Genomic DNA, 72,089 nt, shown 5'->3' on the forward strand with positions numbered 1-72,089 from the left:
TAAATGGGAAAATATTAGAGTTCTAGGCATTCATTGTTCAGAAAATAAATAAGCAAGGAATTCTTTAACTGGTCCATACGCGTTGGCCAGGTGGAAATTTAGCAGAACAAACATTCACTGCATCATGATCGCTACTGGTTATTGATTCACATATTATACAAATATGCATCCAGTGTAATAGTGTATTCGAACTTGTAAAAAGTGTATTTCTTAAAAAATTCTGATGAATTGTACAAAAATTGGGATTTGGTATATTTAAATTTTAAACGATCGATCGGTCACACTGATACAATGTTAAAACTGAATTTTTCTGGTCACTCAATATTTTGATTCTCTTAAATGTAAAAATTGCAATGGCAGAAAAATATTCTTCAGATCTTTTTCGTGTAGTTATTGCACAAATATCGCAAACCATAGGATACAGCTATACTTTTAGTTCCCCATTGGAATTATTACAAGACATTATGAAAAAGTTTGTGCAAGAATTTGCTCAAGACCTTCATTGCAACATGGAGCACGGTAAGCAATGCTCAATACATCCATACATACATATTTATTTATAACTAAAAAAATAAACAAGGTACCGAAAATATTATTCTTACATAATACTTGTAGAGATTCCTAAAATATATTTCAAACAAAATATGTTTTGTTTAGTTTTTAACTTTTTTATTGCTTAAATCTACTATAAAATGAAACAGTCGGGTTTTAACGGCAAACATGGACAGTTTTATTTTTATTACGAACTACTGTGGATTTTTTTTTAATATTTATTGATTTTTAAGTGGGCTTTCCTTTGAAATTTTGTAATTGTCGATCCATGCTTTTTATTAAATTTGATGTTTCAGTGGGACTAATGTCGCATTCAGCATGCCAAGCATTAAGCTTTCCTTGGACAAAATGTGCTTTCTTATTCTTTTCTTTAAGAATCTTCCAAACAAGTTCTATGGGGCTTAAATCTGGTGACTGGGATTTTGAGATGTAAAAGTTTTAGTCCTGCACTAAAAATGAAGCGTGTTTTGGATTGTTGTCTTGTTGGAACAAGAATGTTGATGGATCAAGGCCAATTTTTTCAACTCTGGGTATTTAATTTTCGGTCCAAATTATTTTTTTTTTTTCGATAAACACCTTTCTACCAGCTCCACTTGAAGCTACACACCCCCAAACCGTGACATTCCCCTCTCCATGATTCACAGTGGGTTTTAAGTTTTTCTCCTTCATTGATTCATTGGGTTTTCTCCGCACTCTACCAGGGGCCATCATGCCCAAAAATGTTACATTTGGATTCGTCACTAAATACAAAAATAATAATATAACAAGAAAGGAAAGCTAACCTCGGACGGAGCCGAAGTTGATATAACCTTGCAGATAAAACCGGATATATATGGCTAAAATCGGATGTAGTTGGCCGATCATTATGATAATATAATAATATAACCAATTTATTACAATACAAAATCTAAAAAAAGACCCAAGCTTCTATCTTCCAAAATACAAAAGTTTGTATTTTTACTAAACACCAAATACCATTTCCGATCGTTCAGTTTTAGTGCAGCTATAAGATATAGTCGGCCGATCCTTATGAAATTTGGTAGATTGTATTTTTTTGCCAAACATAGCACTCATAGCACGCAAAAATGCGAAATCTCTAACTTTAAAACAGTGGTCGGCACCCCAATACATTGATATTATTTTTAAATTATTAATTTTTTAGTATTAGTAACGAATAGCAGAAAGTAGGCTGTGAGCATGACGTTTCACACATTTATACTGTGTGTGTGTGGCGGAGCTCGGGCAGAGCAATTTCCTATGTTATTCCAATTTCCAAAGTTATACCAGTTCCGATCGTTCAGTTAAATGGCAGCTATAGAATATAGTAGGCCGATCCTTATGAAATTTGGCACGTCGTATTTTGCCAAAAATAGCTCTCATGTCAAATTTGAACTCTCTTACTTTAAAAACACCGAAGTTATACCATTTCCGATCAATCAGTTAAATGGCAGCTATAGGATATAGTCAGCCGATCCCGCCCGTTCCAATTTATATACTGCGTGCAAAGGAAAGAAGGGCGTGTGAAAGTCGATAGCTTTAAAACTGAGAGACTTGTTCGCGTAGAAATGTCGTGTAGATGAGGATCAGTGACTGGATGGAGAATTTCAGCTGATATGATGTCAACCAATTCATTTGAATGTAATTTGTTCAGCAACCAAATAAGGATATGAGCATGCGGTAGTCTATGCTTCTGCCATTCCACCGAGAACGTGTGTCACCAAAAACTCGATACCTTTTAAGCACATCCATCAAAACCTTGAGTTTTAACTGAAATACCCTGTCGATCAATTTCGGTCCACTTCGAATTGCATGTGAACTTAATAAATAAATCAGGAGTTCCATAATTTCGCAGGTACGTCATAGCGTCTTGAGCGTATTCGTGCATGTGGCGTGGGCTTTCGAATAAGATGATGGGAGAATCGTCAGACGTCCAATATTCTGAACATCACCATCTGAATGAAGATTATCACACAAGTCTATATAGTCCTCAGATCGTAGCTTTGCCTGATTGAATCGGATGAACGCTAAACGTTTGGTCTCGACTTTGAATTGTTAGAATAGCCGACGGCACTTCAGAATGACATTCTCTTCATGTGTACATTCTCTTCAATAATCATACAATACGCATAATAATTCATTGGGCTTAGATTTTTATTCGTTGATTCTCCTGAAAATGCAAAATTAAATGAATTGTTAGTGGAAATCAATAATAGCAATAATTAGTGTGTCAGTATCGTACCTGTAATTGGATCAACCATCTTCAACGTGATGTCGTATCCGTCTTGCCCTTGCCAATAAATGATTGGATATTGTAACGCATCGTACAAACGATGTGTCTCGTTTACACAATGCATGATATTGCTTCTGTGTTCCCTGTAAATTTCACCGCACATTTAGCTGATCCAGCTGACGAAATGAAATCTATTTGCAGAAATTGCAAATGATATATTTGTCCTTGTATCTGTAATTGCAAACAATCATTTGTTGAAGAATACGGTGTAACTTCTGATCTAGTGATGGTGTAGTGTAGTGTAGTATATGTAGTTGTTATGTGTTGCAATTCATAGTGTTGGAGTGAGTAATTGGTTTTGTGTGTTGTATCTTTTACCTTGGAAGTCGGCATGAAGACGCCTTCTCGTATAACACTTGCTCCAAAGAAAGTCATGCGAAAGCAGTTATTGTATTTAAGGATGTGTGGAAGAAAATGGCTGAATCGGGATCTCTTCCATCGAACAATGTTTTCAGTGGCATAGGTGGTGTAAGTTATGGACCCAGTTTGACTTTTCCACTTGCGCAGCACAATCCAGTCGTTTCTCTTTTGAACTTTATTGCATTGCAATATCGGCATATAGTCGTCAGTGGTCCAATATCTATTTTCATCCTCACAGTAGTTTGCACTGCATGTCTTGCGCGGCGGCCGATGTTCGAAGATGGTCCTCTAGGCATTTAAGACTATGGACAGAGTGGTAAATTTAACCTCAAATGCACGATCCACATATTTTACATAGTTCAACTTACCACCTTAAAGACCTTAAAGATTCCTTCTCTTGAAATTGAATAAAAATACACATGACTGATTTGATGTTTTTCAATTAAAACGTTAGAAAACGAATAACTTATTTTTTCAAATTTTTTTCACAATTTGACAGAAAACACAATGCCGGTTTGTCACATGAAATCAGCAGAGAACAATGAGTATCTGTCAAACAATGTTTTACGCGCTTGCGCGCTCTACTTAAAATATTGGTTTATAGTATAGTATGTTAAACCTTGCGCAGCTTGAGACCTTTCCAACGAATTCAAAACCATGTAAATCGGTTCGTGCGTTCTGGAGTCCATAGCGTCATACATGAAAACCCGATCCATTTTTATATAATAGAAGATGAGTTTCATCTCGAAAAAATTAAAAAATGTGCCATTGTCATGGTGGTCATAGGTCGTCTAGTTGAAGTTTACAACCCTTGCAGTTAAGTAGCAGCTTATGTCAATAATATACTTTTATATTTATCTAACATAGTTTTTATATACATATAGTAATAGTTGTATCCTGCCACGTTCCGCTGTGGCATATTGTGGTTGCACGCATAAGAAATAAGTCAAACAAAAAATAATAATTTTCAAATTCATTTAATTCTGTAATACTTGTCAGTATACAATATTCTTCGTTTCTTATATGTAATTTCCTCAGTTTCTATACTGGATTTGATTACATGATTGAGCTGGTAGACATCTTTGTTCTTGGCAGCGAGAATCGCTCGTCCACTGAACCAACCGTGATTCCTATTTTCCTATTCCTATTCGACTATTTTTGTTGTTATACCCTTGCATAGGGTATTGTAATTTTAATCAAAAGTGTCAAACGCAGTGAAGGAGACATATCCGACCCTGTAAAGTAATTCTTGATCAGGATCACCAGGAGTTGATATGAGCATGTCCGTCTGCTGTCTGTTTCTACGCAAACTAGTCTTTCAGTTTTAAAGCTATCGACTTGTAACTTTGCACACACCCTTCTTTCCTTTGCACTCGGTGTATTAGTCGGAACGACCATATCCTATAGCTGCCATATAACTGATTGATCGGAAATGGTATAACTTCGGTGTTTTTAGAGTCAGAGAGTTCAAATTTTACATGAGCGCTATTTTTGGCTATCCTATAGCTGCCATATAACTGAACGATCGGAAATGGTATAACTTCGGTGTTTTTAAAGTTAGAGAGTTCAAATTTTACACGAGCGCTATTTTTAATAGGGCACGAGGGCAAAATAATACGACATGCCAAATGTCGTAAGGATCGGCCGACTATATCCTATAGCTGTCATATAACTGAACGATCGGATTTCGTGTTTTTGAAGATAGAAAGCTGGAACTTGGTACAGATTATATTCTTGGTCAGTTAATCCGACCTACCAAATTTCATTACGATCGGCCGACTATATCTTATAGCTGCCATATAACTGAACGATCGGAAATGGTTTTTGATAGAAATACCAACTTTGGTATTTTTGAAGATAGAAGATAGCTTGAGACTTTTCAAGATTTTTGAAGATAGCTTGAGACTTTTTTTAGATTTTGTATTGTAATAAATTGGATTATATATTCATATTCCCATATGGATCGGCCAACTATATCCGATGTTTGCGATATATATCTGGTTTAAACTGCAAGGGTATATAAACTTCGGCTCCGCCCGAAGTTAGCTTCTTTTCTTGTTTTTTGTGTTTTTTTAATATTTACTGCACACACAAACTCTGTTTGCAAAAAAAATTTTATGCAATCCGAGCAAGTGCTTTGGATCTACGGATAAAAATTGTTGTTTTTTGGTCACGCACGGTACAATAGATTAAGCGATAATGTAAATCAGGGCAAGCCCATGGCTCCTTGGGCTTTCAAGGCTTCCCCCGTTATTCGTAATTTTTGGCGCCAGCAAATCGGGCCAGACGATCGAGTCACGCGGTCAGTGAGCCGTGAAGATTTACAAAAACAATACTACACAAATTTCGAAGCAGGTAGCGGTCCCGAGTTTGCAACAACAATTATTAAGGGTGCGTTGTCGCACAACGCGACTACAAACATCGCGAGGGTGGTGGTTGTTGTTGTAATTTGTTGTCTGGTCGAGCTGTGGCTCCGACTGTTAGATTTTGTGCCCACCTCTGATGTAAATAAAAATTTTTACCGTTATTGGTGATCGCATCTTACATTTGCGTTCCGATTCCATTCATTTAATATCGAAGTGATTTTAGAAAGCAAAAGGGAAAGCATAAGCATAATGCATTTATTTTAGAAGTTGTTATAAAAACAAAATATGGCCTACAAACATCATACGGAAAACAGCTGCGTTTGCGCGACTTTGCATTCGAATAGTTTGAAATCTGTAAAAGATGAATGCAAAGTTTAATAAACTTGAATATTTTCTTATGTAACTATGTTGAAAAAAACCATTTTCAAGAACTTTTAATTTTTTGGCAGCGGTGGACCTTTTTGTGGAAATGCCCATATATAGATGGTTCGTAATACCTACGAAAAAATTTATAAATTGAGTGTAAAAGTAGAAAACCGACGTTTTTTTTATAATTTTAGGCTTTAATGCATATATATAGCTACAGACCAGTTATTCAAAATATTTTCCAATACAATATTCAAAATATTGTTTCTGACAAGAGTTTTCATCCAGCTGAGCCTCCAAATCCGCGTCTTCCAACTTTTTCACAGGACCCGGTCGATCCTTGTCTTCCACGTCATTTCCACTCGCCATTTTTAAACTTTGCAAACCATTCTCGACACGCTCTTTCACTTATACACGACTCATAATAAGTTTCTACGATCATTCGACGCGCTTCAGCTGCCGATTTTTCCAAATTGAACGCGAAATGCAAAATCTCCCGCAAATGACGCTTATTCGGTTCGAATTTCGACATTTTTGTGCACCAACAAAATGATAGACAATAAGAATACACGAACGAGACATTGTAGAGTAGTTGACCGATACTTTAGCTCGCCATTTGGCTTTCCCGATCAAAATTTCTCACCGTTTTGTGAAGATGGCACCACCTAGTCGATATCGGCGGATTTCTACTTGTTGTACACCTAATAATTTCTGATAATTAAAATGAAAAAACACCAAAAGACATTTGCGATCGTTAAATTATATGGGAGCTACAGAATATAGTCTGCGGATCTTGGACGTACCGACTTATATACTGATTTTAATTTATTTTTCGTCTTCTGTATTCCCTTTCGTTAGCTAATCGACTTGAACCAGACTTAAAAGATGCACGTCAGAGTTTAAAAAACCTCCACATGAATATTTATGAAATATTGGATTACATTGTCAATGTTGAACCAGTGGTTTCAAACAGAGATATTGGACAATTTCCTATTAAACGGTTATCAAACATGAATTTTCTTAAGGCTGGAAATACTGAAACTTTAACCCGTCCGGTTCACATATTTGAATATTTGCCAGCAATTGAGACTCCAAGCGAGATCCTACCTTCAAAAGAATTGCAAACACATGAAACAATCTTAAAGAATGATTCGAGAACAGCTATTTTCGATGAGAACCTAAACCTTAATTCTAATGAAGCTCATTCTTCAGATGTGGTCGTTTTTTTCCCTAATAACTACGGCGATTTTGACAACGGTAGTTCTTTACGAGAAATGAGTAGCGTAGTAATGACAACAGGAGGATTTTTAAGTCCGGCTATTGAAGGAAAATTACCAGAAGCCTTTGTTCCAGATATTATTGGTAAGCACATTTGAATAATGGTTATACAGATTTTACTTTAAATACTTTTTAGAAAAATATATGGGTCTAGATGCTCCTCCAGCTTCGTTATTTGTAGCTTCTTCATCTGAATCTTCTAGAAAACCGAATACATTGTTTAACGAATCATTATTGTTCTTAAGAGAAATAAACACCAATCAACAAATGTCAGCATATGAAACTTTTGGACACAAATCAATAATAGCTAATGCAGTTAATAATGATTTATTGCTATCTTCGATATCAAATGAGTTAAATAGCATTTCTTCTAAAAAGTCTAAAAGACAGAGAAATGACTTTATGAAAGATAAAAAAATTGTACATGACAAAACTCTAGAAAAGACCAATAATAAAACTATTAAAGTGCAACACAAAAATATAAAATCTCACAATGAGTTTAAAATTTGCGAATTATTTCATTCAAAAAAGTCTAAGAAGCGCGAATCTAATAACTTGCAATTAGAAAAACTTATGAAGAAACAAGCTAGATTAAAGAAAAAAAAAATGAAATGTCAGTTCCCTGTTTTTCTTGAAAAGAGTGAAACCAACATAGACTCCAGTACAAATGCAAGCGAAACTTTTTCATTATCCGTGGTGGCTACCGCCCCTTTAACTATCGAAAAGGAAGAAAAAATCAGTTTAGTTAGGGATGAAACTTCTAATTTAAGTATGAATTCTACGGAAGTTTTTGAGGTACAAAAAATTGAATCCCATCAACCTCAAAGTATATTATCAATTAAAAAAAGTTTGGGCGAAACCGAACGAAATAAATTAGATGTTTTTAAAAAAATTTCCAAGCCGCGAGCAACACGTAAAGATGGAATAGAGACGTCAGCTGTACTTTTTGGTAAATTAACTAGCAATTCAATATTGAATCTACCGTCCGGGACCACTATAACACCAACACCACCAATAGGTATAAACACAAAGCATACTAAAATATAAACTATTAACAATATTCATTATGAAATTTTAGAAAAACCCTCAGCATCAGTTAAAATAGGAATTGATATATCAACAAGAAATACAACGAAACCGAAAAAACGAGGTAGAAAGTCTGGAGGCAAAGATCACTTAGAAAATTCCGGTATAACAACAAACTCCTGGGGAAGTTTACAAAAAAAACAGAAGTCTAAAAATGTAATAACCCTCCCCATTGTTACATCGGATCAATTAATTACCACTTCCAATCAAACAAATATTCCAATTTCAACCGAACCACTAAATTTATGTAATATAGAAGTAACAAGTGGAATTGTGCCATGTATTCAACCAAAGTCAAACAACAAAAAAGATAAAAAGAAAAACAAAACAAATTATCTGGTTGAGGCGAATAAAGAAATCTGCGCCAAACCTATTATTGAGAAAGTATCTTTAAACGATGTTTCCGGCCAGTTAAAATCTACTATTCCCAATCCAGATCAATTTATTTCTGTTCCCAATACTTTACCGAGCAACCCAGTATATCCAGGTACCGAAACTGATACTGGAGTTGTGCCATTGTTGCCTCTTTTACACTTTCCACCTCGCCCGGGTTTAATTCCATCAGGACCTGGACTGTATCCGGGTGCTGTTAGCCTGGTTGGTCTGAGTTCTAATGATAACAGGCTTACCATTCCCCCTTTTATACGTCACCCCGTATCTGAGTCCTTTAGAGGTCAACATCTTTCTGAATCTATTGGTAAGTAAATTATATAGTTAATGTAATAATACAAAATAATAATCTACAACTTCATATTAAGTTTAAATTTAATTCAAAATTAAATTTAAACAAGAGAGGAAAGCTAACTTCGGGCGGAGCCGAAGGTTATATACCCTTGCAGTTAAAACCGGATATTTATTGCAAACATCGGATATAGTTGGCCGATCCGACCAATTAATTAAAATAAAAAATCTAAAAAAAAAATACCAAGCGTCTATTAAAAATCAATAAAATTGATTTTTCTACCAAATACCAATTCCGATCGTTCAGTTATATGGCAGCTATAAGATATAGTCGGCCGATCCTAATGAAATTTGGTAGGTTGGATCAACTGACCAAAAATATAATCTGTATTAAGTTCCAGCTTTCTGTCTTCAAAAACACGAAAGTTGGGTCATTTCCGATCGTTCAGTTATATGGCAGCTTTAGAATATAGTAGGCCGATCCTTATGAAATTTTGCATGTCGTAATGTTTTGTCAAAAATAGCTCTCATGTCAAATTTGAACTCTCTAACTCTAAAAACACCAAAGTTATACCATTTCCGATCAATCAGTTATATGAGTGCGTCATAACAATGAGTGCGAGTGATAGGGTCTCAGCGTAGTAGTGTGAGCGAGTATTTCTGCATTAACGCATTAAGTTTGATTTGAGTTATAATTTAATTTTTAACAATTTTAAATTAGAAATTATGCGTTGTTTTAGTTTATGTACAAATAATCTTTTGCTTAAGTTCTTAATTCTAAAATATATTCTAATTTTGAACTAAAATTCTTTTAACAAGAAAGGAAAGCTAACTTCGGGTGTAGCCGAAGTTTATATACCTTTGCAGTTAAAACCGGATGTATATCTCAAACATCGGATACAGTTGGCTGATCCTTATGATTAGATCATAATGAAACCAATTAACTTAAATAAAAAATCTAAAAAAAAGTCCCAAGGTTCTATCTTCAAATATACGAAAGTTGATATTTTTACCAAATACTATTTCGAATCGCTCAGTTATATGGCAGCTATAGGATAAAGTCGGCCGATCCTAATGAAATTTGGTAGGTTGGATCCACTGGCCAAAAATAGAATCTGTATTAAGTTTCTGCTTTCTATCTTCAAAAACACGAAAGTTGGGTCATTTTCGATCGTTCAGTTATATGGCAGCTATAAGATATAGTCGACCGATCCTTATGAAATTTGGCATGTCGTAATGAGCTAAAATAGCTCTTGTGTCAAATTTGAACTCTGTTACTTTAAAAACACCGAAGTTATACCATTTCCGATCAATCAGTTAAATGGCAGCTATAGGATATAGTCGGCCGATCCGTGCCGTTTCAACTTATATACTGCGTGCAAAGGAAAGAAGGGTTTCAAAGTTTCAAGTCGATAGCTTTAAAACTGAGAGACTAGTTCGCGTAGAAACAGACGGACATGCTCATATCAATTCAGGGTATTTTATATACCCTCTGCAAGGGTATAAAAATGATATGAGGTGCATTTTTATCCATTCAACTGTAGGTAATTTGCTAAACACCATTTTTGAAAGTTATCCAAATCACATTGATGTCTCGATTGGTCACTATTGCATTTATATTGAAGCAAAGGTTAACGTCGAAAAATAGTGTAGTGTAAATAAGTTAGTTAAGGCAAGGGGTAAATCGTTAATGAACAGCGTCAAAAGATTAAAGGTTCCAGAAGGCTTCCATGAAAGACAACAAGTTTAAAAGGAAAAAGGGGAGAGTCAAAATAGACACATAGGGTTCCAGTTAATAAGCTCGAAATCCAACTGAGGAGATTAGTTGGGGATCCTAAAAGACCTTTTTTTTAACTTAAAAGGAGCGATTAGGTAACAGAGTCAAATGCTTTACTAAAGTCTGTGTAAATGAAATCTGTTTGTAAGCCACTACAACCACGATAAACCACTTTGGAATGGCTGACAATTTAGAAATGCCTCTACAATGCAGCGTCTGATTTTCGCCCATTTTATGCAGAGGAATAATGTATGATTCCATCCACATTAGAGAAAATATCGAAGTCTCCAGAGATCAGTTACAGAGTTTGAGGAGAGTTTTGCCCAGGGCCTCGGCGCAGCTCTGCAGAACACAGCCGGGGACCTAACTGTAAACTGGTTTAGTCTTAAGTAACTAATTGAACCAGCTGTTTTTTATGTTTAGGTATTTAAGAGTCAAATTTATTTTTTTAAATTTAATAGATGTCTAATTCAGAAACGGATGGATTTGTCCATGACACACGTGAGTCAGAGAAAGAATTTGAAGTGTAATAAAATTAATGTAACGCGATATTTATATCTTCACATTCCAGTAGATCGGACCATTAAAATACAAAGTTAAGTTATTTAGTTATATAAGTAATCTTTATGAAAAAAAAAAAAATATTAGTTTTGAGTGGAGACTTAAGATCATAGAAGTATGTATTGGTTTCGTATTGGATGAAATGGATCTTCAGGGTTGGAAAGGGGCAACGTTCTGGAAAGCGTAGATCAATTTGAATATGAAGCGCAACACAAGTCCAGCAGCCAATCTAACGAATTTCTTTCGTGGTTAATTTAACTGAGAACGAGAGCTCTATGTAACAACAAAGCTCCAGCCCCAGACGAGGTTTCAAACCGAGCGCTAAAACTGGCTCTGCTATTGCACGTAGTAAGCTTCGCTGACATGTATAATAACTGACATTTCGTTGACATGTATAATAAATGCCTACACGAAGGTAAATTCCCTATCGGATAAAAGCCTAGATATTATATCTAGATATCTAGTAGATAAATGCTGGGAAAGCCCAGAGACTAGCCGTCGTCTTATAGGCCAATCTGTCTGGTAGAAACGGTAGGCCAGGTTTTGAAGGAAGATAAACGGTGGGGAAATTCAACGGTGAATGCCAAAGCAGCTGGCGGACATGGATATATCGACCCGGCTGTTGATGCTGATCAAGGATATCCTTTATGGGGTCGGAAATGATTCCTTCGAAAATGATATAAAAGCTTTTGTCGGCCCTTCGCTTAACAAGTATAAAGAAAGTTCAAAGATTTTCGTTTTCAGATACCAAAGGAATAGTCATTTTTGTAATCATAAGTAAACATAATGAAAATATTAATGTGGGTCGTACTTTTTCCAGGTAATTATCCACAAGAACATCTGACAAGTTGTAAAACGGAGTTAAATTTGGACCGAAATTATTGCAATGTTGCTCCATTGGTACCCGAAAACATGAAATTATCTGAAAGTAAGATGTAACTACAAAAAATATATACAAAAAACATTAATTTTTTTCGTTTATAGATTCTGCATTAAATCGTGATGTATATGGCTTGGAAAATTCATGTATTCAAGATTCTCACAAACAAGAAAAATTGTTATCCCTACCTACAGGTAATCTAGGAGATCCCATCGAGGTATCAGATGAATCAGATGAATCAATGCAACATAGAGAGCGAAAGCTGTCCCCAATAATATCTCAAACTAAGAAATTATCCTCTATGCAACAGCAGAATCTTTCATATGTCTCTTCAAGTGATACACTCAAGGATATGGATTCAAACAATGATCCTGATACTCTATCTTTAACAACTAATTCAGAAGCGATTTTTCTGAAAAAACAAGTTAAACTAACCCTTCCAAAAGTAAAAAAAAATACAAAAGATCCATCTACCCCTTCACTCACTTCGTTTAACTTGTCAAGTTTTATTGGCGCAGACAAGTTTAGCTTAGCTGGTGGGGCGGACCTTATTCCATTGTCTAGATTGGACTGTGGTTTAAAAGAAACCAAAATGTCTTCCAGTAACGAATATTCTGGGCCACGGCCACAGTTTAATATTTGTGAAGCCCGACCATTTTTGTCCAAAATATCAAGCTACGACGATATTACAATTACATCTACAGGACCAGTTCCAATTGATGTAAAAATACGCAAACACCATAAAAAATTAAAAAAACTAAAAGATGGAAAAATAAAGAAAAAAAAGGAAAAAAAAAACAAGTATAAAGGAAAGGAGAGGATAGAAGTAAATAAATCCGATCGGAAACATAAGGAAACAGAAAGAAAACATAAGAAAGAAAGAAAGGATAAAGAGGTAAGCAAACATTTGAAGTCGTAACATACTATGTATAGATTTTTGAAACTCACCAATATAGAAATGCTCATACACTTCTGGTTTTGGGTTAAACGCACTCAGTTTTACAAGTAAATTTGTTTTATATTTTTTATTTTAATGATTACACAGTGCGACAAAAAAAGAAAAGTTGGAGGAACTTTTGAAGAGACCTAGTAGGAATTGTTCATTAGGTCGAGTATAGTATAAAACCATGTTTGAAATTTTTCCTACACCCTCAAATCTTGATTTATTTCGAAAAAAAGGTTTTTCGAAAGTGTTTTGCTCTTAAAAATTCCTGAACGCGCAAATTTTAGGCCGATTTTCAATTTTTTTTATGTTTTTCAATAGTTAAATGTTGTAGCTTTTGAAAAAAAAATACATCTTCAATTTATTTAAACAAAAAGGATACAAATTTTACAAAAAAACTGAATTTTTTGAATTTTTGTCACGTTTTTCAAACTTTGACGCCATTTTTTCGGTACAACTTCCAAGAAATGGTATCATTCTTAACACATATTAATATTGTCTCATTAATCCTGAATAAAACAAGACCAATTTTATTACGAAATTATTAAAATTGTTGAAGTTATTACGCTTTTTCCAAAACAAGTCAATTCAAATTCGAGCGCACCGTAACAGTATGTAAGTACCAGTATGTAAGTTAACAGAAAGATAGAAACTCAATGGAAGATTATTCTTGTCAGTCTTATTTTTATTGATTTCATAGCTTTTATCAATGTTTAAAAATGCTAAAAATGAAAAAATAAAAGCTATGAAATCAATTTCAATATACCATTTCTTGGAAGTTGTATCGAAAAAATGGCGTCAAAGTTTGAAAAACGTGACAAAAATGACTATGTATTTCTGCATTAACGCATTAAGTTTGATTTGAGTTATAATTTAATTTTTAACAATTTTAAATTAGAAATTATGCGTTTGTTTATGTACAAATAATCTTTTGCTTAAGTTCTTAATTCTAAAATATATTCTAATTTTGAAATAAAATTCTTTTAAAAATATTAACATTTTTAACGGCTAATAGTAATGTTTTCTGACATTTTTCGATTTTCGAATTGTTCAATAATATGACTTAAAAATATATATATTCTAGTTCTTTTGCACAAGGGTTAATGAAATAAAAAAACGAACACGCACAGACAAAAGCTTTTGCCGACGAGACTACCTTGTATAATTGTATCATATCCCTAACCAATCGAAATGTAAGCCAATTTAAGGGGTTTTATACCTTTTTCATTTTCAAAAAATCAAAAAATTTTTTATTGCTTTATTTTAAAGAACAACTTCTTGAGAACATTTTTCCGAATTTCCATAGAGATTCGAGCAGTAGAAACAAAGTTTCCGCCTGCCCGCCTCGTTGCGTCCTTGAACTGAACTTGAAACTTTAAACGCGAATGGCTCGAAGTGGTGTTTCTTGAAAAATGACTTTGCGGAAAACTACTGAACCGATTTACTTCAAATTTTTTTTTCAAATGTTCGTAATGAAATTTTTCTGTGCTTGAACGATCGACTTTTCACGCACAAACTTTTTTTTTCGCCGAAATGAATTTTTTAGTGAAATTTCTAGAGACCAAAAAGTTTATTTTTAGCATAAAACGTTCCCATATGCATAAAAAAAAAATCTTAAAAACGATCGTTCAAGCACAAGAAATTACACTAAACTAATTAAATTTTTTTACTTTTATGGTTTACTAGCGACCCCGTCAAACGTTGTTTTGCCCTTTTTTGTTTTCTATAAGGGCTAGCTGTTTTTTCTTCATTTATTTTGGTTAATAAATGTTTTTCAGTATTTCAAGTACATCCATTATTTTCACGTACAGCAAAATTCCCCTCGCCAATATCTAACAGTTGTTTAGAGAAAGGATGGATCCTGAAACATTTGATCGCGCATATTCTTGGTCAGTTCTTTTTCAACATTACGCCACAGTTGCGATGATTTTAAGCAAGCATTGAATTCATCAGCGTACATTCACCGTGAACACCTGAAAGGAGTAACAAAGGGCCGTAAAATAGTTTATCATTGTTCCTTATATCCCTAATGACCAATCCAATTCCCCAAGCGAATTTTTACGTCCTATAATGCATTCATCCAAAATATGGGCACTATGCCCATAGACGATTGTTTTAATGTTGCACACTGCATCTGGATTATTTTGAATGTTCAATGACAGCTTAAGTGCTGAATGAGCTGTTATGCCTCCATCTAATAAGGTTGCTGCAACGCCAGAAGATGCAATGGCCAATGCGTTGCCATTTTTTTTTAATCGTAACTCGGCAGGAAGAAGCGAAATAAGGAATGTTCACTTTGGACCTTTCACTTTGAATGTTCACAATAATCTTTTTGGAATAAGCAGAATTTTCAACAGGCTCTTACTGGAATGCTAGTCGAAGAAATTGCCCAGATGTGAATCCTCGATAAACTTGTTGCCGTTGTTAGTTAATTCTTCTTCTAACTATTAATCTGTGCACTTCTCTTCTTTGAAAAGTGGTCTTTGTTGATTATGTTCATCTCGTGCATCTTTCGATTGTGATTCACGTAACTGCGCCATGCTTACACGCGCCTTTTCATTACCTTTATAAATTTGTTCTCCTGATCTCGTATTCTTCTATCTCGCGCAGCTCTAGAATTGACTGTTTGATGACTAAAATTGGCCCAATTGCGTTTTCTTGGCATTGGTGACTGTAGATAAGTAATCGGCGGACCCCTATTTCAGGGGCATATGACACACACATAAATGTACAATACGTTACGCTCTCAGCCTACTTATTGTTATTCATTACTATAAAAGCAGCAATTTCGGAGGAGTATAATTCCCGTTGTCGAACGGGATAAAAAGTATCCTATGTCCGTCTCCTGGAACAACGTCCATTTGCCCAATGCAAACGCTAGGATGCAAGCTGTAATCATTGCTGCAATCGTAACGAAACGCATCTCGATTCAAATCAGCTAAATATCTTGTTCTGCGTCGCAAATTATCTATTTGTTGACTTCTGTTGTTCGCTCGACGATTCTGCATTGCCAACCGAGCTGTTTCACGGGCTGCTTCACTTTGCTCTCGTGATTGAGAAGCACGAAGTCGAGCCATACTATTGCGGCGCTGTTCACGTGCAATTTCTTGTTCTTCTTCAGTCCTTTCATTTGCAGTATTTTGTATTCTTCTTGCATTACGGCTTTGTCGGGAAAGATTCGATCGTCTTGGTCGCGGCATTATTAATTAAACATCCGAATCAAATCGATTGCTATGATTAGGTAACTATGATACCTAAGCCCGGGAAACCCGAAGCAAACCTTTCGTCCTACCGACCAATAAGTTTGTTACCAACGCTCTCCAAAATACTTGAACGAGTGTTTTTAAGCAGAGCACTGCCAGTATTTGACGAGGCTGGACTGATCCCTGACCACCTGTTTGGCTTCAGGCGGCGACACGGTACGCCAGAGCAGTGCCATCGGGTAGTGCAGTGCATCCTGGACGCGTTTGAAACCAAGAAGTACTGCATGGCCGTCATGCTGGACGTGAAGCAGGCGTTTGACCGAGTCTGGCATCCCGGTCTTCTATATAAATTAAAGACTGGCCTACCCCGACCATACTTCCAGTTCCTAAAGTCGTTCTTGGAAGACCGTAAATTTGCTGTTAGATGTGGCGAGGCCATCTCCGGTATTAGAGAAGCTCACGCTGGTGTACCCCAAGGCAGCGTTCTTGGCCCGTTGATGTACAATGCTTACACGGCCGACCTCCCTGTTCTTCAGAGGCCTGACCTGCTCGCAGCAACCTATGCAGACGACACCGCCTTCCTTACCACCGCCGATAGCGCATTGGGGGCAGCCGATACGATGCAATTGCAGCTTGACTTGCTCAGCGACTGGCAAAAGCGATGGAACATTGCCGTCAATAATGAGAAGTCCACTGCCTCCACATTTTCTCTCTGCAAAGGCAACTGCCCTCCAGTTAACCTTAACGGCTCTCCAATCCCACAGGTAGACAATCCCAGGTACCTGGGATTCACCCTAGACAGGAGGCTCACCTGGAAGCCCCATCTGATTAAGAAGAGGAAACAGGCTATTCAAAGACTTCGATCCTTCAACTGGCTTATGGGTAGGAGATCGAAGCTGAGAACTTCCACTAAACTCCTCATTTACAAGGCAATAATACGCCCTATCTGGACGTACGGCATACAGCTCTGGGGAACTGCGAGCAAGACGAATGTCCGAACTATGCAAGCTTTCGAAAATAGAGTCCTTCGAATCGCCACTGGGGCCCACGTCTATCATGACAATCGCACCATCCACGAGGTTCTCAATTTCCCTTGGGTCAAGGACGAGATACAAAGAAGCAGCGCACGTTACATGCAGAGGCTTCATAATCACCCGACCCGGTTGGCTAGCTCCCTGCTGGACAACAGCGAGCAGCCCAGAAGACTAAAAAGGACACACCCGCTGGACCTCCCCTTACTACTCTAATTTTTTTTTTCTACCATATTAATATTTAAAAATATCTATACGTGAAGTTTACGTGATAAAATTTAATGGTTGTCCCTAATGGACAGTTTTAAATAAACATTACCCTGCTATTACAAAAAAAAAAAAAAAAAAAAAAAAAAAAAAAAAAATCGATTGCTGCAGAACGCGACTGCCTAACTCTCAATCGTGTTCGCTCAAGCCTAGCTGCTGACATTTTGACATTTGACATTTTCTTGTGCATCATTCGATTGTGATTCACGTAACTGCGCCATGCTTACACGCGCCTTTTTATTACCTTTATACATCTAGATCAGAGGTCGGCACGGCCCTATCTCGGGGGCATAGGAAATTTCTCTGCCCGAGCTCTGCCACACACACACAGTATACATGTGTGAAACGTCATGCACACAGCCTACTTTCTGCTATTCGTTACTAACACTAATGCGGTAAAATCATATCAATGTATTGGGCTGCCGATCCCTGATCTAGATAAATGTATAAACATAAAAATATGATACGTTGATACGTCACAGCCTACTTACTTTTATTCATTACTATAAGTGGAGTATAGTTCGGTGGAGTATAATTCGCGCTGTCGAACGGGACAAAAAGTATCCTATGTCCTTCTCCTGGCTCTAAGCTACCTCGCTACCAATTTTCACTCAAATCTGTTCTTCCGTTCTTGTTTTATAAGTGGTGTAACATATAACACGACTTTCTTTTATATATATAGAAGTTGACCTATTCGACCTGTTCGACCTGTCTTCGACAAAGAAGGTATAAGGTATAACCCCTTAAGTAACCACGGTTTTTACACCAATTAGAAATGATTTCCTTCTTATTATATCAGTGGTCGAAACCCCCCCCCCCCCAATACATTGATTTGATTTTAACGCATTAGTATTAGTAACGAATAGCAGAAAGTAGGCTGTGAGCATGACGTTTCACACATTTATACTGTGTGTGGGTGGCAGAGCTCGGTCAGAGAAATTTCCTATGCCCTCGGGATAGGGCCGTGCCGACCGCTGTATTATATCAATGTTATACCTTTGCAGTAATAATTTAGTCATAATAATAATTAAGGGTATAATAATTTAGGCATATGTATGCAACGCAGTGAATGAGACATCTCCGAATATTTAAAGTATATATATTCTTGATCAGGACCACCTCCTGAATTTATATAACCATGCCCGTCTGTCTGTCTGTTTCTACGCGAACTAATCTCTTAGTTTTAAAGAGATAAAACACTATTCAAGTATTCGTTTTGAAACACTAAACTATTTTTACCAAGTACAAACTTTGGTATTTTTAATTGGTTACACTAAACTGGTTTCATAATAAAGTTCTCATAACTATCGGCCATATATATCCGATATTTGCGCTACATCTACGATCTTAACTGCAAGGGTATATGTCTTAACTTTGGCTCCGCCCGAGTTAGCTCTCCTTTCATGTTAATCTCTAAACAGTCAAACTAAAAAAAAAAAAACTTCCAAAATGGAGAAAATATTTAAATTTTAAACATAATAAATAATAGCTCAAAGTGCCAAAAAACTTTTAGGAATCCTGAATTTATAAAGGCATGTCCATCTATCCGTCTGTCTGTTTCTATGCGAACTTGTCTCACGAGCTGTTCGATTTCCTGATTTAATTTGTAGTATGTGTTTGGGTTTCTCGGATTGAAGTCCGGTTCCGCCGTGAGCTTTCCCATCCGTGGGATGATCTGTGCGGTAGATTGTATAGCCTTTTATTTAAAAGTTGTATTTTCTTGTAAGATGCGTTTTCACCAGTATCATAACTTCAATATGGGTTTCGTACAGGAATTGTGACAATTCTAGTTTATGCCGTGAGACACCATTGGCATTCCACTCTAATATTCGTAGAATCTGCATAGATTATTTAGACTGTTGTGCTACGAGCAATTGTATTACCATGTTCTGATTTTGAACCAGTGTTTGCATGGTCGCTTTTATGAATGACATTAGCAAAGTATGTTGGAGGGTAACCATCATAGTTTTCGTTTTGCTATGTGGCTGTTCTGGGGCCTGTCAAGCGCATTGTGAATTAGGCTGAATTGGATTTTCCATTCCACATCGTAGAGCATCGGGATAGGAGAAGCCGTTGGTGTGAATTTTGATTGCTCGTTGCTGTCGCTTGTTGCATGCGACACTTCAACTCCTTGGACCCCACACATCCTCTATTATTTGCCGTATGGTTGACTTCGCAGTTTCCGCATTTCTTTACGGTCCTGCGGAGGCCACATTTCGTCCCCACAGACAGCCCGAAGTATGTAGTATGACTTAGTCTATCCCTTGGTCTATACCAGGGGTGCCCAGCCCCATTGCTCTCGGTGCTCCTTTGTTGTTGGAATTACTCTTCCATATGGGAAATGCAATTTCATTGCCGTGTGTTGCTCCCAGCAAAGGCAAAGCCCAAATACGAAAACAATTTTTCGTTATATCCTACTCTCTTCGTTTTTTGCCTCTGTTGCCGAGCTAAGCAACAACAATTGTATAGTCTCTCAGTTTTTCATACTGTGTTGAGATTTCAAACAGAATAGTTGACATCGGAGCTATGAATTTTCTTTTATTTATAATTTTATTACAGTTTTTAATATTTATTTCATTAATATTTTTTCTCGCTCCAATGTATTGGTGATTTTTTGCATTGGTATTGGAGTTTGCTCAGCCGTATGCTGAACTTGGGCTAAGCAACAACAGTATACCTCTTGGCAATTACCCCTGGTAATTTCAAAAACTGGTTATTGGTAACTCTTGGCTATACTCTTGAAAATACTCCCCTAGCTATACTCTTGAAAATACTCCCCTAGCTATACTCTTGAAAATACTCCCCTATAAACACTTGAGGCCCCTGGTCTATACTCTTGGCAATTAGTGCATTGCACTGCACAGTGGTTGCGCCCATAGACCAAAAATAAAAAAATGCATCTAAAAATATTAAGGGGTTATATACAGTTGTACCGCGCAAAATGGAAATTTATTGATTTTTTTTTTGACACCATAGAAAATTTTTATGAAAAATGTTTTACCGACGTTGTTTAGTAAATTTTTCTGGGTAATTAATTAAATTTTTTCATAAAAAAATATTACATAATAAAAATGTTATAGCCGAATTCCCGGATCTTTTTTTTTTTTCGATGGTGTCTTGCGGTGGGCATGATATCCCGAAAACGGTTCATCTGAAATCCAAAATTCAAAAAAATATTGTTAGTATATTGTATTGTCTAGTCCGTGAACAAGGGATTTTTAAAAATTTTGATTAAAAAAAAATGGCGACGGTTTTAACAAAAAATGTACTTTTTCAAGGTATAAGATTTTCTAAGCTTCGGTTCTAATGCTCCGATCGTTATGAATTTTTGTGAGAGTATTCTCTGCAGTATATACTTATCGAATATGCAAAAATCATCTATCGTAACTGTATTTAATCCCTTAAGTCAAAATGTAAGCAAATCAGCTCTAATATGTCCAAATTTTGCATTGGAAAACCGTGTTTTCCCGGAATTCTAACGGGACTTTTTTTTAAATAGAAAAGAATGCGTCGTCGTTCGCGAACGTCGGCGAGTGCAGACGTGCTTTCTTTTTGTCTTCTTATCGTCAAGGAAAATTAAACAAAAACTAAGCATAGTGCAGTGCAAGCTCTAAACAAAAATACGCAGTGGGCGAAAAGACGCTTAGTGCGATGAACTTCGTACTTTTTGTGTAAATAAAAAATAAGAAAATCAAAAACATTAAGCTATGAGTGAATTCGGTGCTCCAACGTCAGCAAGACGAACGTCGACTCTCTTTGCTACGTAACAACGCATACCACTCATTTGTGTCAACGCAAGACAACGCGACCGCAAACCCAACAAAAAATAACCTACCGCGATCAATAACCCCAACCCCGAGTAATGAACTCTATCCAACATCGCAAGGCAGGGCGCGTTCTTGCTCTCCTGCGCTCTCGTTGGATAAAACCCCATACCCTTCCCTCATGCCTGCCTGCATAGCCACGGTCACCAGTACAGTGACGTCATTAGCAACTGCAACGGCAACTATTACAACAACTACAATGGTGTCGACTGCTCGCGCAATACCATCTACCTTAATATCGGAAACTGCTGTGCAAGCAAATAATGCAGCACCTTACACCAGCGTGTCCCCTATAAAACAACGTTCGGCCGTACAGACTGTTATGTATCGATACATATACAAATAAAACGAAAGCTTAGCCCGCAGAACTCTAGACTTGGTAACTCTGCTAAAATAACTCGAGGCACCTCAAAACAATCTACAATAGAGAAGCCCATTGAAGCAAACAGATTTGCTATTTTGGCAGATAAATCCGATTTATAGAGAAAGAAAGCCTCTTTTCAAGGTAGAACTTGAACCCGAAACCAAATCCAAGCCTCTGAAAAAAAATGAAGTGCATCCAATCTTTACTCTCCAGTTCCTACTACACCGCAGAATTACGGTAGAGGAGCCGCATAAAAGAAATGGACCGGTGCTGTGTAATAATTGTCATGAATAAAGACACACAAGGTCTTATTGCCTTCATGAATCTCACAAATGCCCAAAAAATAAAGAGGATCCCAGCAGAAAAAAGTGCGGAAACTGTGGAGGCAACCATACGGCTAACTACAGTCGCTGTCCAGTCTACAAGGAACTGAAGAGTCGTACACACCAAAGAGTGACCACTGCTCACTCACATACACCACCTATGAAATCTACACGTAATGTCTTCCCCCATTCAGCTGTTAAATCTTTAGCCAATGATGAGGTCACCGACAAATCCGCAAGCTATGCAACTGCTCTAAAATTGGGTCTTAAAAGTACCACTCCCACCAATCCAAGATCATCAGTTTCCCCTCATCAACCAGAAGAACCGTCTACGAACAAACTTGAAACAATGATATGTAATCTTCAACAAAGTATGATGGAGTTCATGTCATTCATGCAGACAACTATGCAAGATCTTATGCGAAACCAGAACGTTTTGATTGAGCTGCTTGTTGCTCAAAAACAGACTAAATAATCAATGGCTCCACTCCGTATAGCAATGTGGAACGCCAACGGCGTCTCACAGCGCAAACTCGAGTAAACTCAGTTCCTTATTAATTACCATATCGATGTAATGCTACTCGCAGAAACTCTTCTCACAAATAAATATAATTTTCAAATTCGAGGCTATCTATTCTACAACACGAATCACCCAGACGGGAAAGCTCATGGAGGCACTGGGATTCTGATTAGAAATCGCATCAAGCACTGCTTCCACAATAGCTTCGCCACTAACTTCATGCAAGCTACATAAATAGATGTGCAAATGGATTCCCGATCTTTAAAGCTTGCCGCCGTATACTGTCCTCCTCGGTTTACAATATCAGAATCCCAATTCATGGAATATTTCAACTCTGAGCGAACAATTTATAGCAGCAGGAGACTTCAATGCCAAGCACACGCACTGGGGATCTCGACTTGTGACTCCTAAGGGAAGGCAGTTGTACAATGCAATAATAAAAGCAAGCAACAAGCTAGACTGTGTGTCACCTGGGACACCTACATATTGGCCAACAGATCCTAGAAAACTGCCAGACTTGATAGATTTTGCAGTCACAAAAAACATTCCTCGCAACCTGATAAATGCCAACTCCTTACCAGATCTATCGTCTGATCACTCGCCTGTACTTCTTCATCTAAATCTACATCCAGTTGCGGTAGATAAACCATTCAGACTAACAACGAATAAAACCAATTGGCTTAAGTACAAAAAATATATAAGTTTGCACATTGAGTTTAATCCACGTTTGAATGACGAAGCTGATATCAACTTATCCACAAACACTCTTGAATTCGTCTTGGTCGCAGCAGCTCGCGTATCAACTCCACAAACGCAAAAAACATCGTAAAATAATAGATATACGAACGTTGAAATAGAGCAGCTCGTTCTAGCAAAGCGACGCTCACGGCGAAAATGGCAATCCAACAGATCACCATCCGCAAAACAAAGGTTAGAAGACGCTACAGAGAGGCTCTCAGCTGCACTTCGTCATGAAGAAGAAAGGTCCCAAAAACATTACATAGAACAGTATCCCAAATGAGCTCCAAGTTCCCACTTTGGAGAGCACACTCATCTCTCTGCGCACCAATCGAATCTGCAATGCCAATAAGGACATCCACAGGCAACTGGGCTCGAAGCGACGAAGAAGGAGCCGTCAGATTTGCAGAGCATCTTCAAAATGTATTTCAGCCCAACACATCATCAAACGGGATCTCACTGCAAGCAACATCAGATATCGACACATCAACGTATGAACCTATTGTATTTAGGCCACATGAGTTACTAAAAAACATAAACGAACTCAACCCAAAAAAATCTCCAGGATGCGACCTAATATCAAAAATACCAAAAATGATTATTGAATTTCCTTTCTGTGCTGTTCGAGCTATTTGCCAGCTCTTCAATGCAATAACGAGACACGGACACTTTCCAGAGAGAGTCGATCATTATAATGATACCAAAATCTGGAAAAGACCGCACATCGCTTCATCATATAGACCAATTAGTTTACTAACGTGTCTATCAAAACTCTTTGAAAAATGCTTCTTGGCACACATTACCCCATATCTCAGAACACACAACAAAATCCCGATTCATCAATTCGGGTTTCGAGAAAAGCACGGAACCATTGAGCAAGTCAACCGCATAACCTCAGAAATCTGAAATACATTCGAACAAAGGAAGTACTGCACTGCGATATTTCTGGACGTATCACAAGCTTTCGACAGAGTATGGTTAGAAGGTCTAATGCACAAAATTATAGAAATGCTCCCAACCAACACTCACAAACTTCTGAAGTCATACCTATACAACAGGAAATTCTCAGTAAGATGTAATTCAGCCATGTCCGATGACTACATCATTAGAGCCGGAGTTCCTCAAGGCAGCGTGCTTGGACCAACACTCTACCTCAACTACACTGCGGACATCCCAACGACCAGGAATCTAACCACATCCACTTTTGCAGATGACACAGCGATCCTAAGCCGCGCGAGATGCCCCAAGCAAGCAACGGCACAACTGTCTATACACCTGGTGGCAGTGGAGAAATGGCTATCCGACTGGCGAATCAAAGTTAACGAACAACAAGAAAGCAAAGCTAACTTCGGGCGGAGCCGAAGTTGATATACCCTTGCACCTAAAACCGGATATATATCGCAAACATCGGATATAGTTGGCCGATCCTTATGATTACATCATAATAAAACCAAATAATTACAATAAAAAATCTAAAAAAAAAGTCCCAAGCTTCTATCTTCAAAAATACGAAAGTTGATATTTCTACCAAATACCATTTCCGATCGTTCAGTTACATGGCAGCTATAGGATATAGTCGGCCGATCCTAATGAAATTTTGTAGGTCGGATTAACTGACCAAAAATATAATCTGTACCAAGTTCCAGCTTTCTATCTTCAAAAACACGAAAGTTGGGTCATTTCCGATCGTTCAGTTATATGGCAGCTATAGGATATAGTCGGCCGATCCTTATGAAATTTGGCATGTCGTAATGTTTTGCCAAAAATAGCACTCATGTCAAATTTGACACTTTAACCTCACTCTGACTCTTTAACTCTAAAAACACCAAAGTTATACCATTTCCGATCAATCAGTTATATGGCAGCTATAGGATATAGTCGGCCGATCCCGGTCGTTCCGACTTTATAGCATTAAAACTATAGGGAAAGAAGGGTGTGTGCAAAGTTTCAAGTCGATAGCTTTAAAACTGAGAGACTAGTTTGCGTAGAAACAGACAGACGGACTTACGAAATTTAGCATGTCGTATTATTTTGCCAAAAATAGCTCCCATGTAAAATTTGAACTTTCTAACTCTAAAATCTCCGATCTTTTGATCATTGTTCATTGAGCTAATTTGCGTGGCACTTATTTATTTAAAAAAAATTATCCAGTAGTTTTTGTTTTAACACATCACTACTGTTATATTAAGCTTGTCTATTGCTTTTATTACTTTGTGGGTCAGCGTCTTTTCGCTTATATTGGGTTGCCCCAGATTTTTGGTTTGGTTACAGCAATTTTTTTACACTTTCTTTACGTTTTCCGGAGGTTGAGAAAAGCACGTCTGTTCCTCTCGATAGGTCGTCTTCTTTCCAAGTCTGTATGAATACAACTTCATAGCACTAACTTTTTTGTTTAAATCACCTAACTTTTTTATTACAGATTGTTATACCTATTCTGGAAGAAGAGAAAAACTTCGAAAGCGGAACTTCCATCAATGATAATGGATCTACTAGTAAAAAATTGTTTGGGGCTATTCAAAAAGATCCCAATTTAATAACAGCCTTACAGCCATCGCTATCAACCTGTTGTACAATATCGCAAAATACCGAGCCTCCTACAAATCAAATACCAAAATTAACATTAAAATTGAATGGACAATCTACACCTTTGCCAATTTTATATAACGAAGGAGATTCACAAGACATTGGATTTGTGAAAAATTCCAATTCATTAATCCAAACAAACAGAGAATGCAGTAGAGATCATTCTCCCGAACTAGCCCGGTTTTCACCATTAGTGACTGGTCCTCCTAAATCCAAACAAAGTAAGTTTTACAAATATTAAATTATTAGACTACATATAATTTTTAATTTAGCTGATTTTACTATGTTAGGTACAAGTAATCTTGGAACATCTATAGGAAACTCTCCATTTAACACTATTTCTTCGTCCCCTTCACCTTTAATTACAAAATCGTCACAGATTCCGATCAATCAACTTAATTCCGTTGGATGGGCGTCAAATTCAAATAACAATTTAGTTGCTTCGTCCACTATTTCAGCCAGTTCAGTTTTGTTACCACAACAACTAATGTTGACACCTAATACGGTCATGAATAATTATTCGTCAAGTCTTCCCATTAATTCATGCATGACGGATAGGGAACTAACTTTAAATGCTCCTCTGCAAATTCAAGAAAATGGTGCGCCAAATGCACAAATTAACCGGCCTTCATCTTATGTGGATGCTGAAGGAAATCGTATTTGGATTTGTCCGGCTTGCGGGAAGGTTGATGATGGTTCAGCAATGATTGGGTGTGATGGCTGCGATGCTTGGTATCACTGGTAAAATAATTTTTTCATAAATTAAAAAGTTAACTTTACGAAAATCTTGTGCATTTCTTTTTAGGACATGTGTTGGCATAACAATTGCACCAAAGGACAATGACGATTGGTATTGTCGTATTTGCATTACCAAACAAAAAAATCAATTTTCGGATAAAAAAAAGAAGCGAAACAAAAAAAAGTAACATTATTCCCTCTAATAAAAAAATTTTATTTTTTTTAAGCTTAAATATACTTTTTTTTTAAACCATTAAAAGAATTGATAATCCGTTGTTTATTACTGTACCCATAGACGAAAATAACAAATTAAAATGGTCAATTTGCCTTTCATTTGAATAAATGTTACACCTACCGAAAGATATCGATACTTTTTATATAAAAATTTGTCAAAAGGTATTTAGTTTGAAAAAAATTTAGTGCATTGCAGAACTTGTATATACATATAGATTACTCATTTCATAAAATGAAAATGGATGCAAAAATTTATTGCGACAGGTCTCAGAGAGAATCTAACTCTCTTTACGCTTACGCTTAGTGACAGCTCTTTATCAAGAAGGTTGTTCCGCGGTTAAATTGAACTTTATATGTATCTGTGTTAACATATTCACTTAAGGGCGCCCATCCAAAGGCGAGCATGTTGGCGAAAATGCTCGCCAACTTGAATTTCATTTGCCCACCAACTACAGCCAACATGCGCGCAAATATAATTTTTCGATAAACTTTCAAGCAACCAACATGTCAACGGACAACGACAGCGGCTCTGTATTTGCACTGATGGCAATAAATATTTGCTTAGAAAAAAAGAAAAAAATATAATTTACATTAATTGAATAATTTATATAAATTACACTCATTTTTTATGAATAAATTATATACTTATTTTGCGCTGCGCAAACATTTGTTCCCGCTACTAAATGTTTTCCCATATTATGTTCGTGCCAACGTTGTCATCAAACAACGACAAAATAGAATGATTCAATTTCATGCGAGAATTTTGGCGAATAACAATTTGACGACAAACACTGCCATCCACGGGAAAAATTTCGGCGAGATCAACATGTTCGCCAACATGCTCGCCTGTAGATGGGCGGCGTAACACGGGTCCAAGTGTGTGCGTTCGATTTTGAAAGTCAGCTAAATTTGTTTATTTTTCTAACTTTTCAGGCTTGCTACCCTAAGTATTCATTATTGGGTTATTTGATAAAAAAATTTTATTATATGTTATATTATTGTATTTTTTATAATTCAGCATACATTTTATGTTTGTTCAGGATAGTGGTGGGCAAACTTTCATTTAACAAAGCACGCTTGCATAGGTTCAGAAATTCTGCTACAGCGCGGCCGGCACCCGGACAGTGCACTATAGGTCGGATGACTTCTTTTTCTGGCCATAAATCCATTTTTCAAAAGTTCTTAAAATTAAGATATGACGTCATTAAGTTAGTATACCATCAGACATCAATATTACGTAACAGAAATTTTAACAGAGGCACGCTCTGTTAAGTTATCGGCTGCTAAAAACAGCTGTTCGAAGTGTCGTGACCACGTGAGCTTGTTATCGGGAAAAAGAGTCTATTTAAAGTTTATTTATTTATTTCGCCAACGGATAAATCCTTACATGGCTACAAAATAACAACTCACAAACTAATAAATAATGCTACTGTACTAATAAAAACTTAATAAGTTCCTGATTAACATGCGTTTAAGCACAAGCCCCACTTAATTCGGAGGCTGGGCGGCAAAGAATTAATATAAGAAAGAGCCCGCTCAATCGGCTCATATAAAAGGTAATTGGCCCTGTGACACTTGATCCGAAAGGGACGAAGATCCCTTTGAGAAACATTAAAATTAATGAGTCGCAGTAAAAAAAGGGCATCAATGTTATCATTTACTATATTGTTAACAAAAAGTTAAAGCTGCCAGTGTTCGCCGATTCTCCAATGTGCAAACATTGAGAAGAAGGCAGCGGCTCCGGTTTGAAGGTAGAGGATCGTAGACGCTCAGCCTTGAGTGTGGACTTTTAAATTGCCTCTTCACAAAGCCCAGCATAGCATACGCTTTAGGCAAAATATAGTCTAAGTGACCAGAAAATTTAAATTTGGTGTCGAATAAGACCTAACATCAATAAGACCTAAACCTAACCTAAAGATCTAACAACTCCTCTTTAGCTGCCAAACTAGAATTATTGATGGAATAACCCGTTCAGAGACCGCTTAATGTAACGGGTAAACAGACACTTTGATAAGTTTAAGGCAGTGGTCGGCACCCCAATACATTGATATGATTTTACCGCATTAGTGTTAGTAACGAATAGCAGAAAGTAGGCTGTGAGCTTGACGTTTCACACATGTATACTGTGTGTGTGTGGCAGAGCTCGGGCAGAGAAATTTCCTATGCCCCCGAGATAGGGCCGTGCCGACCTCTGGTTTAAGGGGACCCCCCCCATTCTCGATTTTAAATTTTGACGATTTTCAATGGGCTGGCAAATGAACATAAATTATTTTTTAGGTTTGTAACTGTACATACATATATTAACACATAAAAAGGAAGAAAACCATTTAAAAAATTTTTTTTTTCTTTATATTTTGTTGTTTTTTGCAATCAAAGAAAAGCCCTTCTTTTTGGCGGCGCATGTGATTTCCGCTCACTGGAACATCTGAAACCAAAAATTCCAACGGGATTAGAAAGAGTACATGTTTGGCTCTCGTATGAACTAGGATTATTAACTTTGCTCAAAAATTAACAAAATTGCGCACCTTTGAAAATTATTTTTTAAAAATTGAGTTTTTTTTAGCCACAAATCAAGCTGAAAAGTAAAGAAGATCTTCACCGATTTGATTTATCCTAGTTCATACCAGAGCTAAATATGTATAAAATAACGTGTTCAAATTTGGAACCGATTGGATTAGTTTTTGAGTAACCTCATGCGCCAGTCGTAAAAACACTGTTTCGATAAAAACGCGTTTAAAATTTTGAGACGTCTCTCGCCGTCGCCTGAGGCTACCACCATAAATCGGCTATATCTTTAAGAGTTTTTTAGATTTTCACTTGAAATTTTCACTTTCAGGGAACATTTTTATATAGTTAATAGTTCGAATAAAATAAAAATTTTTGAAACCGAGAATGGGGGGGGTCCCCTTAACGGAAGAAGATTACGGGAACACCATGAGTAAATTCTGGATATATCCTCCCGTAACAAGTAACTGTCACTAATGCAACTAATGGCTTTATAGATTTTAAGGTCATCCGCATACATTAAGAAGTAGGAATGACGAAAGCATGAAGAGATGTCATTAATAAAAAGGGACTCTTCTTAAGAAATAATGGGGAGATACCATCCACGTGTCGCTCACACGGTAAAATGTCCTGTGGCTTCAACTAGGTCGCAGTCCAAAACGTCTATGCTACTCACATTGAGAAAAAGCTCAATGCTAAGAAGAGTTTCATTATCACTCCAAGGAACCTTCGGCTCCAAGTTAGAGGTTAGAGTAAGTATTGTGCAAAAAGTTTGGAAACGCCCTGATCCGAGTCGGCTGGGAAATTACCATAACATATGGATGAAGGTTAACAACGGCCAGAAAGCTTTAGGATTGGATTGAAGGCTCGGATCGGATATATACTGATTGTAAATAAACTTATTAAGGAATTCAAATTCCCGTTTAAATTGTCGGTACAGCTCTCCTGCTCGAGGCTCCCCTGTCTTTATTTATTTATTTATTTACATTCTGTTAGCTTAAAGTTAAAACTAAAGCTACAGGGGGGGGGCGTTGCAGCCATAGCTACTAAGGCTTTCGGCTGGCTCATTTATTTTATTTTTTGTTTTTCGTAGTTACATTTTTTGTTATTTACTTAATCCTAATGTCTGTATTAGTCTATGTGGAATTCAAGTTTTTGCACAATTCTATATAATTCGAAAATTAGTTTTCTTATTTCTATTGTGTTGTTGGACGCTTAATTATTAGATAAGATTGATTGTCTTTGTTTTTTTAAGAAAATTTAGGATTCTCAGGATGTTGCTGGTTGTAGGATTTGCAATGGCAGAATGGAGGTTACCATTTGGGAAGGGGTTTCGGGCAGGATTAAATGCTACGCATTCATTAAGTATGTGGTTCAAAGTCATTGCAACTTGGTTGCAAAACTGGCAGGTGTTAGATGTCGATTGCAGCATTCTATACTGATGGGTGAGTCTTGTATGCCCTAGACGTAATCTAATGAATTTAGTTTGATCTCGTCTTGGTAGACTGGTGATTTCCTTGTTTTTGGAGTAATCATTGATGTTAGTATAATTTATGTTAATAGTTTGGTACCAGCTTGATGTGTTTTGTAATAGGTTTAGTGAATTGTTAGATAGCTTCGATTTTATGTATTTGTTTATATCGGTCTGGTTGAGATTTTTTGTCGTGACCAAAGGTGCTGTAGTTGCGTATTTAGCGGCGTTATCAGCAAATTCATTTCCTATGATTCCCACGTGGCTTGGAATCCACAAGATTTTTATTTTTGGATAGAGCTTTGTAATTGATTCTCTAATTAATGTGGGGTAATGTGAGTTGTTGTCAATGTTTTTTATTGAATTTAAGGCAGACAGTGAGTCGGAGCAGATGCAGATTTTTCCTTTTATTGTGCGGCTTATCTCGATGGCTTCTAATATAGCGATTATTTCTGCAGTAAAGACTGAGGAGTAGGTCGGAAGTATGGCCATTTTAAGGACAGTGGTTTCGGTGGTTATGGCGTATGCCGGTATATGGTTGTAAAGGGATCCGTCAGTATAAATAAATGTGAAGTTGTTCATTTTTGATTTTATGTCTGAAAATTCTTTTATGAATACTGACAAATTTGTTTGGTCTTTTCTGTATTTGCTTAAGGCTATGTCTATTGATTCAGGACTTAGATTCCATGGCGGATTTGACTTTGGCGTGGGTTTTATTGGGTTGACCGGGAGGCCAAGGTTGCTACAGGAGATGATACTCTTTTGTATGGCTGAGTTTCTGTATTTTGTTATTTTGTTTTTTAGGATTTTGTCAAGGATTGGTTTCAGCGGAGTGTCTGTTGATTGAATTATAGTTTTTGATAATTTGGCTTGAAGGTGCTGTATTCTAGTTTCAAGAGGGGTAATATTGGATTCGACGTAGATATTATAAATAGGTGTAGAGCGGAAGGCTCCTAACGCGGTTCGAAGGGCGTTGTTGAGTATAGATTTGATCGGTTTTATTTGTGTTTTTGGTGCTAGTCCGTATAGTGGCAGGCCGAAATCTATTTTTGATAAGGATACGCTTTTCACGATTTGGACTAGGGTTGTTGGTTGACAATTGTACTTATCGTTTGCTAGGAATTTTATCATATTTGACGATTTAGTTAGAGATTTAGTTAAATTATTGATGTGTGGTTTCCAACTATATTTTGAGTCGAAGGATACTCCTAATATTTTTAGTTCTTTTACTGATTCAATAACATGTGTTTGTGTGGATACTTGGCAAGTGCAGCATTGTTTTCTGCAAATATGCATATGTTTGCATTTTGTGATAGACAATGAAGCTCCTGATGTATTACACCAGTTATTAATGTCTTCAAAGAGGCGGTTCAAGTCGATTTGCAAGTTCTTTTCTTTTTTGAGATCTATTATTATGTTATAGTCATCAGCATATGCAATGAAGTTTAAATTTTTATGCCTGCAAATGGTGTCTGATAAGCTATTGAATGCTATAAGGAATAATATTACCGACAATGGGGAGCCCTGGGGTATCCCGTTGTGGAGTGGCTGGATTAGCGATTGACTGTGGTTTACTCTGACTATGATTTTACGGCTTGTCATGAATTGTGTTACATATTTTGTTAACTTGGGTCCGCAACCCCATTGGTTCAGTTGGCTTTTTATGGTGTGAAGTCCTACCTTCTCGAAAGCTTTTTCGAAGTCAAGTGCTATGACCGAGGCGTGTTTTTTTTCTGAAAGGGTCCTGCTGATGATAGCGTCTACATATAGTAGACAGTCTGTCACAGACTTCCCTCTTTTAAATCCAACTTGACGGCTGTTGAGAAGTTTGTTAGAGGTAACAAACCACCACAGTCGTTTGGAAATTATTTTATCAAGCGTTTTTGCATTGCATGGGTTAAGGGAGATTGGTCTGTATGATTCTATTGTCGTTTTGTCTTTGCCTGCTTTGTGAATTGGGACTACGGTGCTAATTTTAAAAGCCTGAGGGATAAAAGAACTTAAGATTGAGTTGAAAAAGTTTATTAATCTTTTTTTAACTGGTTTTCCGATGTGCTTTATCATTATATAGTTTATTTTATCGTTTCCTGGGGTGTTCCCCTTTAGACTGTTCAAAGCAGCATTAAATTCAAGGTCCGTAATGTCTTGTTCCATAAAGTCGGCTGTTTTGTTGGGTAGATAGTTGGTGTCTGATCTGTATGTGTTATTTTTGGCGTCTCTAAATGACTGGGGGAAGTTTTGGTCCTCTGAATTAGATGACCAGTGTTTGGAAAAGGCTGTAGCTATGTCTTTTGAATTTGTGACCGTTGAGTTTTTATTGCTATTTTGGATACAATGAATGTGTGTTGATTTGTGAATTCCGCAGAATTGCCTGATGTTATTCCAGACTAATTCCGCTTTGGATTGGCTTGAAATGGTGGAGGTCAGTGCGTGCAAACTTTCTTTCTTACTGAGGCGAATTTCTCTTCTGAACTGGGCGTTGGCTTTTTTATATTGTATTAGGTTTTCTTGATTCATTTCCTTATTAAACAATCTCCATGCTCGGTTTTTTTTAGTTTTCAAGATATTTAATTTTTTGTTCCACCATGGGACATTGTATTGAGTTTTTGGAGGATGGGATTGGGGGATGCTATTGTAAGCGCTATTTAGTATTATTTTGTTTATGTTGCTGTGTTCTTTGTTTGTGTTTGTTGAAACAGGGATCTGGCTATGGAGACAATTTGTAAGATTTTCAAATTTTTCCCAATTTGCTTTTTTGGTTAGAAATTTGCTTGTGTAATTAAATATCTTTTTTTCTTTGTTAAATATGTTGATTGTTATAGGGAAATGGTCGCTACCCTGGGGTGAGTCCATTATTTTAAACTCACAGTGAATTTTAAGGCTTGGAGAGCATAAGGCAAGATCGATGTGGGTGTAAGAGTTGTGGGTGGAGAAATGGGTAGGCTGGCCATTGTTTAGAATTATATAATTGTTTTTTAAAATGTATTCACCGAGAATCCTACCCCTGCGATTGCTCTTGGGGGAGCCCCACAGAGTATTCCAACCGTTAAAATCACCAGTGATCAGCGAAGGTGTTGATGACTGTGGAATAGTGTTTTCTAAATCTGAAGTGGTGAATTTTTGAGAAGGTGGAATATAAGTGGATAGGATGTTAACTTTTTGCTTGGAGTAGATTTCTAAAGCTATGGCATCAAAATTTTGTCCTACCGGAATTGGTTTATGTTGGACATCTTTGTGGATCAATAAGGCGACTCCACCTTTTGCTATAATTGACGTTGTGTTGTACATTTTGAAATTGACAGGGATGGGGAATTGTTGGGAGAGGGTTATGTGTGTTTCCTGAAGGGAGATAACTTTGGGATTGTGTAGTTTGATTAGGATTAGCAGTTCATTATAATTGTTTGTGTAGCCATTAATGTTCCATTGTAATAACTTAAGTGTCATATTTACGTCTAGATTTATTTATATTTAATCTGTAGTCTTTAGTATTTAGTTAATTCTGCAATATTTTAAGCTTTGACCTTGTTATAATTGTGCTGTTTGTTTTTTCTTTATTGATAAGATTTCTTTTAGTTCTGTTGCTTATATTTTTAGGGAGAATATTTACTTTACTGTTTGTACTATCCTTTCTGTTATTTTCAATACTCGAGTCCGTTAGCATTGATTCATCTTCCTTGTCGTCGTATCCTATAATGGGTCTGCCAGTGTCTTCTGATGATGGTGGGTGGTGAGAGGTTGATGCTGTTGTCGGGGGCGTGTTCTGTGTCAATCTTTGTTGTTGGGAGGTGTTGTGCTGCATTGAGCCTGCAACCGATGCGTATAGAGACCCATCATGATGGTGTCTCTTCCTGTAGATTGACCAGGCCGTTCTGTTGTCCACTTTTTGGAGGGTTTTGATGGCTTGCACTTCCTTATGGGAGAGAAATACTGGGCAATTCTGTCTCTGGGATGGTGTTTATTATCCGGCATCTTTTTTTCAGTGCAGTTGATGCAGCAAGGTCCACGTTCGCATTTTTCTCCAATTGTCATGTCGATATGGGAAGGTTGGCTGCACATAAAGCAGGTCTCTGTGTTCTTACAGAATTTTTGGAGGTGACCTAGCCGTAGGCAGTTGTTGCAACGGATTGGGGATGGTATATAAGGCCGAACTTGGACCCTTTCATATCCTATGTAAATGTGATCGGGGAGGTCTAGCTTGTCAAATGTTAGAGTTATAAGTCCAGTTTCTGTCGGCTCTACTGTGAAGGTCTTCATAATTTTTCTTACGGCTGACACTTTTTGGCTTTTTAGGTTTTCAAGGATCTCTTCTTCATCAATTCCTCGCAGATCATTTGAGTATATTATACCCTTTGAGTAGTTCAGGGTTCTGTGTTCTGAAACTGCTACGGGTATGTCCAATATGGTTGTTAGTTTTAGGAGTTTTTCGGCTTGTCTATTGTCTTTCGTTTGTAGGAGAAGGTTTCCGTCACGTAGTTTCCTACAACTGACGACTACGCCTCCGCATGTTATATCTATAACTTTTTTTATGTTGAAAGGTGAGACTCCTTTAAAGGTTGAATCATCGGTTCTTGATATGATTAGGAATTTGCTAGTTGGAGAAGGTTTTTCCTTCCATATGTCTGGTGGATCGCGCATTGTTCGTTTTAAGCTTCTAGTGTAAGCAAGAAGATTGTCACTGCTGGTGCACTAACTGATAACAAATCTAATTATAGAACTGTATGTAAGTTGGAATATTTGCCACTTGAGTTTGCCTTGCTTAGAAGTTTGATTTGGAAGAGACACACGACTGATCGCATCGACGGCCCAACGTAAACTGCCCCTGTCTTTATAAATCGTTTGAAATGCTTATCCCTTCTATTCTTTAAATTTTTTAAACCTTTTGTGTACCAGGGCAGCCTATAAGATCTTCGTACCCTCACATGGGCATAAGATCAATAATATTAAAAAAAAACAACAAAGAACTTAGTATAAAAATCGTAGATTGAGCCATCCGGGAAACCCAACCAAAAGCTTTTTTTTTTTTTAACAAGTTTTTAAATTTTATTTTAGTCGCCGGAATCGTTCAAAACCATTTGAACATAACGGGCGCTTAGAAGGTGGGTTGAATATGGTACATATGGGATATGGGCCTAGACTTTATACAATAATTTACAGTTATTTACATTAGTTTACAATATTATTGAACAACACGGGAAGACAGATCGCTTGGGTGAAATCTCTTTAAACGCCTAAGAGTTTGCGGGTCGGCCAGCCTGCTAGCCAGTGGGTTTGGGTGACTCGTTAGCCTGTCCGAGTACCGTCGGCTGTGTTGGTTTAGGAGGTCGACAAGGCGTAGGACGTTTTGGATGGCCTGGTTTGTCACGTACCAGGGAAGTCCGGATGCCCGTCGAGCAGCACGTGCTTGCACTACCCTCAGCCTGTTTAGCTGGTGCTTGGATGCGGTGCCCCATACCTCGATTGCATACGTCCAGGTTGGCGTGAGGATTGCTTTGAGCAGCAAAACTTTCGTCGAAAGCTGGAGGCTTTTGGATCCCAGGAGCCAGTCGAGCTTTTGTAGTTTGCGAACACATTTGGCTTTGATCGCCGTGATGTGGGTGTTCCATATGAGTCTTTGATCTAGGTGTACACCTAAGTAGCAGTGAGAGGTGGCGTTATTGATAGCGTCACCATTGAACGTATGTACGATGTCGATCACGAGTCTTAGGGAAAAAGTGACGCAAGCCGACTTGTTGCAATTTATGGTAATGTTCCATTGCCTGGTCCAGCGCTTCATTGCATTCAGCCAGTCCTGAACAGCAGCCGAGGCTGACAGCTGAGACGTGTAGGATGCAAGCAGGGCCGTGTCGTCGGCGTAAGTAGCCAGAAGCATACGGGCGTCTGTGGTGTGCGACGGAACTGGCATATCACTCGTATATGGTGTATAGGAACGGACCAAGTACAGTTCCTTGGGGCACTCCTGCGTGAATGTGTGCCAAGCTGGATCGTGAGTCCCTTACTGCTACAACGAAGGTTCGATCGGCAATGAAGGACCTCAGGATGGCGAAATAGGGCGTAGGGAGAAGTTTCTTGATTTTGTAAAGAAGGCCTCATGTGGTAACCCTAACAGTCGGCTGAGTAGAATCCGCTCGAACACTTTCGAGAAAGTGGATAGCAGGCTGATTGGGCGGTAGGAGTCGATGCGAGATAGTGGCTTGCTTGGCTTTGGGATCATGATGATCCTGGCTTGCTTCCACTGTCTTTTAAAATGTCCCAGGCTTAGCATGGCGTTGAAAATTTTCACCAGAGCTAGCACTCCTTTGGGTGGAAGAGCCTTGGCCGCTCGATTGTCGATGCCATCGGGTCCAGGAGTCTTTTTTAAATTAAGCGCCTTTAACTGCAGCGTGACTTCTTGCGGCGTGGTGTGCCTGATGGGGCGCGCTGGCTGAGAGGGAGCGTGTAAGAGGTTTGCAACTTCATCGCGGTGTGAAGCGTCTGGAAGTTCAAAAGGAGTGAAGGTGGCAGACAGATGTTCCGCAAAAGCGTTGGCTTTGTCGGAGTCGTTCTTAAGCCAGCGGCCATTGAGGCTTTGTATTGGGGATTGTACAAGCGGCTGTCTTTTAATTCCTCGCGTTAGCTTCCATATCGAAAAATCGCTGCAGTTGTCCGGCCCAGCTCTCTCCAGCAGGGTATCGATGTTCTTTTGGCGGGTTTTCGCTAGCAACCTGCGCAGTCTATTAGTAATGCTAGATAGACGCTGCTTAGTTGCAGGATCGCCTGACACAATGAATTGCCTTCTGAGGTGCCTTTTTAGATCCAGGAGTGCCCTTGCCTCCGGGGTTAGTATTGGTGCCCTTGTATGAGGTGGGTGACCAGATTGGCGCTGAGGTGGCGTAGCTCTCTGGGCGGCTTCAGTAATTGTGGAGGTGAAGCTATCTACGTATGCATCCAGATTGCTGCAGGTTGCTATTGGTAAGTTGAGCACGGTGTGAGCATTGATGTAGGACTTAAAAGTGGCAATGTTTGCGTGCGCAGGTAGCATTTTGGGGACTCCTTTATGGAATTGAGCTTCTTCGTTTATTATGAAGAGCAACGGGAGGTGGTCGAAAGATAGCTCCGTGAGTGCTCTGACAGAGACCTGCTGTTGTCTGAAGCCTTTTGAGATGCCAAAGTCAATTGCACTGGGGGTGGCGTTTGCACGATGTGGCTTCTCCAGTTGCTACAATGTCGACATTGACATTGGCCAGGACAGAGCTGAGGGTCCGGCCTCTGGCACACATCCTGTAGTTGCCCCACCATCTGTGTTTGGCATTCCAGTCACCTGCAGCAAGAAACTTATCTCCGAGATTGGAGAGGAAAGTCGTGAAGTCTGCTTCCGTCCACCTGACAGCATGGGGGGCAGTACACCGAAGCAACATTAAACTTCCCTCTTCTTGTAGATATCTCGATGGAGACGGCTTGTATGTGCTCTTCCGAAAGAGTGAAAGAGAGTTGATGGGCTATGGCTGACTTGACGAAGATCGCTGCGCCCCCATGTCGCCGGTCATCCGGATGATCGGCTTTGTGCAAAGTGAATCCAGGGATCCTGAGGGTAGACCGCGAACAGAGACGGACTTCTGACAACAAAAGGATGTCTATTTCGTAAAGCAATGATCTCGTTTGCTTTCGAGCTTATCCCATTGGGGTTCCAGCAGGCTATTTAAAGCGCTCGCATTGCGGAGGGTAGAGGAGGGTGGACGCGTCTGCAGCATTGCTTGCATTAGGGTCTCTACTAGGGAAATCATCCTGTCGAGCCTCATGAAAAGCTGTTCCAGTTTGGCATTCAGAGCGGCGTTTTCGGTGGAATGTGTTGGAGGGGGATTATTTTCCAACTCTTTGTGAAGGATAGGTAGGTTTCTTCTGGCTACACTTGCAAATGATTCCTTACCAACGTTGGGTGAGAGATCGGTTGAAGGAAACGTGTTCGATTCTGTGGCTGCTGTGAGCCTTGATTGAGCATTTTGCTTAAATGCGACTTGTAGATATTTGCGGCATCCTCTAAAGTTGGCCGCGTGAGAGCTGCCGTAGTGAATGCAGCACCTAGGGTCGTCCTTCCCAAGCTTGCACTCCAGGGTAGGGTGGTTTTCACCGAATTCTCTGCAGATGTAATGCCGTGTCCAGTATGCTTTTGTATGTCCGTATTCCTGACGTCTATGGCATTGCTTGCGTGGCTTCTCCCAAGTCACTACGTGTCTGCAAACAGCAGAGATGTTCTTAAGAAGCTTGTTGTTGTCAGCCTACTTGATGTCCACAAACCTCATGTTAAGCGGAAGCTGTGTTACCTTATTGCGAGGGGTATAGATGCGCAGAACGCAGTGACCCTCTTCCTGCAGGCACTCAATAATATCCTCCGATGGGACATCATGATGAATGTTCCTCATTACCATGCGAAAGGGTCGGTCTTCTGACAGCTGGTGGTGGTGGAAAACAGTTCCTTTTTCGCGGAAGTGTCTGGCAACAAGCCTGTAGACGTCGGAGGAGTTGCACTGAATGGCACAGTCACCTGAGTTCAGCGCTTTGATGGAGTAAGACTCTCCGATAAGAGCATCCAGCTCTCTGCAGAAGGCAGAGTAGCTAACCACACCGGGAACCATAATCCTTGGAACCTTGGGAGATCGAGCTGCTTGTCCTGAATTTTTTGATTTTGCCGGCAGCAAAGTTGCGTCGCACTTCGTTGTGGCGCGGTTTATCGTGGCTTGCGAAGTAGAAGGCCCGACGTCTATTTTTTCCTCGTCTCTTAGGGTTATGAAGCGGTTTCCAGAATTGGCGGTATGGCTTGTGTTCTTGTGGCTGACCTTGGGAGAGAGAGCGGTACCTGCTCTCTTCTTAGCTGCACCTTTGATTGGCTTAGCGGTGACTTGCTGCCAGCCTGGGATGGGGTTGCATGATAGTGTGCTAGTGGAAACAGGATCATGCTTCGTACTGGATGCAGCGGAACACAAGCTGCCATTCGAGCTTGTTGTGAACGTCATTTGAGATGTGATCGAGGACGTTACAGTACAAGTTGTGATGCACCTTGTGGGAACCCATCTGGTTGTACTGCCACCGTTTAGCTCGTAGTTCGGCGGGAGTTGCTCCAGCAGTATTCCTCATTGATTTAAAATCAATGGATTGTTTTTGAAGAGATTTGTCCATTTTTAGCAATTAGCAAAAACTTTACCAGATAAAGTTAAGTAATTAACTAAGATGGGACACAAACCGGTTGAAAGCTTAAAGCTTCAACAGAAGATCGCCTCGTGGAGATCAGTGGACCACCAGCAATTGCCGGGGCCCCGTGCTTGTGAAAAGAAAAACTGTGGAATCACCTATAGCTGATTCCCTTGAGGATTGCTAACGTGAAGATAGGTAGGACAATTGCAGTCCTACAGTGAAGGAACTTCCCGAAAGCTTTGGGTTTTATGTTTGAGTACACTTGATAAATCACCAATAACACGTCTTACTCTTGCAAAAGTTCGACTCGACGAACCAAAAGCTGAAATAGAGGCATTAATAAGTGACAAGTTTGTATCATTCAGATGATAATATGGAATGGGTGAAGCAAAAGGTAACAAACTATAAAAACTCAATAAAACTCACATAGACTTAATGGTACATTGCATAATTCTACTTTACTATTAACCACGTTATTTAAAAATATAAGATCATGAATTTTAAATAAATCATTAAAAATATTATTTATTAGGGAGAGGCCCAGACTAAAAATATCATCTAAAACTATAATTTCGTGAACGTTGCTAGGTATCATGCAGGGAGACTCCGGGACCCTAAATTGAAATCGCCAGCTACCATCAATGCAGTAGGGGCCGACGTTCTAGCAGAGACACTAGTGATGTTTTACATATGCGCCTGATAGATACCAAATGCGCTGTTTGGAGGGATATACGACGCAATGATGACGAACGGGCCATGAACGCCCTGGATTGAAAAGACAAGCTAATCCAGTTGAGGGTTGGCCACCGGATGGCGAGGCGGTGCAGCCTGAAAAGATTGACGTATAGCGATGATCACACCACCTCCTCGCACACACTGGGTACTGAGTGCATCTCGGTCTTTTCGGAATATATGAAACAAGTTGGGCTGAAAGAACTCAGAGGAACTAAAGTTGAGCCACGTTTCCACAAGGATGATTACGTCAAAATCGCAGGCAGAAGAATTCAGGAATACCATCCGGGACTTTGTCCTCATTCCCGATATATTTGAAATATAAATTTTAAGCTTTTATTGGGGTCCGATGACGAGTAGCTGCAGTCCAAACTGGGAATTGGACGGCAAGGCGGTAATGATGAAAGTGCACTCCTGGTACTGGTGCATGTGGGGGCATATCCAATACGCATAGCTTGCAAGATAGCTGACGAGGACACATAGATCTTTCCATTAGACTCAACAGTAGACCTGCAAGTGTCCAATTGCAAGGCAAATCCAGTGCCAGGTAAAAACATAGAGCGTTCATAGACAAGCACATCCAAACGCAGCAAAGATCCACTCTTACGTCCAAAACGTAAATAAACATTTTCCATCGACGAAAGGAAAGCACCAGCGAGTGGCCCAGCGAAAAGCGATGCGCTGACAACGTCTCGATTACCATCGTCTTGTTGCTGGACATCCACAAGTAAAGATAACACGTAAACAACTCGCCTTGAGTAAAGTTGTTTCCGTGAAGCCTAGAGTAAAGCGTTTGTGGTAAAGAAAGAATCGCAGGGATGTCAATAATCTTAGCAGGGTCTAAATGCACAAACCGGCTCACTTTTACCGACATAGGCCAAAAGTCATCATTGAAAACTATAGGGAAATGTTTCTCCGGATCTCCCAATTTAAAGTTGACTGCACTCGGTGGCACTGCACTGCACAAACGAGAGGCGACATGAGCCAAAAATTTAACGTCAGAACTCAAAGAAAGTTAGATGACGACTGAATAATTAACCTTACAAGATGCTAGGTTAATAAAAAGGTCATTAAACTTAGTACTTATTATGCAATATTAAAGTAGTATGCAATGCAATATTAAAGTGCCCTTTTGCACACTTTCTGCGTTATTCCCTTTTTAAGGTCTCAACCTCAGGCTCACCAATATGGAGTTATGTTCGATGTTTGAAGATCTGTTGGGACTAATATTGGCTAGATTCAAAGTTTTTATAGTTGGTTCTGTATTTCATGCCAATAAGGACAAATTGAAAAACACAGCCAGAGTTTTTGTTATAGATTGTCGCAAAAGTGGACATATTGTAAATACGGCCCGCAGAGCATTTAATGACAAGAGATATTGGCGGAAATAACTGGTATTTATCTCAGATTAATTAAAAACTTAGGAATAATTCTTATATGTTTGTCGTGCCAATTGCCCATTGAATACTCGCGAATCTCCGGGGGGAAAAAAAAGTATTCAATAATATCAAAAAAGTGCAGTGACTGGTTTCGTAAATCAACAACAACGCAAAAAGACGCTTTCAGCGATGAAATCGCTAATGTTTATATTGATTAATTAATTAATTAATATAAAACATAACATTAAAAACTCGAACAATATCAACCTCGATTGCAATGAGTCTAAACGACGTTAGCACACAAAGTCAACGTAAGCAAGACGAGAGACGGCTCTCAGTACAAAGAAACAACGCTTACTTCACTTTCAAAGCAACCGAAAGTAATGCAAGCTCATCCCAAACACGGTCAATTACCCCAAACTTGGCCGAATTCTTAAACGTAGAGAGCGTGAGAGCGCGTTCTTGCTCCCCCTCGCTACCATCGATGCAGCCAAAGAGCGCAGAAACTAGCACCGCAACCTCTTTGACAACGTCAACCGTAACAACAACAACAACCGCAACTGTTACGACAGCGCGTTTAACGACGTCATCAGCTAGCAGCGCAAATATTGATATTTCTGCCGCTGTGCTGCCCGAAAAAGAGAACAAAAACAAAGAAAATATTAAGCCGGCTGTGCAGACTGGTATGGGTCGCTACATCCAAATCAAAAGGAAGCTGAGCCCCCTAAACTCTCAACGCAAAATAACCCGTGGCAATGCTAGCATAGCCGCAATAGAAACGCCCACGAACTCAAACCGTTTTAAAATCTTGGCAGACTATGAGGATGACGCCGAATCTACAGAAGTCGAAAAAAGGAAGCCTAAGCCCACGCCAATTTACATACGAGAAAAAAGTTCCAACGTTCTTGTCAACAAAATTATAGAGCTCATTGGCAAGGACAGCTTCCACATAATACCACTCGTAAAGGGCAACATCCAGGAAACAAAAGTTCAAACGAAGTCTGAAGATAATTACAGAGTATTATCGAAATACCTCACCGACAAAAAAAAGAACTTTTACACGTATAAGCTAAAAAGCAGCAATGGCTTGCAAGTCGTACTTAAGGGCATAGAGCCCGAAGTATCGCCTGCAGAGATAACAAAGGCGCTACAAGAGAAAGGATTTAGCGCTAAGACAGTGTTCAATATCCCTAATGGGGATAGAAAGCCGCAGCCACTCTTTAAGGTTGAGCTCGAACCACAAATTAAGCCCCTCAAGAAATACGAAGTGCACCCTATATACAATCTTCAGTTCCTGCTGCACCGCAGAATTACAGTTGAGGAGCCGCACAAACGCAATGGCCCGGTACAATGTGCGAATTGCCAAGAATATGGCCATACAAGGTCTTACTGTAAACTGCGCCCAGTTTGTGTAGTTTGTGGTGAGCTTCATGACTCCGCACACTGCACAGCGAACAAAGATGACCAAAACTCGAAAAAGTGCGGCAACTGCGGTGGAAATCACACTGCTAACTATAGAAGTTGCCCAGTTTATAAGGAGCTGAAAAGTCGCATCCACCAGAGGGGATTTACTGCCCGCACCCAAAATAATCAGTTCATAGCCTCCAGGTCAAACCCTGAAGTCTTCTTCTCGACTGCAGCCAGATCCTCACTAGGACCCATAAACTCTGACGAAAATGTCACATACGCAAGCGCTTTAAAATCAGGACTGGCTACCCCAGCCTCAAAAAGCTCACTGCCGCCCTCAGCACACCAAGAACCGAACACGGCTCAGCAGCATCAACCGCCGGAGCAGCCAAAAAGTAACTTTGAAGCTATGATATGCAGTCTACAACAAAGCCTTACGGAGTTCATGTCGTTTATGCGTACAACTATGCAAGATCTAATGCGAAACCAAAATCTATTAATACAAATGCTGGTTTCACAACAATCCAACTAATGACTTCCCTACGAATATCTACATGGAACGCTAACGGCGTTTCGCAGCATAAACTCGAGTTAGCGCAATTCCTACTAGACAATCAAATCGACGTAATGCTGCTTTCAGAAACACATCTTACGAACAGATACAATTTCCAACTATGAGGATATTCATTCTATGGAACAAATCATCCAGATGGTAAAGCACACGGCGGGACTGGAATTTTAATCAGAAGCCGTATCCAGCACCATTATCATACGTAAATGATCCTAAATACCTAAATACTGGCAAGCAATTAACTCTAGCTGCCGTATACTGCCCCCCACGCTTCACAATAGCCGAAGATGAATTTATGCAGTTTTTCAACTCACTCGGAGAGCACTTCATAGCAGCAGGAGACTACAAAGCCAAGCACACACACTGGGGATCTCGTCTCGTGACCCCAAAAGGAAAGCAGCTCCTTGTTAATTCGCTGGAGTCTGTACTCGTCTCTGCAGCTCGAGTTTCAACACCTCAAACTATAAACACACAATGCATTCAAAAGAAGACAAATATACAAATCGAACAGCTCGTCCTCGAAAAGCGACGCTTACGTCGAGAATGGCAATGTCACAGATCGCCATCTGCTAAGTAACGCTTCAAACATGCCTTACGTCAACTTGATCAAGCTCTACAGCAAGAAGAAACGTATGTCCACCACCGCTACATAGAGCAATTGTCAACTAACAGTACGAAACACTCACTATGGAGAGCTCACCCAACTCTGAGCTCACCGAAAGAAACCGTGATGCCTATTAGAAATTCCACAGGCGGGTGGGCGCGCAGCGACGCAGACAGAGCCAGCACGTTTGCCAAACACCTTAAAAATGTCTTCCAACCAAATCCTGCCACCAATGCGTTTACTTTGCCGACTCTATCAGATGAGCCCCAGTCTCAACATGAGCCGATTGAGTTTCGCCCAAACGAAATGGTTAACATCATCAAACGACAACTGAATCCGAAAAAATCCCCGGGCTGCGACCTCATAACTACCAAAATGATCATTGAGCTCCCATACTGCGCCGTTTGCATTTTCGTCCAGCTATTTAATGCCATAGAAAAACTTGGCCACTTTCCAGTAAGATGGAAAAAGTCAATTATAATAATGATAGAAAAGTCGGGGAAAGATCACACTATCCCCACGTCGTATAGACCTATAAGCCTACTCTCTTGCCTATCTAAACTCTTTGAAAAATGCCTAATGATTCGGATAAACACATACCTGAGAATCCAGGAAGGAATCCCGTCACACCAATTTGGGTTTCGTGAAAAGCATGGAACAATTGAGCAGGTCAACCGGATAACATCCGAAATTCGGAACGCGTTCGAAAAACGAGAGTACTGTACTGCCATATTTTTAGATGTCTCTCAAGCATTTGGTAGAGTCTGGCTAGAAGGTCTTATGTACAATATCAACAATGACAATGCTCCCCTACAGCACCCACAGAATTTTAGAGTCTTACATTTACGACAGAAAATTTGTTGTGAGGTGCAACACTGCTATATCTGATGATACACTGTTGGAGCTGGAGTTCCTCAATGTAGCGTGCTCGGGCCAATATTATACGTGGTCTACACGGCAGGCATCCCGATAAGCACACGACTAACAACATCTACGTTTGCCGATGACACAGCTATTCTTAGCCGCTTCAAATGCCCAATTTAAGCAACTCCGCAGCTAGCTCTTCGATATGGTCGATGTCGAAAAATGGCGATGTCAGATTGGCGAATTAAAGTGAACGAGCTAAAATGCAAGCATGTTACGTTCACTCTGAACAGGCAAAACTGCCCGCCGATAACATTAAACAACACTCTACTCTAAGCAAACGAAGTAACATACCTAGGAGTACATCTCGACAGAAGACTCACATGGCGCCGGCACATTGAAGCCAAAAGAACACACCTAAAGCTAAAAGCCAGCGGCCTTCATTGGCTTATCAACGCTCGGTGCCCTTTTAGCCTTGAATATAAAGTCCTGCTGTACAACTCGGTACTAAAACCTATATGGATGTACGGCTCCAAGGGGCTCCATGGGGGAACGCCAGCAATAGCAACATTGACATAGTTCAAAGAATTCAGTCGAAGATCTTGAAAACAATCACAGGGGCACCGTAGTACCTTCGCAACGAAAACATACACCGCGACTTAAACATTCTACCAGTCAAAGAAGCGATCGCAGAACAGAAGGTAAAGTACTTAACCAAGCATCGGTGCACCCTAACCACCTGGCGAGAGGTCTAACAAGGTTGAGCAACTAATCACGACTTCGTCGCAATGCGACCGACCTGAGGGACGCGCAACCAGAATGCAGTCTAAGTATACTGTTAGTTAAATTTTAATGTTAAGATTTCTCAACTTATTGTTAGTCTCAAAATTAAGAGTAGATTCAATAAATAAAAGCAAAGCTATAATAAAAAAAAAAAAAAAAAATTGCCCATTAATGTGAACATATTCCAAAGCTTTTGCTATGAAACGGCAGAGATTATTTTAGATAAATGTCCTTGGATACCTATGACAGCAACGGTTCATAAGGTCCTTGTTCACGCAAGTGATATTGAAAATACAATACTTCCCGTGGGATATTTTGGGGGGGAGGGTCCTCGGCCAGGAATAAAATCTTTAAATCGGATCGCTTTCATCATCCGAGAAAAAGCCGTCGAAGCAACAGTTTGAAGGACGCATTTCACAGATCATTGAATAAACCAGACCCTATTGTATCATCGGTTAACCTAGCTATCCGTATCAAACAACAAAACAGATTGCTTCTTCCAAAAGAAGTGTTAGAATTTCTCGACCGTCCCTTAAGGAGCGCTGATGATCATTTTGAAAATAGTGAAGACGATCCACTTGAGTTCAGGGATATGGAACTTGAGACATGGTGCGCATGTGAAACATTTTTTTCAGTACAGTTTTTATTATATTTTACCTTTCAGGCCTTTTTCATAATAATTGCTTTAAATAGTTCTGGCGTAGCAACTGCAATCAAGGAAATATGTCCAAAGTTCCTGCCAGAAAGTGTCGGTGACACACCTTTTTTCTAAATTCAGTAAGCTCATGAAAAACCAAAATAAAAAAACCGGACCTTAATACTACTGTTTGTTTTTAAGGTATTCTTTTTGTTAAGTGCTTTTATATAACTTTAGAACACAAAAAAAAATTTAGCTCCACTCAGAGGGGCGGTGCCACGCCTTTTTTTCTCAAAATATGTTCCTTTCTTCCTACTAATTGGCTTTTGTGTGCGTTTTGCCCCCCACTCTTTTAGAATGCTCTGCTCAGAGAAAAACAATAAGAGCAGAGCATTCACTGAGCGAAAAAAACGTAATTTTTATACCCTTGCAGAGGGTATTATAATTTGGTCCAAAAGTGTGCAACGCAGTGAAGGAGACATCTCCGACCCTATAAAGTATATATATTCTTGATCAGGATCACCTCCTGAGTTGATATGAGCATGTCCGTCTGTCCGTCTGTCTGTTTTTACGCGAACTAGTCTCTCAGTTTTAAAGCTATCGACTTGAAACTTTGCACACACCCTTCTTTCTTTTGCACGCAGTATATAAGTCGAAACGACCGGGATCGGCCGACTATATCCTATAGCTGCCATATAACTGATTGATCGTAAATGGTATAACTTTGGTGTTTTTAGAGTTAGAGAGTTCAAATTTGACACGAGAGCTATTTTTGGCAAAACATTACGACTTGCCAAATTTCATAAGGATCGGCCGACTATATCCTATAGCTGCCATATAACTGAACGATCGGAAATGACCCAACTTTCGTGTTTTTGAAGATAGAAAGCTGGAATTTAATACAGATTCTATTTTTGGTCAGTTGACCCAACCTACCAAATTTCATTTGGATCGGCCGACTATATCCCATAGCTGCCAGATAACTGAACGATCGGAAATGGTATTTGGTAGAAATATCAACTTTCGTATTTTTGAAGATAGAAGTTTGGGACTTTTTTTAGATTTTGTATTGTAATAAATTGGATTATATTTTCCTATTTCCATAAGGATCGGCCAACTATATCCGATGTTTGCGATATATATCCGGTTTTAGGTGCAAGGGTATATAAACTTCGGCTCCGCCCGAAGTTAGCTTTCCTTTCTTGTTTATTTCATGTTTCGTTAATTCAAAAGTTGGTATGGGCACTAAAATAGTGTATTTTATTTTAAAGAAAACTTTGCTAGCAACAGTTCTTAAACAAAGAAGAACTACGCTTCCCTGTTTATATTTTCTATGGAAAAAAACTTTTTTCAACCCAGTTTCTGAAAAAACTTTTCTCCGTGAGAATATTTTGTTTTTTATGTTTGGGCTGTCAAATGCTCACACTGCACAATGAGGAATTTTCTTTTTCTGAGTGTTTGTGTTTTTTAAAAGTATTCAAATTTTGGTTTTTTAACTTTTACTGTATTAACAGTACACCACTATCTTATCTTACATACCAAAAATGGTATTTTTCCAGTCAAATGTTAAAATACTAACGATTTAAGTCATCTGTTGGGAAATGACGTTTCGTGTTTGCATTGGGCTTCATTTTGTAATGTGTTTTCAAATGAATATTTCTTTAACGCCGACGCAAAAATCAATAAAATTTAAAATGGATAGTCATGCTCCAGGCTTATACTATTTGTTAATACTAATATTTTGAACAAATTCGTTCCTGTGTTTCCAACAATTTGTAATTCTAGAAGGTGGTGTCCGTACAAAGTATCGTAATAAAAGATCAAATTTGGGAAGTTTTAAAAAAAATGTTTGGATTTGTTTAGTGAGTGTCTATGTCCATTTTATAGAGCGCTAAATTAGGGTGGGACACGCCTACTTTGCTTCAAAAACTTCACAAAAACTTGTAGAGCACTAGAAAAAAACCATACAAATATCTTGCCTCGTTTGCAAGTTATTTATTAATGCCATAAAAACCAGAAATCGCCGGGGAGTTTCCGCAAGAAAAAACTTCAAAAAGAGCCCATTTTCTTACAAAATGAATAAAACTAACATTATTGTTATAACAAGAAAAAAAAATTTGTTTGTATTGAATGAGATTAGTTTATCTCTCACGATAACAAAAAAAAATAAAAATAAAGGTGGCTGCTAAATATATAAAAATGTCGAAAGCGAAAACGAAAAAAGATATGTCCTCTTCAACGTTATAAATTGAAATGTATATTTCTAATCTTAAGCATAACTTATCTATTGCGGCGAAGCGGGCGAAGTCGCTCCCGCTCAGCCCTAAGCTATCTTAGACTACATTTAGAGGCTAACAATTCAACGACAAAATACAATTCAAATTAAATAAAACTTCAAATTAATTTCCAATACAATCAAATCCGTTAACACCGGCCCCGTTGAAGGCCTCCATCCGGCTTCAACACACTGGCAGCCGCGCCAGCTTGTGGACTGCTTTCCTTTTTCCGCTCCAGAGCTAGTCCTGACGACGGTGACCCTGACCCTTCCGTCCGCGCCGGCGTGCATTGCTCCTACCCTTCCTGTGAGCCACTGTTGTGGCGGCTGGTGATCCTCTGCGATCAGCGCGGGTGGGGACCTATCAACAGGTGCCCCGGACGTAGCTCTGAAAAAATTGAGAGCGTTTTGTCAACAATACTAAAAACTTGGCATCATCAATATAGGAGCATTAGCTAGTCGCCCGTCAACCCGCAACAACAAAAAGGTGAGCCCAGCCTCTGGTGATTCGTGTAGAAAGTGATTTAGCTTTTGTAGACTAGGGCTAGCAATTAAATTTTTCCGGATTTTTTCTATTTCATCTTGATACTCGTACTCTTGGACTATTTCGATTATTTTCTTAAATGCTTCATTATATTCGACAGGTGAGGAAACAATATCAGAATTCACTACTAATTTCTTCGATTTCCTTATAAAGCGGAACATATACACAAACACTCGCAGCAGTTTTACAATGAAGAGTTACTTTTGAATCCTATAGTGAAGGCATTTAATAAGGCATTATTATAATGCATTTTAAGGCATTTCTCTAATTCTTCTAACTCGGATTCAAATTCATCTTCCTCATCTTATTGCTCGATCTGGTCTTGCACCTCATTTGCCTTAAAAATTGTCTCATTTAAAACCTGAAGCCTGCTCTCTAGCTCGGTCTTTACTAAAGGAACTGACCCAGCTTCCAAACGTTCCTCTAACCGGCGAATGCTTTTTACTCTGAAATTTAATCTTCTTCTTAAGTCATCAATAGTCGTGGATTTTAATTTCTGTTTATTATTTTCCATTTTCTGATTTTATTTATTTGTTAATAAACAAACAACAACGATAAAAATTTAAAAATTTAAGTCTTGCCCCTGCTTTAACGAACTCTCTAGTTCAGTATGCAGTATGCATACTGTCACTAGATGATGTTACATCATCTAGTATGCAGATGATGTAAAGCTTTGTCTTCAGTACAAATCCATCTCTGCCCAATGCATGGGATTGCCTTAGAGAAATTAACTCAGGTTAGTGATACGGCGTACTATATACATTAAACTTAAATTTTCCGACCATATTTCCTTAATGGTTTATAAGGCTAAAGGAGTCCATGGTTTTATTAAAAGGTGGTCAGAAGAATTTAATGACCCATACATAACCAAAACATTATTTATTTCTTTGGTCCGTTCGATACTGGAGTACGGTTAATGTGTCTGGAGTCCCCAATATGGAGTACATAAGGACCGCACAGAATCCGTCCCAAAAAATTTTGTAATATTCGCGCTTAGAGGTCTATACTGGGAGGCAAATCTTCAGCTTCCATCCTACAGTAGCAGACTTTTACTTATAAACCTACCTAGCTTAACAAATCGTAGGACAATGCTCGGTGTAGTTTTTCTGCATAACCTTTTAACGGGGATGTAGATAGCCAGCATTTACTAACACGTTTAAAATGTAACATTCCTAACAGAAGGACTCGAAACTTTAGTCCTCTGTTCCTTAGCCATTGTAGATCGACATATGCACTGCATGACCCTTTTAGGGTATTGCACCTTTTAGGTCATGCACTGCATGACCCCTCGGTCGTCTGGGCCTCTAAGATTTATGATGAATACAGGAATGCTGGCTGATGCTCTTATTGATGCACAATCCGTTTCCAAATTCTGGAAGACCCCGAAAAAATAGGACAAAAAAATAAACTTAGTAAAAAACAAGAAAGGAAAGCTAACTTCGGGCGGAGCCGAAGTTGATATACCCTTGCAGTTAAAAGCGGATACATATTGCAAACATCGGATAAAGGTTGCCGGTCCTTATGAGAACATCATCATAAAACCAATTAATTACAATAAAATATATAAGAAAAGTCCCAAGCTTCTATCTTCTATCTTCAAAAATATCAAAGTTGGTATTTCTACCAAAAACCATTTCCGATCATTAAGTTATATGTCAGCTATAAGATATAGTCGACCGATCGTTATGAAAGTTTCGTATTTTTGAAGATTTGGGACTTTTTTTAGATTTTGTATTGTAATAAATTGGATTATATATTCCTATTCCCATAAGGATCGGCCAACTATATCCGATGTTTGCAATATATATCCGGTTTTAACTGCAATGGTATATAAACTTCGGCTCCGCCCGAAGTTAGCTTTCCTTTCTTGTTTTACTTCTTTTTGTTTTCCGGTTCTTTCGTGCGAGACGGATACGCAATTCCGTCAATGTAGTCTGGGCGTGGGCGTGAGTCAGACAAATAGTGTTCGTCATAACCGCACTGTGCGTGTGTATTTAAGGGTGAGGGAAATTAGAAGGAAAGGACATGAGTTTGAGCGTCAGACTGGAAATGAAGTTGGAGATCATGCCACGCATTTCGCCGAAAGTCCAGTCGAGGACATTGACACTGGATCGTCGCTATCAGTAGTGGGAATAGCTCTGCCTCCAGCCAATGATGAAAATCTTCTAGCAATCCTGGAATTGAAAAATCGTAATCTTGCCGAAGTGATAAAACAGTGCCGTGCTCTCAAAATAAGCCAAAAGATATCAAAACCATTACACTGCCAAAGTTCAACGCCGATCGTGCAGGATCATGTTGTCTGAAAATCAGCTCGTGTGCAGCGCTCTTGTAATGGCGCTCAACAAATCACTGGAAGGCACCGCATTACACCGGCTCTCGCAGACATGTTTTCCCGGCATTTCATGGACGAAGTTCCGTGAATTATTTTTGCAACATTTTTCTGGAACGGAGACTTGGCCGACACCGTTATGAATTTGTTAAATGGACGGAGAAATTATGGAGAGTGTTTTGTCGTTGTATGGGAGCAGAATGGTCACTTCCCTTATGGCCCGCTGAAAGTCGCTCAGCGTGAAATTTTGAGGCAGGGCACCGGCGTGACAATTAAATCAAGCGCGCTTACTTTATTTAGTAAAAAGTCTATATTACCTGTCGTAGTTTCCGAATGTAATCGTGACCTGGCCGATGTTGACACCGATTTGCATGGACCAGATAAAGATAGACTGCTATCAATATTACAAAAATTCTCAAATTCGTTCATAAACGGTATTCCACAGAGCCGTGTGACTACGGGACAGCTAGAAATTCGCTTGATTGATAAAAACAAGACGGTTCAGAGGCGCCCTTACCGTTTGAGTGTGGAGGAAAAAGAAAAGGTTAAACATTCTATTCAAGAGCTGTTAGATGCGAACATTATAAGACCCAGTTCCTCTCCTTTTGCGAGTCCGATTTTACTTGTCCGAAAGAAAATTGGTACAGACCGTCTCTGTTTTGACTATCGGGAGCTTAATGCTAACACTGTTTCCGACAAGTATCTGTGGCCACTTATATCTGACCAGATAGCTAGGTTGGGTGGGGCTAGGTTTTTCACACCACAGAAGGACAGTACGAATACTTGGGCTTTTGGGCTTAAAAATGCGCCTTCCGTATTCCAAAGGGCTTAGGTGATTTGGGTTATAAATATGTCATTGTTTATATAGACGATGAAATGATAGTCGCACGTACAAATGAAGAAGCTTTTGAGAGATTACAAAATACCCTGCAAACACTAGCCGAAGCAAAATTTTCTTTCATCGTAAAAAAATGTTTCTTTCTAAAATCTTGTGTCAAATACTTAGGTTTTGAATCCTGGGAAAATACGAGCTCTAGGAAAATATGAGCCCCGCAATCCGCAACGAAACTGGGACAATTTATTGGACTGGTCTCGTATTTTCGTCAGTTTGTACCTAAGTTTTCACAGTTGCTAAAACCCCTCTGTTGTCTTACTTCAAAAAGTATGTATTTTTTATGGAAACAAAAGCATGAGCAGTTACGACAGAAAGTGATTCGTATCCTGACTAGTGAACCTGTTTTGACTATCTTCGATCCCCAATTCCCTATTGAACTTCATACAGATGTGAGTGCTGATGGCTATGGCGAAATTTTATTGCATAAAATCGAACACAAGCCACGAGTTATCGAATAATTTAGTAAACGGACCTCGCCAGCGGAATCGCGTTATCATTCATACGAACTGGAAACACTTGCAGCTTACAATGCTATTAAGCATTTTCGCCATTACCTACAGGGTCGACATTTCGTCGTGTTTTCTGACTGCATACATGCAATCTTTTGAGTTTGATACTCAGTATAGGCCAGGTGAAAGAGTGGCTCAGGTAGATTTTTTGTCCCGATAGAACAACATATAAATTTGAGCAAGTAAAGCAGCAAGTACATTGCGTAACGATGATCTTGCTGATGATTTGCCCAAAACGTATGAACTAAGGTTATGAGCACTTTATAGAAAAATTGAAAGGAATGGGAACACTCGTTGCCTCCCTATTATCCCCAAGCCGTTTAGTTGGTCTGCCGTTAATAATAAAATAATGCACGAGTCCATTATTAACCTTGGGTGGGAGAAACCCCTTGAGAAAATGTATGAATATTATTGGTTCGAAAGGATGTCGAAGTACGTTTACAAATCTGTCGACAACTGTATTGCATGCAGACTGTCAAAATCCCCATCTGGCAGCTGAATTGCATCCTATACCGAAAATTGACATCCCGTGGCTTACAGTCCACATGGACCTTACAGGGAAGCTTAGTGGTCAAAATGATCAGAAGGAATATATAATCGTATTAACTCACGAAGTTGGTCTCTTTGTCCTATACAGTGAGGTTGGATACAGAGAGTTGTATTAAGGCTTTAAAGTCGCTAATATCATTGTTCGGTGTCCCTTCTCGTCTGATTGCAGATCAGGGGCGTAGTTTTTCTAGTACAGCATTCCGTACAAGGCGTTAAATAATAATAGGACATATAATAATTCTCACGAATTTTTGAGACGTATGCCTAAGAAGAGAATTGCAACAGAATTGGATGATGAGTGTGATGATGAAGAAGCCATGGAGCTAAATGATGAAGGTCTATCATACCGGTAGGGGCTGTGATTTTGAAGGTGGTGATGGAGATACCACAGATCAAGCCGGTGAGGGCTGTGATTTTGAAAAGGAATGAAATTTTTTAATATGATCGGTGAATGGTTATTTGGCCGGCTTATGAATCAAACTGCGAGCTATTTATTATGGCCGGCTTGCCTAGATCAGTGGCCGGCACCCCAATACATTAATATAATTTTAACGCATTAGTATTTGTAACGAATAGCAGAAAGTAGGCTGTGAGCATGACGTTTCATACATTTATACGGTGTGTGCGTGGCAGAGCTCGGGCAGAGAAATTTCCTATGTGTTTCCTAATTTCCTAAGTGTAAAACCATCTTAAACTTTATTTTGTAATACATCGCTCAATGAGAGATTCGAGTGACGCTTGCGTAGAGAGACTCATTAAAAGGCCGATTTTCAATAATTTGTCTTCGTTTCGTTGCACAGTGGTACGTTGTGTCCTATGCCATGCCATTTGCACGAATAAACTTCTAAAAATTTTAAACGTGCATTTGTCAAATTTTAAACTAATATATTGATTATTTTAATTAAAAAATTAATAGTTTTCTTTTTCATTCATTTATTTTGAGTTAAGCTTAACAACTAATAAAGAATTTAAGTTTTTGGAACCTAGTGAACGTCGTTCGCTCAAAATAAAATGTAATATAAAAAATTGATGCACTTTTTTGCACTTTGTCTTCCTATTTTTAATAAATTTGAAAGGTCACACATATACATGCACAAAAGACTTTTTGAATCGTCGATCGCGAGAATACGGTCCGAGAATGAATTGAGAGAGCTTTTGTCAAAATTGAGAGCGTTTTGTCAACAATACTAAAAACTTGGCATCGTCAATATAGGAGCATTAGCTAGTCGCCCGTCAACCCGCAACAACAAAAAGGTGAGCCCAGCCTCTGGTGATTCGTGTAGAAAGTGATTTAGCTTTTGTAGACTAGGGCTAGCAATTAAATTTTTCCGGATTTTTTCTATTTCATCTTGATACTCGTACTCTTGGACTATTTCGATTATTTTCTTAAATGCTTCATTATATTCGACAGGGGAGGAAACAATATCAGAATTCACTACTAATTTCTTCGATTTCCTTATAAAGCGGAACATATACACGAACACTCGCAGCAGTTTTACAATGAAGAGTTACTTTTGAATCCTATAGTGAAGGCATTTAATAAGGCATTATTATAATGCATTTTAAGGCATTTCTCTAATTCTTCTAACTCGGATTCAAATTCATCTTCCTCATCTTATTGCTCGATCTGGTCTTGCACCTCATTTGCCTTAAAAATTGTCTCATTTAAAACCTGAAGCCTGCTCTCTAGCTCGGTCTTTACTAAAGGAACTGACCCAGCTTCCAAACGTTCCTCTAACCGGCGAATGCTTTTTACTCTGAAATTTAATCTTCTTCTTAAGTCATCAATAGTCGTGGATTTTAATTTCTGTTTATTATTTTCCATTTTCTGATTTTATTTATTTGTTAATAAACAAACAACAACGATAAAAATTTAAAAATTTAAGTCTTGCCCCTGCTTTAACGAACTCTCTAGTTCAGTATGCAGTATGCATACTGTCACTAGATGATGTTACATCATCTAGTATGCAGATGATGTAAAGCTTTGTCTTCAGTACAAATCCATCTCTGCCCAATGCATGGGATTGCCTTAGAGAAATTAACTCAGGTTAGTGATACGGCGTACTATATACATTAAACTTAAATTTTCCGACCATATTTCCTTAATGGTTTATAAGGCTAAAGGAGTCCATGGTTTTATTAAAAGGTGGTCAGAAGAATTTAATGACCCATACATAACCAAAACATTATTTATTTCTTTGGTCCGTTCGATACTGGAGTACGGTTAATGTGTCTGGAGTCCCCAATATGGAGTACATAAGGACCGCACAGAATCCGTCCCAAAAAATTTTGTAATATTCGCGCTTAGAGGTCTATACTGGGAGGCAAATCTTCAGCTTCCATCCTACAGTAGCAGACTTTTACTTATAAACCTACCTAGCTTAACAAATCGTAGGACAATGCTCGGTGTAGTTTTTCTGCATAACCTTTTAACGGGGATGTAGATAGCAAGCATTTACTAACACGTTTAAAATGTAACATTCCTAACAGAAGGACTCGAAACTTTAGTCCTCTGTTCCTTAGCCATTGTAGATCGACATATGCACTGCATGACCCTTTTAGGGTATTGCACCTTTTAGGTCATGCACTGCATGACCCCTCGGTCGTCTGGGCCTCTAAGATTTATGATGAATACAGGAATGCTGGCTGATGCTCTTATTGATGCACAATCCGTTTCCAAATTCTGGAAGACCCCGAAAAAATAGGACAAAAAAATAAACTTAGTAAAAAACAAGAAAGGAAAGCTAACTTCGGGCGGAGCCGAAGTTGATATACCCTTGCAGTTAAAAGCGGATACATATTGCAAACATCGGATAAAGGTTGCCGGTCCTTATGAGAACATCATCATAAAACCAATTAATTACAATAAAATATATAAAAAAAAGTCCCAAGCTTCTATCTTCTATCTTCAAAAATATCAAAGTTGGTATTTCTACCAAAAACCATTTCCGATCATTAAGTTATATGTCAGCTATAAGATATAGTCGACCGATCGTTATGAAAGTTTCGTATTTTTGAAGATTTGGGACTTTTTTTAGATTTTGTATTGTAATAAATTGGATTATATATTCCTATTCCCATAAGGATCGGCCAACTATATCCGATGTTTGCAATATATATCCGGTTTTAACTGCAATGGTATATAAACTTCGGCTCCGCCCGAAGTTAGCTTTCCTTTCTTGTTTTACTTCTTTTTGTTTTCCGGTTCTTTCGTGCGAGACGGATACGCAATTCCGTCAATGTAGTCTGGGCGTGGGCGTGAGTCAGACAAATAGTGTTCGTCATAACCGCACTGTGCGTGTGTATTTAAGGGTGAGGGAAATTAGAAGGAAAGGACATGAGTTTGAGCGTCAGACTGGAAATGAAGTTGGAGATCATGCCACGCATTTCGCCGAAAGTCCAGTCGAGGACATTGACACTGGATCGTCGCTATCAGTAGTGGGAATAGCTCTGCCTCCAGCCAATGATGAAAATCTTCTAGCAATCCTGGAATTGAAAAATCGTAATCTTGCCGAAGTGATAAAACAGTGCCGTGCTCTCAAAATAAGCCAAAAGATATCAAAACCATTACACTGCCAAAGTTCAACGCCGATCGTGCAGGATCATGTTGTCTGAAAATCAGCTCGTGTGCAGCGCTCTTGTAATGGCGCTCAACAAATCACTGGAAGGCACCGCATTACACCGGCTCTCGCAGACATGTTTTCCCGGCATTTCATGGACGAAGTTCCGTGAATTATTTTTGCAACATTTTTCTGGAACGGAGACTTGGCCGACACCGTTATGAATTTGTTAAATGGACGGAGAAATTATGGAGAGTGTTTTGTCGTTGTATGGGAGCAGAATGGTCACTTCCCTTATGGCCCGCTGAAAGTCGCTCAGCGTGAAATTTTGAGACAGGGCACCGGCGTGACAATTAAATCAAGCGCGCTTACTTTATTTAGTAAAAAGTCTATATTACCTGTCGTAGTTTCCGAATGTAATCGTGACCTGGCCGATGTTGACACCGATTTGCATGGACCAGATAAAGATAGACTGCTATCAATATTACAAAAATTCTCAAATTCGTTCATAAACGGTATTCCACAGAGCCGTGTGACTACGGGACAGCTAGAAATTCGCTTGATTGATAAAAACAAGACGGTTCAGAGGCGCCCTTAACGTTTGAGTGTGGAGGAAAAAGAAAAGGTTAAACATTCTATTCAAGAGCTGTTAGATGCGAACATTATAAGACCCAGTTCCTCTCCTTTTGCGAGTCCGATTTTACTTGTCCGAAAGAAAATTGGTACAGACCGTCTCTGTTTTGACTATCGGGAGCTTAATGCTAACACTGTTTCCGACAAGTATCTGTGGCCACTTATATCTGACCAGATAGCTAGGTTGGGTGGGGCTAGGTTTTTCACACCACAGAAGGACAGTACGAATACTTGGGCTTTTGGGCTTAAAAATGCGCCTTCCGTATTCCAAAGGGCTTAGGTGATTTGGGTTATAAATATGTCATTGTTTATATAGACGATGAAATGATAGTCGCACGTACAAATGAAGAAGCTTTTGAGAGATTACAAAATACCCTGCAAACACTAGCCGAAGCAAAATTTTCTTTCATCGTAAAAAAATGTTTCTTTCTAAAATCTTGTGTCAAATACTTAGGTTTTGAATCCTGGGAAAATACGAGCTCTAGGAAAATATGAGCCCCGCAATCCGCAACGCAACTGGGACAATTTATTGGACTGGTCTCGTATTTTCGTCAGTTTGTACCTAAGTTTTCACAGTTGCTAAAACCCCTCTGTTGTCTTACTTCAAAAAGTATGTATTTTTTATGGAAACAAAAGCATGAGCAGTTACGACAGAAAGTGATTCGTATCCTGACTAGTGAACCTGTTTTGACTATCTTCGATCCCCAATTCCCTATTGAACTTCATACAGATGTGAGTGCTGATGGCTATGGCGAAATTTTATTGCATAAAATCGAACACAAGCCACGAGTTATCGAATAATTTAGTAAACGGACCTCGCCAGCGGAATCGCGTTATCATTCATACGAACTGGAAACACTTGCAGCTTACAATGCTATTAAGCATTTTCGCCATTACCTACAGGGTCGACATTTCGTCGTGTTTTCTGACTGCATACATGCAATCTTTTGAGTTTGATACTCAGTATAGGCCAGGTGAAAGAGTGGCTCACGTAGATTTTTTGTCCCGATATCCTATATTAAAAGATCGCGTCAAGTCAAAAGGTACAGTAGAACAACATATAAATTTGAGCAAGTAAAGCAGCAAGTACATTGCGTAACGATGATCTTGCTGATGATTTGCCCAAAACGTATGAACTAAGGTTATGAGCACTTTATAGAAAAATTCAAAGGAATGGGAACACTCGTTGCCTCCCTATTATCCCCAAGCCGTTTAGTTGGTCTGCCGTTAATAATAAAATAATGCACGAGTCCATTATTAACCTTGGGTGGGAGAAACCCCTTGAGAAAATGTATGAATATTATTGGTTCGAAAGGATGTCGAAGTACGTTTACAAATCTGTCGACAACTGTATTGCATGCAGACTGTCAAAATCCCCATCTGGCAGCTGAATTGCATCCTATACCGAAAATTGACATCCCGTGGCTTACAGTCCACATGGACCTTACAGGGAAGCTTAGTGGTCAAAATGATCAGAAGGAATATATAATCGTATTAACTCACGAAGTTGGTCTCTTTGTCCTATATAGTGAGGTTGGATACAGAGAGTTGTATTAAGGCTTTAAAGTCGCTAATATCATTGTTCGGTGTCCCTTCTCGTCTGATTGCAGATCAGGGGCGTAGTTTTTCTAGTACAGCATTCCGTACAAGGCGTTAAATAATAATAGGACATATAATAATTCTCACGAATTTTTGAGACGTATGCCTAAGAAGAGAATTGCAACAGAATTGGATGATGAGTGTGATGATGAAGAAGCCATGGAGCTAAATGATGAAGGTCTATCATACCGGTAGGGGCTGTGATTTTGAAGGTGGTGATGGAGATACCACAGATCAAGCCGGTGAGGGCTGTGATTTTGAAAAGGAATGAAATTTTTTAATATGATCGGTGAATGGTTATTTGGCCGGCTTATGAATCAAACTGCGAGCTATTTATTATGGCCGGCTTGCCTAGATCAGTGGCCGGCACCCCAATACATTAATATAATTTTAACGCATTAGTATTTGTAACGAATAGCAGAAAGTAGGCTGTGAGCATGACGTTTCATACATTTATACGGTGTGTGCGTGGCAGAGCTCGGGCAGAGAAATTTCCTATGTGTTTCCTAATTTCCTAAGTGTAAAACCATCTTAAACTTTATTTTGTAATACATCGCTCAATGAGAGATTCGAGTGACGCTTGCACAGAGAGACTCATTAAAAGACCGATTGACTGAAAAAGTCAGCGAAAAAAGTCTTTTCAATAATTTGTCTTCGTTTCGTTGCACAGTGGTACGTTGTGTCCTATGCCATGCCATTTGCACGAATAAACTTCTTAAAATTTTAAACGTGCATTTTTCAAATTTTAAACTAATACATTGATTATTTTAATTAAAAAATGAATAGTTTTCTTTTTCATTCATTTATTTTGAGTTAAGCTTAACAACTAATAAAGAATTAAAGTTTTTGGGACCTAGTGAACTACGTCGTTCGCTTAAAATAATATGTAGTATAAAAAATTGATGCACGTTTTTATTAATTTGTCTTCCCATTTTTAATAAATTTGAAAGGTCAATGTTTACACTTGAGATTTACAAAGCCAATTGACGCGTTGAACCCACGAAACTTAACATACACATAGACATACACAAAAAACTTTTTGGATCGTCGATCGCGAGCAAACGGTCCGAGAATGAGCAGAGCAAACGAAAACAGAAAAAACTGTTCGGCTGATCCCGAGCAAAATTTGTTTACGAGCAATTTAATCGGTTGCTCTCAGACTTTTTGCTCAAAGTCTCATTGTAAGAGACAAAGTCTCGGTTAACAGTAATTTGCAAGCAATCCTGGAATTGAAAAATCGTAATCGTCTGGAATGGAGACTTGGCCGACACAGTTATGAATTTGTTAAATGGACGGAGAAATTATGGAGAGTGTTTTGTCGTTGTATGGGAGCAGAATGGTCACTTCCCTTATGGCCCGCTGGAAGTCGCTCAGCGTCTAGCAGATTGCAGTATCCGCTACGTTGGCACATGCAGCTGGGATAGATAAGCAATTGCGACGTTTGGTTTTTACCACGGATATCCAAGCCAGAAACGAGCTGCATCAGGAACTCAAAGCCTTTTCGTTTGACGCCAGACAGAACCAGCAGATAGACAACGTGCCAGTGCCACTAGGAAAAAGAATCGGGGCTATGCCTCACATCACGTGTCACAACTGTTGCAAGCCCGGCCACAAGAAGGCGGAATGTCGCTTTAACAAAGAGACTCCGTAATCAACAATCTGGATATACTGAAGGAAGAGATCGATCATCCGTCATCTGTTACAAATGTGGAAAAGCTGGACATGTATCTACAATCTGCCCGGATCGTCAGGAGCGTCCGCCAGTCAAAAGAAACATCAAAGATGTGAACATATGCACCGTACTTGAGCCCTTAGGACTTTACTACAGTCTAGTGAGTCGTTCCAATTTTACCTCGACTCCGATGCCCAATGCTCACTCATCAAAGAGACTGCATCGCTGAGATTATCAGGCACTAGAATAAACAACCTAGTGACATTAAGGGGTATAGGTGGTAACTCCGTTTGTAGTGAGCGTTCACTTGAAATCTTATTTCACGTAGTTATAGATAATCATATTAAATACGAAGCTTTGATTGGTCGTGAAATTTTGAGCAAGGGCATCGGCGTGACAATTAAATCAAGCGCGCTTACTTTATTTAGTAAAAAGTCTATATTACCTGTTGTAGTTTCCGAATGTAATCGTGACCTGGCCGATGTTGACACCGATTTGCATGGACCAGATAAAGATAGACTGCTATCAATATTACAAAAATTCTCAAATTCGTTCATAAACGGTATTCCACAGAGCCGCGTGACTACGGGACAGCTAGAAATTCGCTTGATTGATAAAAACAAGACGGTTCAGAGGCGCCCATACCGTTTGAGTGTGGAAGAAAAAGAAAAGGTTAGACATTCTATTCAAGAGCTGTTAGATGCGAACATTATAAGACCCAGTTCCTCTCCTTTTGCGAGTCCGATTTTACTTGTCCGAAAGAAAATTGGTACAGATCGTCTCTATTTTGACTATCGGGAGCTTAATGCTAACACTGTTTCCGACAAGTATCTGTGGCCACTTATATCTGACCAGATAGCTAGGTTGGGTGGGGCTAGGTTTTTCACACCACAGAAGGACAGTACGAATACTTGGGCTTTTGGGCTTTAAAATGCGCCTTCCGTATTCCAAAGGGCTTAGGTGATTTGGGTTATAAATATGTCATTGTTTATATAGACGATGAAATGATAGTCGCACGTACAAATGAAGAAGCTTTTGAGAGATTACAAAATACCCTGCAAACACTAGCCGAAGCAAAATTTTCTTTCATCGTAAAAAAATTTTCTTTCTAAAATCTTGTGTCAAATACTTAGGTTTTGAATCCTGGGAAAATTCGAGCTCTAGGAAAATATGAGCCCCGCAATCCGCAACGCAACTGGGGCAATTTATCGGAATTTATCTGGGGCAGCGGAATCGCGTTATCATTCATACGAACTGGAAACACTTGCAGCTTACAATGCTATTAAGCATTTTCGCCATTACCTACAGGGTCGACATTTCGTCGTGTTTTCTGACTGCAATTCGCTCAAAGCCTTTCGCACAAAAACAGAAGTAACTCCGAGAGTCCATAGGTGGTGGTCATACATGCAATCTTTTGAGTTTGTTACTCAGTATAGGCCAGGTGAAAGAGTGGCTCAGGTAGATTTTTTGTCCCGATATCCTATATTAAAAGATCGCGTCAAGTCAAAAGGTACAGTAGAACAACATATAAATTTGAGCAAGAAAAGCAGCAAGTACATTGCGTAACGATGATCTTGCTGATGATTTGCCCAAAACGTATGAACTAAGGTTATGAGCACTTTATAGAAAAATTCAAAGGAATGGGAACACTCGTTGCCTCCCTATTATCCCCAAGCCGTTTAGTTGGTCTGCCGTTAATAATAAAATAATGCACGAGTCCATTATGAACCTTGGATGGGAGAAACCCCTTGAGAAAATGTATGAATATTATTGGTTCGAAAGGATGTCCAAGTACGTTTACAAATCTGTCGACAACTGTATTGCATGCAGACTGTCAAAATCCCCATCTGGCAGCTGAATTGCATCCTATACCGAAAATTGACATCCCGTGGCTTACAGTCCACATGGACCTTACAGGAAAGCTTAGTGGTCAAAATGATCAGAAGGAATATATAATCGTGTTAACTCACGAAGTTTGTCCTATACAGTGAGGTTGGATACAGTGAATTTTATTAAGGCTTTAAAGTCGCTAATATCATTGTTCGGTGTCCCTTCTCGTCTGATTGCAGATCAGGGGCGTAGTTTTTCTAGTACAGCATTCCGTACAAGGCGTTAAATAATAATAGGACATATAATAATTCTCACGAATTTTTGAGACGTATGCCTAAGAAGGGAATTGCAACAGAATTGGATGATGAGTGTGATGATGAAGGAGCCATGGAGCTGAATGATGAAGGTGGATCAAACCGGTAGGGGCTGCGATTTTGAAGGTGGTGATGGAGATACCACAGATCAAGCCGGTGAGGGCTGTGATTTTGAAAAGGAATGAAATTTTTTAATATGATCGGTGAATTGTTATTTGGCCGGCTTATGAATCAAACTGCGAGCTCTTTATTATGGCCGGTTTGCCTAGATCAGTGGCCGGCACCCCAATACATTAATATAATTTTAACGCATTAGTATTTGTAACGAATAGCAGAAAGTAGGCTGTGAGCATGACGTTTCATACATTTATACGGTGTGTGCGTGGCAGAGCTCGGGCAGAGAAATTTCCTATGTGTTTCCTAATTTCCTAAGTGTAAAACCATCTTAAACTTTATTTTGTAATACATCGCTCAATGAGAGATTCGAGTGACGCTTGCGCAGAGAGACTCATTAAAAGACCGATTGACTGAAAAAGTCAGCGAAAAAAGTCTTTTCAATAATTTGTCTTCGTTTCGTTGCACAGTGGTACGTTGTGTCCTATGCCATGCCATTTGCACGAATAAACTTCTTAAAATTTTAAACGTGCATTTGTCAAATTTTAAACTAATATATTGATTATTTTAATTAAGAAATGAATTGTTTTCTTTTTCATTCATTTATTTTGAGTTAAGCTTAACAACTAATAAAGAATTTAAGTTTTTGGAACCTAGTGAACGTCGTTCGCTTAAAATAAAATGTAATATAAAACAAGAAAGCAAAGCTAACTTCGGGCGGAGCCGAAGTTTATATACCCTTGCAGCTATAACCGGATATATATCGCAAACATCGGATATAGTTGGCCGATCCTTATGATTACATCATAATAAAACCAATTAATTACAATAAAGAATCTAAAAAAAAGTCCCAAGCTTCTATCTTCAAAAATTCGAAAGTTGATATTTCTACCAAATACCATTTCCGATCGTTCAGTTATATGTCAGCTATAAGATATAGTCAACCGATCGTTATGAAATTTGGTAGATCGGATTGACTGACCAAAAATAGAATGTGTACCAAGTGCCAGCTTTCTATCTTCAAAAACACGAATGTTGGGTCATTTCCGATCGTTCAGTTATATGGCAGCTATAGGATATAGTCGGCCGATCCTAATGAAATTTTGTAGGTCGGATTAACTGGCCAAAAATATAATCTGTACCAAGTTCCAGCTTTCTATCTTCAAAAACACGAAAGTTGGGTCATTTCCGATCGTTCAGTTATATGGCAGCTATAAGATATAGTCGGCCGATCCTTATGAAATTTGGCATGTCGTATTATTTTGCCAAAAATAGCTCTCATGTCAAATTTGAACTCTCTAACTCTAAAAACACCAAAGTTATACCATTTCCGATCAATCAGTTATATGGCAGCTATAGGATATAGTCGGCCGATCCCGGCCGTTCCGACTTATATACTGCGTGCAAAGAAAAGAAGGGTGTGTGCAAAGTTTCAAGACGATAGCTTTAAAACTGAGAGACTAGTTTGCGTAGAAACAGACAGACGGACAGACGGACAGACGGACAGACGGACAGACGGACAGACGGACAGACGGACAGACGGACATGCTCATATCAACTCAGGAGGTGATCCTGATCAAGAATATATATACTTTATAGGGTCGGAGATGTCTCCTTCACTGCGTTGCACACTTTTGGACAAAATTATAATACCCTCTGCAAGGGTATAATGATATATAAAAAATTGAGGCACTTATTTATTAATTTGTCTTCCTATTTTTAATAAATTTGAAATGTCAATGTTTACACGCGAGATTCACAAAGCCAATTGACGCGTTGAACCCACGAAACTTTACAAACACATATACATGCACAAAAGACTTTTTGAATCGTCGATCGCGAGCAAACGGTCCGAGAATGAGCAGAGCAAACGAAAACAGAAAAAACTGTTCTTCGGCTGATCCCGAGCAAAATTTGTTTACGAGCAATTTAATCGGTTGCTCTCAGACTTTTTGCTCAAAGTCTCAGTGACGAACACTTATTTTGAGACCGCACGAATCGGTTAACAGTTATTTGCAAGCTTTGTTTTGTGTAGAACATAAGATAATATTTTGTAAACCTTTATATTGTACACTCACGAGGACGTAAGATAGGTCAGGAAGGCCGTGTCGCAGATTGTTTTGAATATTTAAATTATAACGATTATTTGTATGTACACTCTTGTTCTACTTCTTATTATCTCGGTTCTTTCGTGCGAGACGGATACGCAATTCCGTCAATGTAGTCTGGGCGTGGGCGTGAGTGAGACAAATAGTGAGAATAGTATAGTATTATATTATAGTACTGTATTATATTAGTAATAGTATTTAAGGGTGAGGGAAATTAGAAGGAACGGACATGAGTTTGAGCGTCAGATTGGAAGAAAAGTTGGAGATCATGCCACACATGATCGCCGTTTCGCCGAAAGTCCAGTCGAGGCATTTGATACTGGATCATCGTTACAGAAGTGGGAATAGTTCCACCTCCAGCCAATGATTAAAATCTTCTAGCAATCCTGGAATTGAAAAATCGTAATCTCGCCGAACTGATAAAACAGTGCCGTGCTCTCAAAATGAGCCAAAAGATATCAAACCCATTACACTGCCAAAGTTCAACGCCGATCGTGCAGGATCAGACGCGCTGTCTTGGTGTTCAACAGTGTTCAACGGTGTTCAACTACATTTTGTCTGAAAATCAGCTCGTGTGCAGCGCTCTTGTAATGGCGCTCAGCAAATCACTGGAAGGCACCGCATTACACTGGCTCTCGCAGACATGTTTTCCCGGCATTTCATGGACGAAGTTCCGAGAATTATTTTAATTATAGAACAAGCAGATAGACAACGTGCCAGTGCCACTAGGAAAAAGAATCAGGGCTATGCCTCACATCACGTGTCACAACTGTTGCAAGCCCCGTAACAAAGAGACTCCGTAATCAACAATCTGGATATACTGGAGGAAGAGATCGATCATCCGTCATCTGTTACAAATGTGGAAAAGCTGGACATGTATCTACAATCTGCCCGGATCGTCAGGAGCGTCCAACAATCAAAAGACAACATCAAAGATGTAAACATATGCACCGTACTTGAGCCCTTAGGACTTTACTACAGTCTAGTGAGTCGTTCCAATTTTACCTCGACTCCGAAGCCGAATGCTCACTCATCAAAGAGACTGCATAGCTGAGATTATCAGGCACTAGAATAAACAACCTAGTGACATTAAGGGGTATAGGTGGTAACTCCGTTTGTAGTGAGCGTTCACTTGAAATCTTATTTCACGTAGTTATAGATAATCATATTAAATACGAAGCTTTGATTGGTCGTGAAATTTTGAGCAAGGGCATCGGCGTGACAATTAAATCAAGCGCGCTTACTTTGTTTAGTAAAAAGTCTATATTACCTGTCGTAGTTTCCGAATGTAATCGTGACCTGGCCGATGTTGACACCGATTTGCATGGACCAGATAAAGATAGACTGCTATCAATATTACAAAAATTCTCAAATTCGTTCATAATCGGTATTCCACAGAGCCGCGTGACTACGGGACAGCTAGAAATTCGCTTGATTGATCAACACAAGACGGTTCAGAGGCGCCCTTACCGTTTGAGTGTGGAGGAAAAAGAAAAGGTTAGACATTCTATTCAAGAGCTGTTAGATGCGAACATTATAAGACCCAGTTCCTCTCCTTTTGCGAGTCCGATTTTACTTGTCCGAAAGAAAATTGGTACAGACCGTCTCTGTTTTGACTATCGGGAGCTTAATGCTAACACTGTTTCCGACAAGTATCTGTTGCCACTTATATCTGACCAGATACCTAGGTTGGGTGGGGCTAGGTTTTTCACACCACAGAAGGACAGTACGAATACTTGGGCTTTTGGGCTTAAAAATGCGCCTTCCGTATTCCAAAGGGCTTAGGTGATTTGGGTTATAAATATGCCATTGTTTATATAGACGATGAAATGATAGTCGCACGTACAAATGAAGAAGCTTTTGAGAGATTACAAATTACCCTGCAAACACTAGCCGAAACAAAATTTTCTTTCATCATAAAAAAATGTTTCTTTCTAAAATCTTGTGTCAAATACTTAGGTTTTGAATCCTGGGAAAATACGAGCTCTAGGAAAATATGAGCCCCGCAATCCGCAACGCAACTGGGGCAATTTATCGGAATTTATCTGGGGCAGCGGAATCGCGTTATCATTCATACGAACTGGAAACACTTGCAGCTTACAATGCTATTAAGCATTTTCGCCATTACCTACAGGGTCGACATTTCGTCGTGTTTTCTGACTGCAATTCGCTCAAAGCCTTTCGCACAAAAACAGAAGTAACTCCGAGAGTCCATAGGTGGTGGTCATACATACAATCTTTTGAGTTTGATACTCAGTATAGGCCAGGTGAAAGAGTGGCACACGTAGATTTTCTGTCCCGAAATCCTATATCAAAAGATCGCGTCAAGTCAAAAGGTACAGTAGAACAACATATAAATTTGAGCAAGTAAAGCAGCAAGTAAATTGCGTAACGATGATCTTGCTGAGGATTTGCCCAAAACGTATGAACTAAGGTTATGAGCACTTTATAGAAAAATTGAAAGGAATGGGAACACTCGTTGCCTCCCTATTATCCCCAAGCCGTTTAGTTGGTCTGCCGTTAATAATAAAATAATGCACGAGTCCATTATTAACCTTGGGTGGGAGAAAACCCTTGAGAAAATGTATGAAAATTATTGGTTTGAAAGGATGTCCAAGTACGTTTACAAATCTGTCGACAACTGTATTGCATGCAGACGGTCAAAATCCCCATCTGGCAGCTGAATTGCATCCTATACCGAAAATTGACATCCCGTGGCTTACAGTCCACATGGACCTTACAGGGAAGCTTAGTGGTCAAAATGATCAGAAGGAATATATAATCGTGTTAACTCACGAAGTTGGTCTCTTTGTCCTATACAGTGAGGTTGGATACAGAGAGTTGTATTAAGGCTTTAAAGTCGCTAATATCATTGTTCGGTGTCCCTTCTCGTCTGATTGCATTTCAGGGGCGTAGTTTTTCTAGTACAGCATTTCGTACAAGGCGTTTAATAATAATAGGACATATAAATACTCTCACGAATTTTTGAGACGTATGCCTGAGAAGGGAATTGCAACAGAATTGGATGATGAGTGTGATGATGAAGAAGCCATGGAGCTGAATGATGAAGGTGGATCAAACCGGTAAGAGCTGTGATTTTGAAGGTGGTGATGGAGATACCACAGATCAAGCCGGTGAGGGCTGTGATTTTGAAAAGGAATGAAATTTTTTAATATGATCGGTGAATTGCCGGCCAGGCTTATGAATCAAACTGCGAGCTATTTATTATGGCCGGTTTGCCTAGATCAGTGGTCGGAACCCCAATACATTAATATAATTTTAACGCATTAGTATTTGTAACGAATAGCAGAAAGTAGGCTGTGAGCATGACGTTTCATACATTTAAACGGTGTGTGCGTGGCAGAGCTCGGGCAGAGAAATTCCCTATGTGTTTCCTAATTTACTAAGTGTAAAACCATCTTAAACTTTATTTTGTAATACATCGACAAATGAGAGATTCGAGTGACGCTTGCGCAGAGAGACTCATTAAAAGACCGATTGACTGAAAAAGTCAGCGAAAAAAGTCTTTTCAATAATTTTTCTTCGTTTCTTTGCACAGTGGTACGTTGTGTCCTATGCCATGCCATTTGCAGGAATAAACTTCTTAAAATTTTAAACGTGCATTTTTCAAATTTTAAACTAATACATTGATTATTTTAATTAAAAAATGAATAGTTTTCTTTTTCATTCATTTATTTTGAGTTAAGCTTAACAACTAATAAAGAATTAAAGTTTTTGGGACCTAGTGAACTACGTCGTTCGCTTAAAATAATATGTAGTATAACAAATTGATTGTTATATTTACTAATTGCACTTTTTTATTAATTTGTCTTCCCATTTTTAATAAATTTGAAAGGTCAATGTTTACACTTGAGATTTACAAAGCCAATTGACGCGTTGAATCCACGAAACTTAACATACACATAGACATACACAAAAAACTTTTTGGATCGTCGATCGCGAGCAAACGGTCCGAGAATGAGCAGAGCAAACGAAAACAGAAAAAACTGTTCGGCTGATCCCGAGCAAAATTTATTTACGAGCAATTTAATCGGTTGCTCTCAGACTTTTTGCTCAAAGTCTCAGTGACGAACACTTATTTTGAGACCGCACGAATCGGTTAACAGTAATTTGCAAGCAATCCTGGAATTGAAAAATCGTAATCGTCTGGAATGGAGACTTGGCCGACACAGTTATGAATTTGTTAAATGGACGGAGAAATTATGGAGAGTGTTTTGTCGTTGTATGGGAGCAGAATGGTCACTTCCCTTATGGCCCGCTGGAAGTCGCTCAGCGTCTAGCAGATTGCAGTATCCGTTACGTTGGCACATGCAGCTGGGATAGATAAACGATTGCGCCGTTTGGTTTTTACTACGGATATCCAAACCAGAAACGAGCTGCATCAGGAACTCAAAGCTTTTTCGTTTGACGCCATACAGAACCAGCAGATAGACAACGTGCCAGTGCCTCTAGGAAAAAGAATCAGGGCTATGCCTCACATCACGTGTCACAACTGTTGCAAGCCCCGTAACAAAGAGACTCCGTAATCAACAATCTGGATATACTGGAGGAAGAGATCGATCATCCGTTATCTGTTACAAATGTGGAAAAGCTGGACATGTATCTACAATCTGCCCGGATCATCAGGAGCGTCCGCCAATCAAAAGAAACAACATCAAAGATGTGAACATATGCACCGTACTTGAGCCCTTAGGACTTTACTACAGTCTAGTGAGTCGTTCCAATTTTACCTCGACTCCGAAGCCGAATGCTCACTCATCAAAGAGACTGCATAGCTGAGATTATCAGGCACTAGAATAAACAACCTAGTGACATTAAGGGATATAGGTGGTAACTCCGTTTGTAGTGAGCGTTCACTTGAAATCTTATTTCACGTAGTTATAGATAATACTATTAAATACGAAGCTTTGATTGGTCGTGAAATTTTGAGCCAGGGTATCGGCGTGACAATTAAATCAAGCGCGCTTACTTTATTTAGTAAAAAGTCTATATTACCTGTCGTAGTTTCCGAATGTAATCGTGACCTGGCCGATGTTGACACCGATTGCATGGACCAGATAAAGATAGACTGCTATCAATATTACAAAAATTCTCAAATTCGTTCATAAACGGTATTCCACAGAGCCGCGTGATTACGGGACAGCTAGAAATTCGCTTGATTGATCAAAACAAGACGGTTCAGAGGCGCCCTTACCGTTTGAGTGTGGAGGAAAAAGAAAAGGTTAGACATTCTATTCAAGAGCTGTTAGATGCGAACATTATAAGACCCAGTTCCTCTCCTTTTGCGAGTCCGATGTTACTTGTCCGAAAGAAAATTGGTACAGACCGTCTCTGTTTTGACTATCGGGAGCTTAATGCTAACACTGTTTCCGACAAGTATCTGTTGGCACTTATATCTGACCAGATACCTAGGTTGGGTGGGGCTAGGTTTTTCACACCACAGAAGGACAGTACGAATACTTGGGCTTTTGGGCTTAAAAATGCGCCTTCCGTATTCCAAAGGGCTTAGATGATTTGGGTTATAAATATGCCATTGTTTATATAGACGATAAAATGATAGTCCCACGTACAAATGAAGAAGCTTTTGAGAGATTACAAATTACCCTGCAAACACTAGCCGAAGCAAAATTTTCTTTCATCATAAAAAAATGTTTCTTTCTAAAATCTTGTGTCAAATTCTTGGGTTTTGAATCCTGGGAAAATACGAGCTCTAGGAAAATATGAGCCCCGCAATCCGCAACGCAACTGGGACAATTTATTGGACTGGTCTCGTATTTTCGTCAGTTTGTACCTAAGTTTTCACAGTTGCTAAAACCCCTCTGTTGTCTTACTTCAAAAAGTATGTAATTTTTATGGAAACAAAAGCATGAGCAGTTACGACAGAAAGTGATTCGTATCCTGACTAGTGAACCTGTTCTGACTATCTTCGATCCCCAATTCCCTATTGAACTTCATACAGATGTGAGTGCTGATGGCTATGGCGAAATTTTATTGCATAAAATCGAACACAAGCCACGAGTTATCGAATACTTTAGTAAACGGACCTCGCCAGCG

At 39.0% G+C, this 72,089-nt stretch overlaps 1 protein-coding gene and 1 long non-coding RNA gene across 6 annotated transcripts; one reads left to right on the plus strand and one right to left on the minus strand.

Annotated features, from left to right (window-relative positions):
* Nucleotides 1–277: 277 nt before the first annotated feature.
* Nucleotides 278–27,093, plus strand: Taf3 (TBP-associated factor 3). Of its 5 annotated transcripts, none has more exons than XM_043213669.2 (9): nucleotides 278–519; nucleotides 6,793–7,296; nucleotides 7,349–8,230; nucleotides 8,291–8,995; nucleotides 12,138–12,245; nucleotides 12,302–13,092; nucleotides 25,830–26,214; nucleotides 26,266–26,734; nucleotides 26,799–27,093. In XM_043213669.2, the coding sequence occupies exons 1-9, from the start codon at nucleotides 354–356 to the stop codon at nucleotides 26,917–26,919; spliced, it is 4,131 nt and encodes a 1,376-aa protein (XP_043069604.1). In that variant the 5' UTR covers nucleotides 278–353; the 3' UTR covers nucleotides 26,920–27,093. The 5 variants fall into 5 exon arrangements, with proteins under 5 accessions (XP_043069604.1, XP_043069605.1, XP_070138653.1 ...); XM_043213670.2 differs by having other exon boundaries at nucleotides 26,284–26,734; XM_070282552.1 differs by lacking the exons at nucleotides 7,349–8,230; nucleotides 8,291–8,995.
* Nucleotides 1,724–3,742, minus strand: LOC138926932 (uncharacterized). Its single transcript, XR_011443584.1, has 4 exons — nucleotides 3,571–3,742; nucleotides 3,161–3,504; nucleotides 2,792–3,013; nucleotides 1,724–2,719 (listed from the first exon to the last, which is right to left on the minus strand). It is a non-coding gene; the product is annotated as an uncharacterized lncRNA (long non-coding RNA).
* Nucleotides 27,094–72,089: the final 44,996 nt, after the last annotated feature.

Source organism: Drosophila bipectinata, chromosome 4 (genome assembly GCF_030179905.1).
Source record: "Drosophila bipectinata strain 14024-0381.07 chromosome 4, DbipHiC1v2, whole genome shotgun sequence".
NCBI lineage: Eukaryota > Metazoa > Arthropoda > Insecta > Diptera > Drosophilidae > Drosophila > Drosophila bipectinata.

What these genes read in the sequence shown, in the direction of transcription:
- Taf3 (XM_043213669.2), top strand. Translation starts at nt 354, where the DNA reads ATGGCAGAAAAATATTCTTCAGATCTTTTTCGTGTAGTTATTGCACAA. An exon ending in CTTTGTTCCAGATATTATTG is followed by an intron (nt 7,297 to 7,348) that starts GTAAGCACATTT and finishes AATACTTTTTAG; the next exon opens with AAAAATATATGGGTCTAGAT. An exon ending in AACACCAACACCACCAATAG is followed by an intron (nt 8,231 to 8,290) that starts GTATAAACACAA and finishes ATGAAATTTTAG; the next exon opens with AAAAACCCTCAGCATCAGTT.